Raw genomic sequence first — 72,089 nt, forward strand, 5'->3', positions numbered from 1 at the left:
CCTGCTGTGAGAGGTCAATGTCATTGTTAGGTTCCGGAGTTCTTGCTGTGGCCCTGATCAATCAGCTTGGAAAAGGCATTCCAATAAACCATCCATATCTAAGGGAGACTGGAGTCTGAGTGGTTTGTGAGGCTATTATTATACTAGAATATCACATTCCCTGGAGCTGGAATTATAAGCAGTTAAGAGCCATCTGACATGTAGGCTTGGAATTGAACTTCAGTTCTGTGTAAGAATATCAAGTACCTATCCCACTGAGCCATCTCCACAGCTCCTGATTTTTACTCTCTCTCTCTTTCTCTGTGTGTGTGTGCTTGTTTGTGTCTGTGCCACAGTTGGTTCTTCCCTTCTCCCACAACTCAGGTCCTCAGGCTTAAAGGCAGCTGCTTTCATGTGCTGGGCCAGGTGAAAACTTTAAACGCTACACCTTTCTTGATTTGTCAATGTGGTTAGTGGCTTTGGCATGCTGTCCTTGTCCTGTCCAAACTGGGTCATCCATGTCAGCAAAGGTGACTGACAGCTGGAGAAATACCACTGAGTTTGCACTGGCAGCTTCTCTATCTGACCTATTTATTATTAAAGCCATTAGACTCTCATACATGAACTTTTTCTACCAGCCGCTTTGAATTGTCTTCATTCTCACCCAGGAACACTCCTTCTCAGGAGGACAAAGAGCAAAAAGTTCCTAGTGGCTCAGATTTCATGTTCTACCAGCTTAGAGTTCCTAGAGGAAGAGGGAGGTGTGCCTCCTATGGCTTCTGTAATTTCATTGGACTTCATCTCAATGGGTAGGAATCACACATTTTAGCATAAGTGGTGTTATAAAACATATGCATGCACAAATACACAGGTGCACGTATGTAGACAGATGTGTTCACAGAAATGCAGATAGACACACACACACAAACACACATGCACACACATACACAGGAGAGGAATAATGTGTGAGAGAGAGAAGGAAAGAGGGGGAAGGAGGGAGAGAGAAGGAAAGGAGGGATGAACAAAAGAAGCAACAAAAGAAGTGATAGAGGGAGAAGGTTGGAGGGAAGGAGGGGGAAACGTAAGAAAAGAGGGGGAAAGGGAGGAAGAGAGAGAGAGAGAGAGAGAGAGAGAGAGAGAGAGAGAGAACAGAGTTTTACTTTTTAGTTAAAAAGTGAGTGGGTTCATGACTCAAGCTCCTTTCTTGGGAATTGATTCTCTAGTGGAAGCACAGAACACCAATTCAGGAGATGGCAAAGAAGGGGTCATTGTTGATAACAGCCCTTGAAGACTGCTCCTTTGTTTCTGGAGTAGCCAAAGGTTGCTGGGTTCTTGTCCCCTGACATCCCTGTTCAACTAAACTAAGAGAAAACAGTAGGTTTGAGATGCAGGCAGCCTTCCCCTGCAACAATAGAATTGCAAAACCCAAGCTTCGCCAGTGAAGTAGAAAGTCAGAGCTACTCTATTTTCTCAGACATGCTGACAATCTGCTCAGACCTCATTGCTTGTATTTGGGACTAAGGAAGAGGAACTAGCAATTGTTTCCAGGGCTGGATTTAGATTTGTGCCAAGTTCAAGCCAATAGTTACATCAGTGAAATTATATAATTATAGGAATTTTGGTAAATTTAAACATTTACTCTGTTAAAACAATGATGTTAATGTCATAACAAAACAAAGGAGGCAATGATTTTTTAAAATTTTAATTATTATTATTTATTACAACTTATTCACTTTGTATCTAGGTTCTGGCCCCCTCCCTCGTCTCTTCTCAATCCCACCCTCTCTCCTATGCCCCTCCCCTAGTCCACCAATAGGGGAGGACCTGGAGGTAATGAACTTGAGAGAAAACAAGGAGGAGAGGTTGGAGGGAGGAAAGAGAAGGAGGAAAACATAATTATATTTTAATTATAAATGATGTTAAATACTGTGATAAAGAGGTGAAATGTAACTCTGCCATGTGCTGCTATTTTCAGATCTCTGGTTTTAGGTGATTAAAATGATAGCTGAGTGTCTACTAAGTTTGCTCACATTAATATACAGCCAGACTCCTTTGAGAGCCTCATTATTTAAGAAAACCACATTGACATAGGAAAAAATATCCCTGAATGGGAGACTGTCTTATCCCCAGTTCAGTGTAACAGAGTGAAATAGCTACATAGCTCAAGTCAAGACAACCAGTTCTCTTGCTCAGAAAATACCAGATTGTTCCACATTTATAAAATAGTCTCTTTTCTGATTGTTTCTTCCCAGGTTATTCAGGCACCATCAAACACAGAGCACCAAAAAGGATGTGTGTACTGAGTCAGGCATCACACTGTGCCAACAGATGGGCTACACGGTCCAAGCCACCTTCCATAATCTCTAGGAAAATGAAGCCAAGTCCTTCATCTTTTCATGGTCTGTTCTCTTTCATATTGAACTCTTTTATATGTGCCATCTGACTTCCATCACCTCTTGTAAAATTTCTCTTATTCATTACCTTCCATATAAAGTGAGAATCCATGGTTTATTTTAAATGTAGTTCTATATATTTTTCAGTAACAGTCTGGACAGAGATAAATTAGGGAATAAACTCTCCACAGTGGGTTGACACCAGGAACAATGGTCTCCAAGCCTTTGAGTTACAAAGTTAGTGCTTCCTGGGCTGAAGTTCACTTTCATATACTGTAAAGGGTAAACATATATAATAAGATATGTCCGTGTGGGTCTATGGAAGCATGGAGTGATGGTGTCTATGTAGCTTCCTGGGCATGTAAGACCTTCCTGTACATTCCCCTAAACTTACATCTTAGAATAATTAGGAAACCAGCCTAGACACAGTGGAATGTTTCCCAAGAGAGGGAAAAGTGCTTGAAGAAGTTGTTAGTAGATTAGGATGCTAATTTTAACAGCTTTCCCTTAGTTCTGCCAAAATCCTCTGCAAGAACAATCAACCCATCCTTCAGGCAACCAACATATCTACCAAACCAAAACATGTTTAGAGACATTAATATTTGTTAAAGAAAGTAATTCTATTTAAAAACAGAGTGGCAATTATTCCAAGCATCTATTTTTAGAAATTGTCATGAGAAAGAAGGGTTTGAGGTAAAGTGTGGAGCAGAGTAGCCAGTTAAAAAATTTTTCTTTTCTGGTCTATGAGGAGAGTCATAACTAACTTTCTAATCCATGACAGTGGAGATGAGGAATGGGAGAGGAAATCAAGAGACATGTATCAGTAGGACTGACACAGCTGAGCAAAGTGTAGTGTGATAGGGGATGATCAGACAAGCTAGACCACAACACTGTTTCGACCACAAGTTAAGTATGTAGTTCAAGGAGATTTGCATAACTTCCACGAGATTCAGTCTCCTCACCTGTGAAGTAGAGGTAACAGTGGGACCTACCACACCGATAGGGATGATAATTATGCTAATGGGAGTGGCAGCTTCAAGGCAAGGTCTACACTGTGTCACTGCAGTCAAGTGGGTTTGAGTGACAGGAAGTCTCTCACTGGTGACTTGGTAGATGGCCTTACAACCACTCAAGGTAGAAAACAGAGAAGGAAAATGCCTGATTTTTAGCTTTATATTTTTGGGCTTGGTTTCTTTCGGTTGCATTTCAGGTAACGATGCACTGTAGATGCTTGTCTGTACAAACCTGGGACTCAGAGGTGTTTTTTCAAGAGTAAATGGACATCTTGAATAGTTAGTATTCCTATGTCAGCACCACTGGAATCCACAGATGGTGGAATAATTGTAGAAAATGTTCACTTAAAGAAGACCTGGAATTCCAGCATTCATGAGGCTGACAGTTCAAGGCCAGCTAAAGATAAACTGAAATCATGGGCTAGCTTGGTCTACACAGCGAGAACCTGCTCAAAGAATGGGGGAAGGCAGGTAGAGTGGGAGAGGAAGAAGAGAAGAGGAGGACTGGGGGGTTAGGAGAAAAAGGAGGATGAACAGGAATAGGAGGAGAGAGTGAAAAGGAAGATCCAAGATCCAAGCAAATTAAACATGAAGTTAGAATAGGAAGAGCTGATGGAGAGACCAAGTCAGGATTGGCAGACACTGGAGCCTTGGTTGGGTTAAATTAAAAATAACTGATAACTCTTAATGCAATTAAGTCATTTCTTGGGTAGGAGATAAAAAAGTAAGTGCGACACTGTAAGCTGAAGTGGCCTATGGAAAGAAAGGTTCCATTTTAGAGAACCTTCTGCAGGTCAGCTATATAAGTTTACATAAGTTGCAGTTTCTGTTTTCTGTGTTGCTGGTATACAAAAGGACAAAGTTTCAGCATGATCTTTTTGAGAGTAGCAATGGAAACAAACACAGCTCTTTAGATATATTTAAACCATGCCTTTCACAAAGATAATACTTTCCATTTATTTCCAGTGTTCAAGGCTATGTTGGACTCATTTACTGCAAAAACACTTTGTTCTGATTCTATAAACATCCAGCTTCTGCAATGATGCATGGCTTCTCTTTTGTATCTGAAAAAGCTCCCAATTCTTTGTTTTATGTGTTCTGTGCAACCACGGATAAAAAAAGAAAAAACCAAACCAAACCAACCAAAAACCAAGGAGACAAAAACTCACCTATGGCATTACCAAAGTTCCTGGTCTTGTCTTTCCTCTGTTGTTTAGTGTTGTAAGCTTTTGTACTACTTGGGAACTCAGAGCAATAACCGATTTACCTCATGTCCATTTTATGTGACATGTGGATTGCTCAGGGGCATAAACAGTGTGGATATGTAAATGACAAACCAATGTGTTTTGGTTGTGTTCTCAGTGGTGAAAATGGCACATGCTACATATGGGAAGGGGCACATTCTGGTTAGTGTACCCCTTCTCATAGGGTTGGGCTCTGTTGATTCATTTATATCACTAAACAGAGCCTTCTGATTTTTACCTCAAAATGTTTGATTTGCTATTCATATTAATTCGAGCAGCATGAAAACTACCTGTGATTACAGCGAAGACAACTTTTTTCTCCTTATTTACTTTTATCTTGAAAACTTTATATCCCTATCAAAGCTTTTCCTCCCTCCGTTCCTTTCCTCTCAGCCCTCTCTCCCCTTCCCTCCTTTCATCCCTCCTCCTTTCTTCTCAGAGCAGGGGAGGCCTCCCATGGATATCAGATTGTCTTGCATCATATCAAGATGCAGTAGGAACAGGTGCATCTTCTCCTACTGAGGCTAGACATGGCAGCCCAGTAAGGAGAAAGGGATCCAAAGGCAGGCAACAGACTCAGAGACAGCCCCTGCTCCAGTTGGTAGGAGACCCCCATGAAGACCAAGCTGCATATCTGCTACATTTGTGTAGGGGACCTAGGTCCATCTCATGCATGCTCTTTGGTTTGTGGTTCACTTTCCACAAGCCCTTACCGGCCCAGGTTATTTGATTCTGTAGGTTTTCTTGTGGTTTCTTGTCCTCTCTGGGCCTTTCAATCCTTCCTCCCCCTTTTGTACAAGATTCTCTGACCTCAACCTAATGTTTGCCTGTGGGTCTCTGTATCTGTTTTTATAAGCTACTGGGTGGAGCCTCTCAGAAGACAGTTATGTTAGGCTCCTGTCTGCAAATACAGCAGAACATCATTAATAGTGTCAGAGGCTGGCTCTCTCTCATGGGATGGGTCTCAGGTTGGGCCAGTCATTAGTTGGCCATTCCTTTAATTTCTGTTCGGTCTTTATTCCTGCACCTCTTATAGGTTGTACAAATTCTGGGTTGAAGGTTTTGTGGGTGGGTTTGTTGTCCGCATCCCTTCATCGGAAGTTTTTCCTGATTATAGGAGGTGGCTATTTCAGGTTTCAGATCCCCTGTTGCTGAGAGTCTTAGCTAGAGTCACCCTCAAAGATTCCTGGGGATTTCCCTTGTCTTATTTTTCTGGCTTATTTCACAGCTGCCCCCTCCCCCACTGATTTAAGTTTTCTTTCTTAATTCTTTCTCCCTCAGTCCTCCCTGTGCATGATCCCTACTGTTCTCCTCCCCAACTCCTCTTTGACCCAGTTCCCTCCCTTCATCTACCTTCCTTGCCTGTTTTATTTCTCCTTCTGAGTTAGATTTAAGCATCCTCCCTTGGGCCCTCCTTGTTACTTAGCTTCTTTGTATCTGTGGATTGTAGCATGGTTATCCTGTATTTTATGACTAATATTCACTTATAAGTGAGTACAAACCATGTGTATTTTTCTGGGTCTGGGTTACCCCACTTAGGATGATATTTTCTAAATCCATGCATTTGCCTGCAAGTTGTGTGATGTCATTGTTTTTAATAGCCGAGTAGTATTCCCCCATGTAACAATTCCACATTTTCTCTTCATCCATTATTTGGGTGAGAGGTGAGAGACATCTAGTTGTTTTTTTTTTTTTTTTTTTTTTTTTTTTTTTTTTTTTTTTCCAGATTCTGGCTATTACAAATAAAGCTGCTGTGAACAGAGTTGACGAAGTGTCCTTGCAGTATGGTAGAACATCTTTTTAGTATATGCTCAGGAGTGGTATAGCTGGGTCTTGAGGTAGAACTATTCCCAATTTTCTGAGAAACCATGAAATTGATTTTCAAAGTTGTTGTGTAAAGTTAAACTCCCACCAACAATGGAGGAATGCTCCACTAGCTCCACATCCACATGTGCTGTCTTTTGAGGTTTTGATCTCAAAAGATCGTGCCCTTCTGAGGGATGTAAGATGAATCTCATTTTAACTGATGCTAAAGACGACGGTGGAGCATACACTGCTAACCTTGTTCTTTGGGTTGTATTTTTTTGGGGGTGAGAATAAGCCATACAACAACAAAATTCACAGGGAAAGCTGGCTTTAGGAAAAATTCCTTTTCTAACATGTGAGACTCTTTTCCTTTGAATTGGGTTTGTGTATGCTTTCAACGTGAGATATAAACATAGAAACACAAGATTGTTATATGTACCTTATTTGAACAACTCTCACAAATTCCGTTTGTCATCTCTGAGAGATAATGTGACTATCTAACTATATTAAAGATTTGGTTCCTGTGGTTTTCCTAAAATGATGATCTCTTCTTGTGCAGTGTGGAGAATGACCCTACAGCAAAATAATTCAGACCAAGCCATCTTAAAAGCAGATCCAGCTTATAGAATATTGAAGCAGTGTGTAGCTGAGGATTTCTGGGTATAAGGGGAAAAAAATGGAATCACAGATATCAATTTTTTTAAATTTAATTTCTTTCAACCTAAAGTTATAAATATATTAAAAAACTGCATTTTAAATAGCCTTTTAAATTTATAAGAATTTATGAACATATTTAAAAGACTATATTTTTAAAAAGCTTTTTAAATTTCAGAATATAGGTTCTATGTATTTTAAAATTTATTTTATTAAATTTTTTAATAGGAAACTATTACCTGATTAGTTAATAATGATCATTTAGAAAAACTTGTTTTTCCAAAGGGACACATTTATTTAGGTGGGTGACTGTATGTTGTATGTGAGGCAAGTATGTTTGTCAATGTGGGGATGTGCAGACTGCATTCAGGGAATATGCCCTCATAGACACCTGTGTGTGGAGGCCAGAGGTCACATCTGGTGTTTTTCCTTAATTGCTCTCCACCTTCATTTTTTGAGACAGGGTCTCTCACTTGTTGGAGTTTTACTTTTTGGGTGAGGACAGATCATCTTCAAGACAAGTTGGTTCCTGGGAATAGCTGTATTTAGAAAAAGGATTCTGTTTGCTGTGTAAGAGATGCTTTTCCCTTTGTGAAAGTGCGTCTGTAGGCTGGCTGGCCAGACCTACCTCTCTCCATACCAACTCTCTTAGTGCTTGGACACCAGGTCTTTTATATATATGTTCTGTGGATCTGAACTCAGGATTTCATGCTTGCACAACAGGCATTTTGCCAACTGGGCCATCTCCCTAGATTCCAAAGTACTTATTTAATATTTAACAGTATTACAGTAAAACCATAAGTAAAAGAATCAGTCATATGTGATAGAAGAAAATTGTTAAGAATTAAATGTTTAATTCTAGTTCAGTGTTAGAAGCAGGCAGAGGGAACAGAATGCAATTTTCTTCAAAAGAAGTAATAAACTTGTTACATATTCTCCTTATATACACAGGCAGAATTAGCTCATTATCCAAACTGCAATTTCATGCTTTAAAAATGATTAAGACTTTAAAAAATGTTTTAGGCAAATCAAGTAAATAAAGGGTTGTCTGTCTACAGGGGAAACAGAAAATTGCTAAAAATGACTCATCAATAGGTAGCTTGACCACGTTCTCTTCCCGGGAGCCATGCCCACTACTGATCTGTCAGGTCTAGAACTTAGTCACCTTATCAGCCATTCTTGGGTGTCTTTTTTTACAGGATTCAGTCCAATATTCTTTAAAAGAAGATCTTTCCAGAGGCTGTCAGTTACACCTCGGGTGAACTGAACTATTCCTCCAGAACTCACAGCAGCAGTAGCAGAGACATGTAGACGGAGCTTGACAATGACCTTGGCTCAGAAGAGGCTCATCACAGCATCAGGTGGCCACAGCGTAGCAAGGGTAAGTTCATTTGCAGGGTTGTACACAAATGGGACTTCACAAAGTGAGCGTTCACTCCGATGCTACTTCAGTTTGAAAAGTAGCCTTGCTGGGCACACACAGTAAACATTTGCAGATGGGTTAGGCAAACATATTTCACAACTCCAGGCAAGAGCGTCTACCTTCTGTTCCTTGCTTGTCAGATTATCAGCATATCATAGGTGAGTGCCCATCAGCCTTCGACTGCTCTGGTCTGTCCACTATCTCCTAGAATGGAAAAGCATGGTGCAAAGGGAGGCGTGGTGCAGAACACGAGTTCTGAGTACCACAGCTGTGCAGAGGCTTCAGCACAGCTCCCTGAGTCCACCCAGGTGTGATCATTGCCCTTCTCTGTAGTCTCTTGGGATCAGCACATCCCAGCAGAGGACCAGTCCAGATCTGTGGCCTATTATTTTCACAACTAACAGGGTGAGAACTCAGCTTTTTGAACGGAAGCCGAGGCTAGTTATAAATAAAGAAAGCCTGCTTCTTTTGTTTGTTTTGATGTCTGAAGAACATGTCAACAGAGCTGTGAGCTCTCAGCCTCAGCCTGGATTCTACTCCAACCTGGATATGTATCTGTTCTGAGCATTGGCAGGAGGGAGGATGTCAGCATAAGAGTCCTCTCTCCTCCCATCGGGATGAAAGCCTCTTTTTCTGATTTTTTCTCTTTCTCAGTAGTCCTTGTGATCTGACCCTCTTTTCTTCTTCCCTTCTCTCTCTGCCTCCTTTCTTTCTTTATTTCTTTTCTTTTTTTTTTTTTTTTGAGAGGGTCTTGCTATGTAATCTTCTTAGCCTCAAAACTATGGTCTTTCAGTTCCAAATCTGGAACCCTGAAGTAACAGGCCTGCCCCACCACACTTGGCTCTAATTCTCAGGACAACTTTTGTAAAACTGTTCGGCTTTCTGCTCATCAGCTGTCCTCACTGGAGCTAGCATGCACACCTGAGGACATAAACTCTGGTCTGTAGCAAGAAAGGAAACAGTTTATGACAAAGGTGTCTTGTGGCTTGTGTGTATAATGCCTTTGTTGATACTTGATACAAAGGGACAAGTGAAACATTGTTCACCATTTTTATCTTTAAATATACTGATTATTTCTTAGCAAGAGTATCTGAGGAGGAGCAACAATATATTCCTCTTATATTAATGACTATATTAACTATATGAATGACTAACTAATATATTATATTTGTAAATATAAAATCATATATCAAATGTGTGATCTGCATCTATGTATGTATGTATGTATATATGTGTCATAGAGCACTGGTTAGGAATACATCGATAGTCTGTGAATACAGGTAAACACATGAATTTTCATTAACAGCAGTCAAAACCCCCACCGATATAAAACATGAGTTCAATCATTCATGTAAAGTTCATTAACAATGACCGTGATCTGCTAGCTCTACCATCAAGTACAACACTAATTACTATTGAGTGTATCATGTTAATACTACCACTGCTTACTCTAATCATGTGCCAAAGATTTTCTTATCGCTACATTTTTATCAAGATTATGATTCAGTAGTAAGTTTTACTACATTATGCCCATTTTAAGTATCAATAGAAATAGTATGCAATAACTATCAGGTTATTTAAATATTATTTGCAATATTTCTATTGACTGAGACGATTTTACTCACGGATGCACACATCATGACCAGAAATGATCTTGCTATAATTACTTTTAAGGTTATAAAGCAGGTCTGAGGCAATGTTTCTTGTGCACTAGTTCTAGGGTTAGGCATTTTGAAGAGCTGCTCATGAAGAAAAAAAAATTAGGAAGACATCAAAAGGAAATATTTATCCCTCCACTAGGATAACTTGGCTTTAGGAAGACTTTTCAGGTCTCACTCACTGGTTATGGCTCGATAAGGACCGCTGATGAATTGGGTGGTAACTCCACCCCAGGGTACAGTCTCATCAGCTGTCACTGGTTCAACAGAATGGAGCTGGCTGCAGTCAATAAGGCCAGCTCACACCCTCAAGGTCCTAACTAAAACGTTGGTATTGATTCTGGAGGTGGCTCATCTTTCTACAGTTCAATATCCTTAACTAGTATTCAGGTCTCATATCTTTAGGTAATACATCCTTTCTTGGCTATTTTCCTTGGGGTGTGAAGAGAGTCTGTTTACATTATACTTTAATAGGCTGTGTTGGCACAATCTTGAAGCAATTACGGGTAAAGAGCAAAATGATATCTGCTTGTTGGGGTGTGCTTTGGAATGCTGCTTGATTTCTTCCTTTTTTCTTTTTCTTTTTAATTCTCTTTCATCATGACTGAGTAATATTATGCTCTCTTTCCATTGAGTTGATGGAGCTCCCTCCATGTAATGAAGTTCCCTTTCTCTTTTGACCATGAGTAGCATTTGTGATTGTGGTATGAATGGGATCCCAGAGAAGGCAAACTTCAGATTCACTTTGTCTTCTGTAACTTTATCCCTGTGGCAGAAGTTTCCTTGTAACCTGTGCAGTGATTTTCTTTCGTTTCTTCAGAGGGTTACTAATTTTTGTGTGAGTTTCTTTCTCGGTATGGACAAAAGTCACTGCTCTCTGTTTGGTCCTGTTCTACACAGTCACACTGTTAAGGCTGTTGCAGCAGATGTGAGAACTCTATTCAGCCCCTTAGTTGAGACATCAGTGATTCTGCATCCTTCTTCCTACCTCCTGATAGTCGTTCACACACTGGGATGCTTTCCAAACACTCCCAGGAGCTCCCATCCATACCTATTAACTTTGTCTTATGAGCAGTTTTAAAACACTTTACTGTGTTGGGGCTGGAGAGATGGCTCAGTGGTTAAGAACCCTGAAGGACCCAGGTTCATTTCCCAGCACCTACATGGTAGCACACAGTGGTCTGTAACTCCAGTTCCAGGGGATCTGACACCCTCATACAGACATACATGAAGTCAAAACACCAATGCATATAAAATAAAAATAAGTAAATAAGTAAATAAACAAATGAAGAAAGAAAAAAAGAAAACATTTTACTGTTCCTTAACATTTTTCAAGGGCAGGTTTTTTTTTTGTTTGTTTGTTTGTTTTTGTTTTTAGTTTTGTGTGTGTGTGTTTTCCTTAAAACTCATCTAGAGGTCTAGTATGGACTGTGTCTTTTACACTGAAATAAGTTAAAAATAAGTAGCTATTTTAAAAATAAAACAAATAAGCAGATTTTCTTTTTAAAACATTTGTTTTCTTTTTAAAAAACATGTTCTTGGAATAAAACTGATAACTTTCCCAGTCAGCGAGCCATTTGCAGCCATCGATTGTGTGTTTGTTTGCTTAGAGGCAATTCTCGCAGTGTCCTAGACTCGGTAGTAGGAGATAACTTGGCAGTGTGTCTTTCTGATTCCTTGTGGGCCCAGGCGACAAGAACCTGTTTTCAAGATGGGTGACTGAAACCAACGGGTTTTCACATATCTTACTTTATCTCTTATGTCATCAAGATACAAACTTAGAGGAATATTTATTGTTTTATATTAAAATTGTTATTGTATGTCTTCATATATGCGTGTGCATGGCTACCTGTATATACTAGAGGATAACCTCAGGGGTCAAGGTCAAAATGTCCTCCACTGTCTCTGATATAGGCTATGTCCTTGGCTTGAAGCTCACCAACGTGGCTAGACTGCTAGCTTTGTATTCATAGTACTATCTATACCTTTTTATATACGCTTCTATTGTCATGTACATTGAGTTGAAGGAATAAATATATTTGTTTGAATGTGTAATTATGTCATTGCTACTTATATACCATTCTTCTGTTTCCATGTCCCCAGAGCTGTGATTGTATCTGCTTGGGACCATACTTGCCTTTTATGTAGGTGCTGGGGATTGAACTCAGGTCCCCGTGTCTAAGATACAATGATTTTACTGATTAAACTGTCTCTCTCCCGACTCATCCTCCTTGTCTTCTTCTTCTTCTTCTTCTTCTTCTTCTTCTTCTTCTTCTTCTTCTTCTTCTTCTTCTTCTCTTCTTCTTCTTCTTCTTTTTTTAATTTTTCATACAGAAGTTGTGGAGCACATGTGGTGAGGTGGTGAGGTTAAGTACACAAGGTCAAAAGGCCACCAAAGAGGCAAAGATGGATGATGACACAGGATTCATTGGCTTTGTATTTATAACACTATGGAAACCTGCCTTTCAATATGTTTCTATTTTCATGTACATTGTGTTGAAGCAACAGACATATTTGTTTGTATGTAAAATTGTACCATTGCTTCTTATATACCAAGGCTAAAAGATAATAGTTTTAGGAGGCTTATGGAAATAGGAAAAGAAAAAAAAATTTTCTTTCATCTTTTTTCTACCACCCAAAATTTACAACTCTCAATGACAAGAATTTTCAACATTTTAGCCCCTGTATGTGAACTTACCCCCAACTTCCTAAAAATATACTTTTCAAGTTAAATTTGTGTTCTCTTTTGCTTGGAGTGTTTTGAAAAAATGCTTAGCTACATTTTGCTGTGGGAAGTTTTAGCTCCCACATCCCTCAGCCCCCAAAAGTACAACTTTCCTTTCCTCATTCTCTTGGCAAAAATGCACCATCCACTCCTTTGTTAATTGGTGCCTGGGGCACACTTTGTTACAACCATGTAAAACCTTTATACAAACAGTTGAGCCACATTCTAAGTTAGGCCTTACTTACTGTATTGCACAGCTCATTCTTTTTCCAGTTATTAACAATCCCCTTCCAATCTGATAGACTAGGATCAGAAGGAAGAAGAGGAAGACCTCCCCTATCAGTGGACTTGGGGAGGGGCATGTGTGGAGAAGGGGAGCGAAGGTGAGATTAGGAGGGGAGAAGGGAGGGATACAAAGTGAATAAAGTATAATTAATAAAAATTTAAAAAATATATATAAAGTTTCAGTTTTGGCTTCTTGTGTTCCATCAGTTATTTCTGAACTTTAACAGGGTGACAGGGCTGACATGTTCTGAACTGTCACTGATTGCACCAGCCATTGTGCAGTTTATTGTCTTGTTTTTTGTTTTAATTTATTATTATTATTATTATCATTTATTACAATTTATCTAATTTGTATCCCGGTATGGCCTCCTCCTTCGTCTCCTCCCAATCCCACTCTCCCACCCTCTTCTCCCCTTCTGCCCCTCCCCTACTCCACTGATAGGTGAGCTTTTCCTCCCCTTCTATTTGACCCTAGCCTACCAGGTCTCATAAGTACTGTCTGCATTGTTTTCCTCTGTGGGCTGGCAAGGCTGCACCCTCCCCCCCACCCCTTAAGGGGGAGTTGATCTGAGAGCCTATCACTAGTTCATTCCAGAGAAAGTGTCTCCTCCCCTTACTAAGAAACCTACTTGGAGACTGAGTCTATGAGCTATTCTGAGAGGGGCAGGGTGTGAATTAGGTCCTCTCCATGCATGGTCCTTGGTTGGGTTATCAGTGTCTGCAGGGTCCCCAGGGCTCAGTTTATTTTTTTCTCTGTTGGTCTCCTTTTGGAGTTCTTGCCCCCTCCAGGTCTTTCTATCTCCCCCTTATTTCATAATATTACCTGCACTGTGCCCAAATTTGGCTATGAGTCCCAGCTTTTGCTTCAATCAAAGAGACTCTCATTTGTCCTGACTTTTTCATCTTCTTGGTCAAGTCTTGAATGATTTCCATCAGAAACCATGTAGGAATAGCTGAGATTGTGATGAGATTTCTCAAAAGATCCTGCTTTTGCTATTGCACTTCCATGCATTGTAATGTTGGTTAGTTTATTCCTAACTAGGAGTTCCTTTGTAGGATGGTAGGAGTCCCTTCGAGAGAGTCCTCAGGAAAGATGTTGAAAAGCAAATTTTCAAGTTAATTATTTAAAAATATTTCATCTTCCTCTTTCATTTTCTGATTACTAGAGTATATATTACATTTTAAATTAAAAATAGTTTTAAAAATTAGAATTTTGTAGGAATTATATGCATTTTCAGATCCCAGAGTGATCATTGAGAAATTATGTTATTTTTCAAACATTATTTCTTATTTGAAAAAAATCATGCACGTATACAGTATATAGTGATCACATTCACCTCCATTTTTCTCATTATTCTTACTCCTGCTGATCCCCTATTTCTTCCTGAGTAACCCGCCCTATGTTTATATCTTTTTATTTGATGCAGCTCTTGGCAGGTATCCACAGCCACTGTTTGTTGATGATTGCAGAAGCCACAACACATCTAGAAGACAGCATTTCAGCATCCCTCCTATCATCTAATTCTTAAACTCCCCCCATTTCCTCTTCTGTGTTGTTCTCTGGGCTTGGAGCAGTGGTAAACTGATTTTCCTGCTTTGGGAGTATATAGAAGCTCCTCATTGTCCCCATTGCTCAGGAATTTTGATTGTCCTTTCCATTGTCAGATCCTAGCTGTTGTTCTGGGAGTTTGAAATAATCAAACTCAATTTGGTAAAATTTTATTAGTTTTTAAAATTAATTTTCTCTATCATGTTATCACTGACTTATCTTTTTGGAATTCTTCCTGATGCATGCTGGGCTTATTAGTGGCTTCTTTATGTTTGTCTTTTTAAAAATTTATTTCTGTGAACTTCTCTTAACTTTGTCTTCATGTTATACTGGTGTGTGTTAAAACTGTTTCATTTTTGTTTTTGTAAAATTCTTTTTCGTAAATGTCCACTTTAAGTATGCCTAAAGTGGCATACCTATTTTATGAAGGAAACACTTTTCCTCTTGGAAAATATGTTTATATAGTTTAATAGGATTGTTATCTCTATTTAATAGAGATCGTTTAATAGAAATCGTTACTTCCTGCAATTCTCTTATTCTTTAGTGATCTGCCTATTATTAAACTTGTTCCATTTCAGCAGGTTTTCTTAAGTTGCTGATGACCTTGACTGCTTCTTCAGGGCTAGAATGTAGCTCAGTGGCTGAATGTTTGCCTAGCATGCAATATGGGAAGAGGGCTGAACTTCCTCTCCAACACTAAAATAAATTTGAAACAATAACAGTGTTTATAAGACTAAAAAAGCTGTTTTTACAATTATGGGAAGAGAACCAATCAGCTGGCAGACTCCTCCATAGTTAGTGTTGGGAAAACTTTCTCTAATGCTGTTCCTTTTTCTTGGAGGGAAAATTTCCATTCGTGAGGGCTTCTGAGGCTGGCTGCTGTCTGATGTGTTGCTTTCCGTAATCTGTTTGTTTTCTGTATTCTTTCTTCCCTGTGCAAAATTTGCTGCCCTCAATGCTACATTTCTTTCTAGAGAGAAAACTCAGCTCATCAATTATTCAGGGTACAAAGAAAGGCCAAGAGCACAGCCTGGATTTCTATGGTCTTACAACCTTTAATGGAAAACTCTAATTTAGCTTCCAGCCCATTCTGGAGTTTCTGTGATCTGAAAATTTACCAGGTCAAGAGTATGTCTGAAAAAGTCAAAATGGGAGATGTCTGCTCAAAGTATGTTTCAGGCCTTGTATTGTGAGTCATCAAATATTCTTTTTTTGGATGTACAGTGATTGGTCTTAAAAGATTCCTTTACCTACAACTTGGCGTACTTTTTGATGTTTTGTGTGAGGATAGATAAATTCTCATAATTAGAAGATCTAGGTCAGTGTTTATGCAATATCTGATGTCTTGTGGGATTGAAGAGGGTGGACTGAAGTGAGGTTTTTGTTTTCCTGAACTCATTATCACTCAGTATTGTGGTCACTGGTGAGAAAGAGAGAGAGAGAGAGAGGGAGGGAGAGAGAGAGAGAGTGGAAAGTGATGAGAAGTACACACAGTTCGATTAATAGATACTTAGAGATGTGTTTTGTCCAAAAAGTTCTTACTACTTCCTTCTTTGTCTTCTTGAGAAGTTTAATATCCAGGTGTAAGAGCTAAGAGCCAGTTCTACCATGACATTCTGACAGAACTCAGAATATTATATTTTCAATAGAAATTTCTTCCTTCCTTCCTTCTTTCCTGTATAATTTAGACAGGGTTTTTAAATGGGCTGTCCGCTTGACATACAGCTGAGGAAGACCTTGAGGAATGAATCCTCTTGTTTGCACCTCCCACCTGTTGGGCATAATAGCACCCTTAGCTTGGAACGTCTTTATTTTTAATTATGGATTGCTATAAACAGACTTCTTTCAAGAAATCAAGATGAATCAACTGAGAAGCCTAATTTTTTCTTTTAAATATCTGTTAATTTCAAATGCAGGTAGATGATGACATGCCTGCTGCTCTTGGCAGCTTCAGTCACACGGATGGTTTTGGTGTAAGACATCTTTATCAAGTTTAACACCACCACCAACAACAAAACACATGATAAAATACTCTTAATTCCCAAAACCATTTTGGGTAGAAAACCTAGCCACTACCATGACCTGGTTATCTTGGACAGCTGTTAAGGTCTATCTATTGATAAAGTCTTTGATATTCATTTTTTTTCACACCTTCTGTTCTGACTCAGAAACCACTTGCTTATTTTCATTTAATCGTTTTGGCATGTGTATGTGACTGTGTGTGTGCATATTTCCATGTGTGTAGGTGCATGTGTGGGTATGGGTGTATATGCATGTATGTGAAAATTTGTGTGAGACCAGATGTTTACTTGGCTGTCCTCCTTAATAGGTCTTCATCTTATATATTCAGGCAGGCTCTCTTATTTAAATCCAGGGATTACATATTCAGGTAGTACAGCTAGCATGCTCCCCTGAAAACCCTCTGTCTGTTTTAACTCTTGACTGCTGGGATTACAGGCCAGCTGCTGCACCTGCCCAGCCTTTGCTTTGTTCCCAGGTACCTGGAATCTGGTCTACATAGCCTGTGTGTGTGTGTGTGTGTGTGTGTGTGTGTGTGTGTGTGTGTATGCGGGAGTGCATGCGTGCAATACTAGTGACTCATAAACACACACACACACACACACACACACACACACACACACACACCACGCTGGCCTGTAGAAGCCAGAGGTAAACATCAGCTACCTCCCTTGGTGACTTCCCATGTTATTTAGAGATAGGCTCTCTAATTGAATCTGGAGCTCAAGTGTTTTGCCATACTAGCTGACTAGTAAGCGTCTGAGATCCACTATTCCCCCCCCCCATTTCTGGAGTAACAGCACCTGGCATCATGGACAGACTCAGCTGTCCTATGGAAACTATCACTCGAACCCATGCCCTAAAGCTTACATGGCAAATACTTTTCTCTCTGAGCCAATTCCTCACTTATTTTCCTGAGATGGTGAGTTTTTAAGTATCTAAAAACTTCCCCTGAATGACAGGACTCATGTTGAAAGAAGAAGAAAGCAGATGGCATCTGCATTGGTGAGGCTGAGGTGTTGATTGCACATGAAAATAGCATAATTGATGATGACCTTGATGAGATTGAACTATTGGTTATCCCTGGAAATTCACATCAGAGAAGATAATATATAATAGAAACTTTTTGATTAAATAAAGCAGCAGTAATGGGATAATAGTAATCCCGTAGCTTGTGGGAAATGATTGAATTGGCTCTGTTGTCTTGGCCTGAACTTGCTTGAAGGTGAACACAGCCCACACTGCTTTATGGCTGTGTAAGTGTTCACAGCATCAGCTTATTCCCATCTTGAAGTTCTTTTCAGATGGCTTTTGCTGCTATAGACTTGGCCTGCATTTTCCCGGTCTGCTTTCTCAATTGTTTTTGACAGCCCGGCTCTCTGGGACAACCCTGGGCAGCCATCAAGTGAAAGCAGACATCTCTTTCTATGATAACCAAATCTAAACAGAGACAAAAACAAACCCTTCAATATCCTGATGGATTAATGCTTCTTGGAGATAGTTTCTTTTAATAATTGATTATTTGCTGGAGCTTGACCATATGTACTGGGGACAGCGCATCTGTTGCCATAACAAGTTAATTGAGCAATTCAGTTGACACAGCTTCTGGATCTTGCAGCGCGGTGAATGGCAGGCATGACTGCCAAGCTCAAGTGTCCACTCAGCACCATACATCTGGGAGTTTTGGGACTTTTCCAATTCCCTTCACCTGTGACCCACTTTATGGATTTTAGACATGTGTCAATTTGATCCCAGAAGGGACAGCTCACTTCATACCCTGTCCCATAGGCTAAGAGAGTAGACCATCCATTATCCTCTCTTTCTTATTCTTAGGTTAATGACTACATTAAATATTAAGGGGGTTTCTGTCTCTAGAGTGCCGAAGTAAGTGATTTTACATTAGCTCATCCACTTTTGGCACTGTCTTTTCTTTGATTTCTGACAAAGCGTGTTGCTTCTGTGTAACATAACTCAGAGGAAATCATGATTGATTTGACAACCATTAATGTGATGCTTAATATTAACCTTCATCTTTAGAGATGGAGAAGGAGGATAAAGGATGAGGAAAGGAAAAGGAAGAGTCAGAGAGAAATGTGTCTTTGCTTTTTTATGGTGAAGGCACTGAATGATCCCATTAGCATACCACAAATTTAACAACCCCCCCCCCCCGCCTTTCTTCTTTGAGCCTTTGCAAGGTCTCTGATTGCTCAGGCATTAGTTCTAACTCTTTCATAGTGCGATTTCACAGAGATTCACAGAGAGGAAAAAAAACATTTGGGAACAAAAATATATCGGGAATGAAATCTACGAGGTTTGCGGTGATGTTTCAAAAGATGGGTTTGCCCTGTCAGACAGCCTTATGGAATTATCTAAGTAGAACAAGTGGTGCAGCGGAGGCTTCAAGGAGAACAGAACTGAGATGTGATTTCACCACGCTGAGATTAGTAACAGGGTGGACAGGTGAATTTCCACAGAGAGTAAAGGCCGGGCCTGGGGTGGCAGAAGCTTGAAGTGACCTCTAGCACCTATGCTGGAGGAGTCTCTCAGCAGTAGTTTGCAGCGCTTCAGCCAGTGAAAGGATGGTATCTACTTTGTCCTCATGCCTGGTGACCAAGCCTAAGCCCTTGTCCCTGACAGGTTAGTAGCCTATCATCAAGCTGTACCCTAAAAGTCTTAAACATGCCTTAAAAATCAGCCCACAACACCAGCAGCAGAGGTTCCATTTTTCAGTTTAAGCCAATACCTCCTCCTTTCCTTGCTCTATGTTATACAGAATATAACTGAAAGTCTAGGGATGGCCCTAACTACCAGAAGGCCCATGGCTACTACAACTGTGTACCAACCCAGTAAAAAATAAAATAAAATGGTGAATTCTATTTTCTTAATAGTTCTATGAAATCATTATGCTTCATATAGAAAGGATGACACATTTTCTCCTTCAGTGACATTTCTTCTTCCCTTCCTCTGCTAATAAGGCACAAATACAAGTACCACAGTGATAAGGATACCTGTATGTAACAATGTAACACTCAAAGGCATGCATATTGACAGTGATTTAAGATGGAAAACCAGTTACAGTAGGGAAGAGCTTGTTATGGTGACACAGCTTTACTATATACATAATTTAATTGAGCTTTACGCAAGTTTAACGATGTGGGCGCTTTCATTATGCCTATTCTAGAAACAAACCAGATTAGAGAGAAGCGAAACAAATTTTCCAAGATCAGTAACAAGTAAATGAAGGAGCAAGCTTTGAATTCAAATATACCGTGCCGATAAAATTCAGCATCTTGGCCAAGCTTTGAACTCAAGTATACCGTACTGGTAAAATTCAGCATCTTGGCCACTGTGCTCCACCGCCACTCTGGGGAAGATGATAACAACCTTCAGCCTGGTGGTGGTGGTGATGGTGTTGCTGTTTACCATTTATTAAGAATCTAGAGAGTGTCCATGTTCTAAGTACCCACCCTTTAGTTATGGGTAACTCTTTGGGACCACTCAATAACTTGTCTTATGGATGAGGAGATTTATCCACCCATAGAAGAGATGGTCCACAGTTCCAAAGGCTGTCAGTGGGAGAACTACATTTGAACACAAGTACTATGTGGTATTTTGTGTATGTGGTTTACCTATTCATTGTTTCATCTCAGCTGGCCTCCCTCAATGTCAGACACTTTCCTAGGTTTTAGAGCTAGAAAGATGGCAAGTGTGTGTATCTTTGAAGATAACCAATTGCTTATCACTTAATACGGAACTTGCAAACATGTGAGCAGATGGTGATGATTACTTGTGACAGTATTGTAGGAGAAGTTCACCTGAGGAGAGATTGACATGGAGGAAGACTAGGAATGTTTTTCTGCTTGGGATGGAAACTTCCCAATAAATGAGAATTCTTTGAGAGAACTAACTCTTAAGTAGTGTTTGCGCTGCAGAGGTTTGTGCAAGTCCCATAAAAATAAATGATAATAAAGAAACTAGAAGAATCATTGTGTACAGTACAGAAGTATGGCAGTGCTGGGCAAGGAGACTGTGAATGAAGACAATCACCATGAGATGGCTCAGCAGGTAAGAGAGCTTGCCGTGCAGGTACAGAGTTGTGAGTTCGAATCCCATTGTCCACATAAATAACAATGAAAACAAAAACCCAAACCAACTCAAACAACAACAACAATGGAAGCAGAACAAAATCGTAGGTGAGGTTTCCTGTACTGGTCACTCCGCTGCTATGTGAAACAGAGAAATCTGGATTGCTAGGGTTTGTTAAGCACCAGCCTAGTTCTATATCCAGTGAGAGGCCCGGGGTCTTTAAGGAGTAAGATAGAAGATGACAGCAGGATACTCAGTGTCTCCCTCTGGCCTCTGCATGTGTGCACATATACTACACACACATACAGCATACATATGCTCAAAGACACACACACACACACACACACACACACACACACACACAAGACAGTATCTAGGTTAAGAAAGGTCTCATATGATTGAGTAAGGAACCCTCTTGCAAGAGTCTGGAGAGATGACCCAGAGCATTAGAGAGCAACTGGTCTTCCAAAGGACCCGAGCTTACTTACCCATGTTGGGCAGTTCAAACCTGCCTGTAACTGCAACTCCAGGGTATCTAATACCTCTTCTAGACTTTGTAGCTATGTGCACATGTACATAAGTAATAAACCAGTAAATAAATAAAAACAAATCTTTAAAATCCTACAAGGCCCAGTGGTTTGTATCAGTAGCCTTGGTGTTCAGGAGACTGGAGCAGGTGGCTTGCTGCTCAGGAGGTCAAGGCTGGCCTGGGCAACTGCAGCTGAGACCCTCTATGAAAATGATGCAGTAACAGCCATTGAAATACCCTTCATCGTATCTGCTGCTTTGAAGCTAGGTTTGTGTCTTCTGCCAGTTATAAAATGCGATTTTCTGATGTCTTTGCGGGTACTTCGCATTATTAGTGACAATGAGTACTTCCTTGTAGCTGCTTTGTGAGTTAGAGAGGCAAACATCCAGAGCTCAGTCCAACTGGCACTTAGGAGGCTCTGCTGACCTGGATTTTGAGCAGGCCTTGACCTGAGGCAGTAAAAGCCCTTATGAGGAGATTGCTGCATGTGAGCTGCTAAAAAGGCATTCCGGTGTCACTCTCCGTCTCAGCACAGTCCAGCTATTTCCCAAATGGCTTTCTTTGGTTGTTAGTTTCTGAGTGAATATTCAGACCCCACAGACAAAGCAGAAACCTGCAATTTGTGGTTGAGATGCATGGTTAGAGCTTTAGCCTGAAGATGCCATGGCTTTTATTGTTAGAATATGCAGAGCATAAAAGAAAATGAAATTTCCTGGTCTTCGATGCTGTGATTAGTTCGCTCCTGTTAGAGGTCTGCTCGGGAAATGTGGCCTCTCCTTATCCACTGGACATTTGTGAGACTTTTTCAACATCCTGTGGGAATTTGGAGAGATAGGATAGTATGTGTTTGTCCTCTGAGTTAGTGTCTTAGCTTGATGCCGTTGGTTCACTTCAGTGAGAAGAGCTCTCTGATGAATGCTATGATTTTTACTTCTCAGGCTGTAATCCCTTTGTTCCTTGGAGGATGAGAACAATACAATGAATTAGAAGGAAGTATTAGTGCAACTAGAGTGAAGTGCACCAATAGCAGTCAGCTGAACAACTATTTGGCTGTCAGCTCTCCTGTGCTTCAGTTGTATTATTATTGATAAGAACTCTGTTTGGCAGATTTTAGTGCTATAATCCATAAATCCATAAGTGGTGTTGTGTTCTGTAGAAGAAGTAAAATATAAATGAATTTATGCATGTGGATGTGAGTTGTGAATGACAAAACATGCGTTTCTCCAGTGTATTGGGACGATCAATAGACTCTTAGCTCTATTGCCATTGCATTGAAAGTAATGACTGGATAGTAGTTAATGCCTTTGTTAGCAATGAGATATTTTCAAAAGAAGAAATTCTATAAAACTACTCATTTATTATTCTGTTTGAAACCATGGCCCATAGTTGCCAAGAGAGATAGAAACTGTTATTGAGCTTCTATAGTCTTCTCACAGAGAGCTCACTGCAACAATGCTGTGCACTCAGACACCAAGACTGTCACTTTACAATGGAAAAAAGATGTAAACAGAAGATAGATAGATAGATAGATAGATAGATAGATAGATAAACAGAGGCCATGCAGTGTACACCACGTGGGATTGTTTAATGGTTGTTCTGCTGCTATAAGCAGTATTTAATTTCTTTCTGGATGCAGGGAAGAATGGTTAAGGAAGTTTCAGCCACCTTTGAATCATTAATTTGTACCTGAAATTATACTCATCCTGTTTATGTCAATGGCAGTTTGATATATGAACTCTGCATCTCAGATCACTCCCGTTCTTTGTCTTTTCTAGAACAATGTGGCATCATAAGTCTAGTATCACAACGATCCTCCTACTCATGAATGAGAGTTGTCAATTTATAAAAATTCGGTGAGTAATTTTGGAATAATTTTCTGCCAATTTATTTGAGCCTGTTGACATTTTGTTTCAAAATTGATCCACATATAATGAACAAAAAAGAGATTTGGCAAGTAAAAAGAAAACTTAAATATGATATTATCTCATGAGAGATAATTTTGTTATTAGTTCATTATACAATTTATGGTTAAAATGTTCAAATATGCATTTTGCTTGAATTGGGCATATGTGCTTAGCAATTAACTATAAGAATATAAAAGTCCCATCATAGAAACTTTATTTTGAATTTGAAAGAATACAAATGGCATCTTAGAACTGTAGTTCAATTAAGAATTCCCTTTGTACTCTTGTTTTAGGACTTAATTCAGACAAGAACATAGGAAATCTTTTGTATATTGCTCTTCAAAAGTAGAATAACCAACTTTGCTATTTTATCTTCCTTTCAGCATAGGCAATAAATCACACATCATCACTTCTCTACCTAATACTTTCTAGCTAAATTACCCTGAAAATGTCCAAAGGGAGAGACACTCAAAGAATGACTTGAAAGAGGCAAGTATATCTGAGTCAAATGTGTTTTATAAAACGATTCACAGACCATGTCTTTTGTAAATTCTTGAATATGTCATTTTGAATGTATTTTGTCTCCTCACTGTTCACTAGTCTTATCCCTGCACTGTTAGAAATGTCTGGTAATTTACTATTGACATGCTTGTTCTGATAGCTTACCATTTTCTCTCAGATATACTAGATATAGAAAGCAAATGGGCTAGAATGATCAAATGTAATGGTTGAAGAAATACATTTTAGGAAGTAGTGGTACATTGCATGGTCAAGGGTAGTCACAAGCTGTTTTGTATTTACTGTAATCTGTGGCTATGGACTGGCCAGTAACTCACAAAGCTCTTCTCTAGAGTAAAACAATGATGCCATTCTCTTTCATGAACTGCAAAAATCCATCAAGAGTAACAAAACTTAATATACCTGTATACAAGCCATAAGAGCCTCAGCCCAAGGTAGAAATGTACAGTCTGACTCTACCATGAAATTTAGGGTATATTACAACTACCTCTTCCACAAGTTCCCATTAATTTTTACACTCTTTTCTTTTTTATTTTAAAGATGTTTATTATTATTCTTATTTACATTATATTCACTTTGTATCATAGTTGTCGTCCCCTCGGAGTCTCCTGCCAGTCCCACTCTTCCTCCCTTTTCCTCCCCTATCCCTCTCCCCTAGTCCACAGATAGGGGAAGTCCTTCACCCTATTGTTTGACCCTAGCCTATCAGGTTTCATTTTTCTCTGTGAGCTGAAAGGTCATCCCACCAGGGAGAAGTAAGTGATCAAGGAGCACTATTTATTAAAATGAATTTACTCTCAAGAAGCAGCAATATAGGACTCTTTTCCTTCTCTTTTTCCTCTGTGTATGGTTATAGGATTAGAGAGATGGTGAACATTAACAGCTTGCCATTCCAGTTTAACTCTCATCGAAGGATGATAGAGGATGACATAAGGAAAATGCTACTCCTTTAAGTGGGCAAAGGTGCTGTGCATTGGCTTGTTCATTTTGTCGTGTCAGAGTACAATTGCACTGGACAAGTTAAGCAGGCAAAGAAGATGTCATTTGTGACTGTTACAAGAGGGGTCAAGACTGTTCCACACTGGGAGAAAGACTGAGCTCAACTCTGCCAAAGACATGGCTTTAAGAAATTTTAAGTATTGTAGAGAGCTAATAAAGGCCATCACAATTGGGGCAAGGACACCTGCTTGGTAGAATTTAGTGCTGTTAGCTTCCTACTTTACAAAGACTGGAAGATTGGAGAGTTAGCTTCCTTGATGACTACTTTTCAAAACAAAGACTCACAAGTCCCTGAGAAACATTCTTAGGTTGTAAAACTGATATATTCTGGGGAAATACTTTTTTCCTTTTAATTTTTAATTTATTCATTTTACATCAGGATTGATCTTATCTTCTTCCGCTATGGCCTGGAAAGCCAGCCCCACCAAGGGGAAGTACTTAAAAAGCAGGCAACAGAGTCCAGCACCCATTGGGGACACATATGAGAACCAAGCTGCCCATTGGTTGCATCTCTGTAGTGGGCCTAGGTCAGTCCATGTATGGCCTTTGGTTGGTGGTTCTGTCTCCACAGGCCCTCCTAGGTCCTAGTTAGTTGGCTCTGTTGGTCTTCTTGTGGAGCTTCTGTCTCTTTATCTTAAGGAAAATGATTTATGCTTGTAAATTTTTTCTAAAAGAGAAACAAAAAAATTCAGTTTAGGAGAAAGTCTGCTGAAGTTTAAGTCAGCTGAGGTGAAATACAAACACCACCTTGGACAGTTAATGAAAGCAGACATTCAGGAAGGTTGCTGTGATGTAAGGAAATGTTTTCTTCATCTCCCAAGAACTTATTTGATTCCTTAAATGAGATTTTTCAGATGGAATGATTTATGTCATGGATTTGTAAACATATACATACATGTGTGAATATATATGTTATATATATACATATATACATTTACAAACACACATATATGTTGTATACATAGAAACATCATGTGTCCTTCTTTATTACCCAGATGGGATAAATTATTTCTAAGATCTATACACATGTATGCATAATATATTCTATAGACTATACACATAGAAATATGTACCACTCTCTACTTCTACCTTCATTTGTTCATGTGTGCCTGGAACGTGTGTTCAATCTCTCTTAGGAAGCAGGCTTTCTGTCCCCTCAAGATGAAAACTCCTATGTTATTCGAATGCTAATTTTATCAACAAATTAGTTTAGAACTGAAGACTTTAATTTCTCCTGTTTTATTATGATTACAACACTTTAAAAAAGAGCATGATCATTGACATCTTATTCACAGTAACATATTTAATGCTCAATTTTATTGATCAGAATATTTAATTGTAAAGTAAGAGGTTACGACTTTAGTCATTTTAAATTTTATCTATCAGATAACAAAACAGACTTAGTAAGCATGTTTAAGAAGAAAAAGGGAGAAGCTATTATAAGCACAAGAGAAGAAACAGTTAATTCTTATTTGGTTTGAAGAGGAAGATACCATGAGACACAGAGTGTTAGGTGGGTCATAAAAGGTGGTCTATGCACTGCGTTCATACAGGAGTAAAAGGGTGACTGTTAAAGTGAAAGTATGAGCTTGATAGGATCTGAGCTCACCTAAAAGGCAACTTCAGGCACATCTCTAAGGTGTTATAGAGACCATGTATGCATAATATATTCAGAGGCATAATATATAGCCTCTGGTCACGGCTGTGAGGGATTATGGTTAAGTGAGGTAGGAGACCCACCCCAAAGAAGGAAGCACCATCCTCTGGGCTTGATTTCTAGATGGAATGAAAAGGAGAACTCTGTCTGAGCCTCATCCTCTGTTTTTTGCTTGTAGACTAGCTGTGACCAGCTGCGTCAGGCTTCTGATACCAGGCCTTCAACTAAAACAAAATATCCTTTCTCCTTTAAGTTGCTTTCATAAGAGTATTTGTTATTTTTTAAATCACATTGTGCCACCATGGCAAGAGATCATGTGTCTCAGACTGTTCAGCAGGAAGAGAGACAGGTGACTTGTGCACTGGTTTTGGGCAGAAATGGGCAGGGAGAAACTGGAGCCAGAGTTTTTTTTCAAGTCAAAAGGGTTCTGACTTGCTGATGCTATTGTCAGTGTTATTTACTCTCTGCTGAGCTGAACAATGTGCATTAATTTATAAGATATCCTTCACAAGATGGCATAGAGGACAAGAGAGATTCCCCTAAGAGGCTGTGTCACACATAACCAGTACTGCTACTCATGCTACTATCCTATAACTCTAGCTGACATTAAAATAATTGCCTTTTCTCTTTTCAAAGGCACCATTGTATATCGTTTTCGTTGCAACATTACATGGTTATCTCTCTCTTATATATCTGAAGATGGTGTCTCATTTGACATATGCACAATGACACTTTTACCACCACAGTTTCTCTGCATTGTTTCCCAAGACTCATTCCTACACACAAATGTCATAATCCAAAGGGTTTTTTTTAACAAAATCATTGACATTGTAATGGTTGTCCTATTTCTAGTCCTACTTCCCAACTCAAAAGCTTAGCAAACAGAGTACTTGATCTGACAGAGAATCTCTTGACATTGACCAAATATCTTACACAACCGTTTTAGGAGGAAACAAGGAGAGTTTTATGCAATTCCAGATTGATTTTTTAAAATTAATTATTTTTTATTAATTATAGTTTATTCACTTTGTATCCCAACTGTAGCCCTTTCCCTCTTCCCCTCCTAATCCTACCCTCCCTCCCTCATCTCCTCCCATAAAGTGTGTGCTTGAACAGAAATTTTTATTGTTGCTTTGGATAAAAGAACTTCAAGGGCAGGTAGTATATCAGTGGATTTATCAGTATTCTCTTAAAATTATTTCTTATTAGTCTGTCTAGAGTAAAGAGCATCAACCTGATTATATCCCAACCATTCATTGCTAGTAGCATATCCTTTCTAGGTTGTTTTACTCCCTGTAATTATTCGCTTTTCAAGAAAAATAGAAAAAAAACTTAGAAATTTTAGATTACCTTCAGTGTGTTATTTCAGTGTGTAGAGAAGGTAAAAAGGACCACAGAGAAGTTAGTTCATGTTCAGTATGACTGCATTCCATATGGAGAGACTTAAATTATCTAGCAGCAATCCCTTGAGTTCATAGACCCTGAGGGGGAGGTCTGCAACAGCTGTGTGCACACCATCCTAAGGAAAAAGAAACTTTCCACATAATTGCTTACATTCAGAAAATAATCTTACTGTGAACTGTCTCAATTTGAAAATACCTACACACACCAATATTATCAAATCTGTTCTTTTTTTCCTTTTATATTAAATTTTTACTTTTTTATATTAATTACAGTTTATTTACTTTCTATCCCAGCTGTAGCCCCCTCTCTCATTCCCTCCCAATCGCACTCCCTCCCTCATCTCCTCCCTGTCCCTCTCTAAGTCCACTGATAGGGGAGGTCCTCCTCCCCTTCCATCTGACTCTAGCTTATCAGGTCTCATCAGGACTGGCTGCAGTGTCCTTCTCTGTGGCCTAGCAAGGCTGCTCCTCTCCTTTGGGGGTGGGGAGGTAAAAGAGCCAGCCACTGGGTTTATGTCAGAGCCAGTCGCTGTTGCTTTTACTAGGGAACCCACTTGGATACTGAGCTGCCAGGGGCTCCATCCTAGCTGAGGTTCTAGGTTCTTAAATCTTACATTCTGCCCAGACTTTCGTATGAAAAAAGTACCACAGCATTTCTGCCATCTGCTCAGTGGCGTGGTAATTCCAGGTACTGTCTAGCCTGTCAGTGTTTGCTATTTCCATTGTATCTTCTGCTATGATGTCCTTGACCTTGAGGTGATGTCAGGGATCCTTGCTCTCCACACATCTGACTTTGAAGCCACTGCTTTTTTTTATGATTAGATGTTATTTGCTGAATCCTCATAAAACTTGTAGCTTCTTCAAATGGCCTAGCCCAGACATCCCTGCTTTGTGTGGGAAGAATTGGTCTACATCAATTAGTTCAGTTCAACACAGGTAGATGCAGAAAGTAAGCAACTGTGGACTATTTAACTCTGAGTCCCCAAAGGCAAAAACTGTAAAACAAGATTAGTGGAAGTTAAAATATTTAAGATAATATACATATGATGCATGCCAGTATATTTGTGTTTATGAGGTGTGTGTATATGGAGGGCATAGAAAAAAACATGGATATTGGTCTTTGTCTCCCAGCTGGCTTGAGAAAAAGCATCTTTGCTGTTTCATTTCTGCCTATGCCAGGCCAGTTTTTTTTTTTTTGTTGTTGTTGTTTTGTTTGTTTGTTTTTCTTTTTGTCTCTGCCATCCATCTGGCATTACTGGCATACACTACCACACACAGCTTCACAAGGCTTTTGTGGATTTTAACTCGGGTCTTCATAGTGTACATCAAGCACTTTACCCATGAGTCATCAACCCATATATTTGGATGATAGATTATTTGCAGACAGGAGTGGGAGACTAGTAAAGTAACTCTTCATTTAAGACAGATGACACATGAACAGTGTGGTTTACTTTTCCTCCTCTAATTTTTAAGTGAGAAATGCTCTATGATGTCTTAGATCTATTGGACCTTATAAAATACTTTACCAAATTGGAAAGTATAAAAGAAATGGATAATTTTTAGATATCGACCACCTACCAAGTTAAATTAATGTCAGATAAGCAATATAAACTGAGCTATCACCCTTAGGGAAACAGAAGCATTCACTAAAAGTCTTCTAACAACAACAAGAACAAAAAAGACCAGAACTAGATGGTTTAGCACAGAATTTTTCCAGACTTTCAAAGATTTATGACAACATTCCTCAAATTGTTCCACAGAAACAGAAGAAACATTGTCTAATTCACTTTATGAAGCCACAGTTACCCTGATACCTAAACCACATAGAGTCCCAACAAAGAAAAAAATTACAGCTCAATTTACCCCTGTCAACAAACATATAAAAATTCCCAATATAATACTTTCCAATAGAAAAATAAAACATATATTTAAAAATATTATCCACCATGATCAAGTAGGATTTATCCCAAAGATGGTTCAACATAAGTACCACAAAAATGTAATCCATCATATAAAATGAATGGAAGACAAAAGCCACATGATCATCTTATGGGATGCAGAAAAGGCCCTTGAAAAAAACCCAACACACTTTTAATGACCTTAGTCCTGGGGAAATTAGGGACACAAGAGACATGCCTCAAGATAATAAAGATGTTTAACAGTAAGGCAACACCTAATATCAACCTAAATGGAAAGATAGTCAAAGCAATTACACTAAAATCAGGATCAAGACAAAGTTGTTCACTTTCTCTATCTACTTACTCAATTTAGTACTTGAAATTTTAGCCAAGCAATAAGACAACTAAAGGAAATCAATGGGTTGCAAATAAAAAGAGAAGATGTTGTAGTATCTTTGTTTGCAGATGAATTCTGAAAAAAATTCGTACATCTGATAAACTCTTTCAGCAAAGTAGCAGGATACAAAACACACAAAAATCAGTAGCCCTCCAGTATAAAATGACAAATGGACTCAGAAAGAAATCAGAAAACAATACAGTTTATAATAGCTTCAAATATCATAAAATATTATAACAAAGCAAGTAAAAGGCTTATATAACAAAAAATTTTAAGACACTGAAGAAAGAAATTGGAGATGTTAGAAGATGGGAAGATTTCCCATGCCTATGATTAACATGGTGAAAGTGGCCATTCTGCCAAATGTAATCTACAGATTCAATGCAATCTCCATCAAAATTTCAGCAAAAATTTGCACAGATCTGAAGAGTTAATTTTCATCTTAATATGGAAACACAAAAACCCAGAACAGCTAAAACAATTCTGAATAATAATAATTATAATAAATAATAGCATTACAGTAAACCGCTGGAAGTATGACTGTATCAGACCTCAAATTGTACTATGGAGCTAAAATTAATAAGAACATTGACAAAAAAAAAAAAACAAAAAACAAAAACAGATACATTGATCAATGGGCTTGAATTGAAGACCCACACATAAATCCATTCTCCTATAGAAAACAACTTCTTCTTCTTCTTCTTCTTCTTCCTCTTCCTCTTCCTCTTCCTCTTCCTCTTCCTCTTCCTCTTCTTCTTCTTCTTCTTCTTCTTCTTCTTCTTCTTCTTCTGCTGCTGCTGCTGCTGCTGCTGCTGCTGCTGCTTCTGCTGCTTCTGTTGGTTCTGCTTCTCCTTCTTAAATAAAAAAGCCAGAAATACACACTTGAAAAAAGATAGCATCTTTAACAAATGGTGCTGGTCTAATTGGATGGCTGTATGTAGAAGAATGTGACACATGCTTATCATTCTGAGCAGATCTCAACTCCAAATGCATCAAAGACTTTAACATAAGAACAGACATGCTGAATCTGATAAAAAAGAACATGAGGGATAGTTTTGAACTCATTTGCACAGGAAAGAACTTTCTGAACAGAACACCATTTGCACAAGCACTAAGAACAATAATTATTTATACTCACTTATAAGTGGATATTAGCTATATAATATTGGATAAACATACTAAAGTCAATAGTCCTAAAGGAGCTAAACAACAAGGAGGACCCCAGGGAAGAGGATGAAACCTCACTCAGAAGGGCAAACAGGATAGACATTGGAAATAGAAGACAAGAAACAGGACAGGAGCCTTTCACAGGGGACCTCTGAAAGAATTTACCCATCAGGGTATCAAAGGAGATACTGAGACTCAGCCAAACTTTGGGCAGGGTACAGGGGATCTTAGGAAAGAAGGGGGAGATAGAAAGACCTGGAGGGAACAAAAGTTCAAGAGAGCCAAAAGACCTGGGCCCAGGCATACCTACAGAGACCTACAGGGGTACCAACCAAGGTCCATGCATGGAGAGGACCTAGACCTCCTGCTCAGAGGAAGCCCATTGGCTGTTCAGTTTCCAAATGGGTTCCTAATAAGTGGGTCAGGAGCTGTCTCTGACATGAACTCAGTGGCCAGCTCTTTGATCACCTTCACCTGGGGAAGGTGAAGCCTTGTCAGGCTGCAGAGGAAGATGATGCAGCCAGTCCTGATGAGACCTGAGAGGCTAGGACTGGGAGGAGACAAGAAGGCGCTATAGCCAGGATAGAAAGTGAATAAATTGTAATCAAACTAATGAAACTAAAAAGCTTCTGTAAGGGAAAGGACACTATAGTTTGGACAAATCAGCAACCTACAGTACGGGGGAAAGATTTTTTTTCCAACTATGCACCTAATAGACAGTTAATATTTAAAATACATTAAGAGTTAAAAAGACTTGAGTGATACCCAGAGACAACTAATCCAGCTAAAAAGTAGGGTACAAAAGTAAAGAGAATTCTCAAATGAGGAAAAACAAATGGCTGAGAAACATTTAAATGTTCAACATCCTTAAATATCAGGGAAATGCAAAACTCCTTTTGAGAGGTAATACCCACCAGAATGGCCAGGATGTGGTGTCAAGGGAACACTCATCCATTGCTGATTGGCGTGCAAACTTGTACAGCCACTATGGAAATCAGTGTGTTGGTTCCTCAGGAAGCTGGGAATAGATTTATCTGAAGATCCAGTTGTATTGCTTCTGGTCATGTACCCCCCAAAACTCTATATCCTGCTACAGAGGCAGTCGTTCAACCATTTTCATTGCTGTCCCATTTAAAATAGTGGGAAACTGGAGACAGCCTAACTGACCATCAATGGAAGAATGGCTAAAATGTGTGATACACTTATAAAACAGAACAATACCCAACTGTTAAAAAAAACTGAAATCATAAAATTTGCAAGTAAATGGATGGAGAGAGAAAAAAATCATCCTGAGTAAAGTAATTCATACACAAAAAGGCAGATATAGTATATAGTCTCCTGTAAGTAGATATTAGGTGTTCAGTCATTGATAACTAATCTACAATTCATATAAACAAAAACGTTAGGTATAGAGGAAGAGATGGGAAAGGACTGAATCACCATAGGAAGGGGAAACAGAATAGATAGTTATTGATGGATGGGGCAGGGACTTTATCCAGAAGATCAAAATGGGGAGGGGAGAGAGAGAGATGAGGTAGATGAACAAAAGAATGTGGGAAGGGATAGCTATGACTTAGGACTACTTGAGGGGTTATATGGAATCCTAATACAGTAGAAGCTTCCTAAGAAAAATACATTATGTGAAACTAAAGTAAATAAAATTGTCAGACAATAGAGGAGATGGAGTCCCTATTGTACATTTCTCATCATCAACAGAAACCTCCAGTTCTAGGAACTGGTTACCTCTAGTGAAGCTGTTGGACAAAGGGGCTCTATAGGAATCTTCAAACATCTCAGGCTATTGCCAAAGCCATTGGTTGCTTTGCATAAACTAATACTAGGGCCCTATTGTTGAAGATAACAACTACATAACTCACTGAACATGAAGTCAAGCTGGTGCCTACCTTGAGTTTTCACCCTTACTGACTAGTGTTCATGGTACTTGGAGGTATTCTGCATAGTACCGAAGGAGAAAGGTAACACAAAACCCAGATATAAAATCTTTGTTTTGTAGTGGTGACCTGCCTTCAAGATGCCCTGGTGCGATAGTGACACAAACCTTGTAGGAGTAAGCAACCAGCTTCTGGTTGGATTTAAGGCCCACTTCATGATGTGGGTCTCATCTCTGACACTTCTCAGGTGGCCAAGCACCTGAGACTAGATATGCCATGAAACTACTGGAAAAGCAAACATTACTGTTCTGCTTATTTAATGTTGCAACAAATGAAGTACTAATGGCATTTTGCTAGACTCATAGATCAGTGCCTTGCTCATAATCTCCTGAAATGTTATAAAGGAGAACCTCCCCTATCAGTGGACTTGGGGAGTGGCATGCATGCAGAGGGAGGAGGGAGGGTGGGATTGGGAGGGGAGGAGGGAGGGGCTTATGGGGGGGATGCAGAATGAATAAAGTGTAATTGATGAAAAATAAAAAAAATAAAAATTAAAAAACAAACAAAAAAACAAAAAATGTTATAAAGGATTCTTAGGAGTTGACAACAAATTCACACTGGGAATTAAGTTTATCATGTGTTACTTCTTCAGACATAAGGGATGTTGGTTTTCTTATCCCATTGATAGTCCTGGGATTCTATAAAATATTTTCTACTGTGGTGTATCTTGTCTTTTGGCATCATTGCTTTTTGCTTCTATCAGACTGAATCACATACCCTTTAATGCTCTTTATATTTTGATGAAATTTTGTGTCTCAGACTTTTTATTCCTATTTTACTTCTTCTTGAAATGTAGTCTGTGAAGCTGGTTTATTAGTAGAGGCTCTGCAAAGAAAAAAATGCATCAGATAAGCCCAGGCTTGAAGGTTTAAAGTACTTTCTTACTGTATTTTGTTTCAGAAATTTTAGTTTTCTAGAGTTGTTAGCCATTTCCAAATCTCTTTCTGAGTCGTTGTTTGGAGGCTAGTGGTTCACACCTGGTGTTCTGTAGAATGCTCGTTGGAAAACTCCCTTTGCAAGCTTTAATCGTGATGGATATCCCTTAGTAGTTCATGAGGGACACTTTGAACACTGAGATTAGTCCTGCTCATTTTCATTGGTCCCAAATGAGCACAAGCATCTAACTTTATAAGAACTTAATATTTATTTATTAAATTGATGAAAAGCTAAGTAACTTGAAAGTAAACTTGAAAGTTGCATCTGACAGAGCATAAAAATTATAGCATCCTTATATAAAAGACAGACAGACATACATACAGACAGACAGACAGACACACACACACACACACCTTTTTTCATGTAGATTTATCTTCCATATGTCCTTGATGACCTGTCTTTAAGCCTCTTCTGTGTTTCAGGTAAATTGCTAAACACTAAACTTTTAGGATGACTGAGACAAAGTGTCTGTCCTTGAAGGACATTTTCAAACATGTAATCTCTGCCAGAGTTTACTAGCCCAGGATTGCTTTATACATGCTAAATTGTCTTCAGTTTACATGAGTGTCTTAATCTCTTATTTTTCATGAGGAGTAAGATATCACTTTGTTAAATATTTCTGAGAAGTCAATTATGGATGTTGTTTAAGGACTTTTCTGCATCCCGGTGTGTTAAATCCTGCTGATTCCACAGAAAGAAAATATCTATGCTCCAAATCCTGTGATTTTGCTACAGAATGAATTATAAATTCATTTCAACTCCTACTCTTCGTTATTGACAGAATTTGTGTGGGTGGGATCAGTCTTCAATTTGAAGCAGAATAAAAGATGACTTTGTTTCAGCTTCTCATGCTTTAGACACATGTCTAAATAGCTTGGTTATATTTTACATGAACTGAGTTCATGTAGCCTCCTGCCAAAGAGAATTGGATAAAAATAAGTTTGTTTTATAATGATGATAATATTCATATGTTTGTTCAACGAGTATTTGTAAAAGTGGTTAACATTACCAGACATCACAGAAAAACTAAAGTTATAATAGTATAACCTTCGATAGGACCTTGCAGTCTGCTAGGAGATAACAACCATTGAAATAAAGGGATGACACTTTACACTGGAAAGCAATGAGAAAGAGAAGTGTAGAGAAAATGTAACAACTTCGTAAGACTAGAAGATAATTTACAGAGTAGTTAATAGTTGGCAGTTTGAATAGGAATGGCAACCATGGGCTCACATGTTTGTCCCTAGGTGGTAGAACGGTTTGGGAAGGATTAGGAGTTTGTTGTGTGTCCAGACACATCTATTCACCTCAGATAGGGAGTCTATAGCAGACTAAAGTAGCGATGACACCAAAACAGGAATATGGGTGACGGGTTACTTATAGAAGCTTCACTAAATACCACCCTAGAACTGGTGACTGCTATAAAAAGCTGGGAACCTGGAGCAGACTTGGCAGCTCAACAGATTAGGAAGTCTCATTTCCAAGTGACTCTGACGTAAACCTCCCCCTAAGCAGCTCAGCTAGTTTCTGCTTCTTCCAGGCAGCTGGCATGCTCTCCAGGCCACAGAGGAAGACAAGGCAACCAGTCCTGATGAGACCTGATAGGCTAGAGTTTAATAGAAGGGGGAAGAGGATCTGCTCAATCAGTGGACTAGGGGAGAGGCACAGGTGATGAGGGTGGGGTCAGAAGGCGATGAGGAAGGGGCCACAGCTGGGATATAAATTTAATAATTTATAATAAATGATAACAATAAAAATTAAAAAGGAATCTTCTTTGCAACTTGGTTTTTTTTTACTTTGGCAGGAAGGGGTCCAGAGAATCTGTTCAGTTTCAGGGACTTCCTGAAGCTATTTATCTTTCTGCATAAGGAGATTTCCTGAAGGATGAACTATTTCAATCTCAGAAAAAAAATTAAAAGAAAACACAATAAACTATTACACAGCAGAGGTGGTACCTTGTTGGAGGAGCTAGAGATTTCAAAAGCTCACACTATCCTCAGTGTGCTTCCCTGCTTCCTGCTTGGTGACTGAGACACAAGCTCTCTGCTGTTCCTGCCAACATGCCTTTACTCTAACATCATGAACCTCAAACCCTCTAAAACTATAAACCCGATTAAATACTTTCTCTTGTAAATTACCTGAGTCATAGTGTTTTGTTGGGGATTGGCCTGGTGCTGGGTATTCTAATGTTAACTACTGGCTCTCAAGATCTTGTCCATGCTCAGATGAGCGCATTCTCATACCTACCTATCCTTGTTGTATAAGCCTGCCTAAGACATTATACCTAATTGGTTGAGTAAACAACCCATACCTGGGCAGGGCAGAATGGGGTAGGCTTGGTTAAGGTTCTGGGCTTTTGAGACAGGAGAGTCAAGGGAAAGAGATGGATGGGAAGAGAGGAGGAAGAAGGATGCCATGATGGGTTAGTGTGAAGAAGGCATGACATGGACCTGGAGGAATGACTCCAATAATGATGTGGAAAGTCCAAGATGAAGAATAAAAGCAAGTATTTAAGATTACGGGTGGAAGATAGTTCAGATGAGGATGGTTACCGAGGAGGGCATTGGATGGGGGTTGGGAGATGGATGGTGAGATTATTCAGACAGCATGGGTGAAATATTTGCTCTGCCCAAGGTAAATAAGGCAATTATAAAATATAACAGGTTTCTGTGTTTTATTATTTGTGTTAGTGGGTTAGATAATACCATAATAATCTTAGGGCTAATAATAAGCATTATATAGTCGAACACTCATTTTTATTTACAACAGTGTTTTATCCCTGCAATAGAGAAGTAACTAAAATAAGGTTTAGAATTAAAAATATGAATTTCCTGAGGGGTTGAGGGTTGGGGGAGTGCAGAGGGCAGGGAGCAAGAACTGAACAATGTTGAATTGCATGACAGTGGAAGAAAAGGTTTAATAGGTATGTTTGAAAGCTGTTTGCTCGCCTGTTATGTAGGTGGAATGATAACACACTTTGGATCGAATAACAAAAAGTCAAAGAAAATTGATATGCAGGGAACTAACAAGGCAATATGAAAGATCTCCAGGTGGTGGACAGTGAGCAGCATTACTTGTTATCATAAATGGGGCTTGTGTTATGGCAACAAAAATGAAAACGAAGAACAGAAATCTCAAGACAGGAACCAATAGTAGATTGTGATGATTTTGAAGGAGATACTGAAAAATCTGCTTAGACCAACAGGGAGAACAGTTATCTTTAATAACGTAAACATGAGAAAGAAGAACTGAAAGGACTCTAGTCAGCTTGAGCACAGTGGGTATGTATCTGGCAGGCCTTGCCTTTCTCCCTGATTCCCCCTGCCTTGCCAAAAACCATTAGATTGTGTTCTTATATCTAGCCATCAAGGTCTATTCATTAATTTGGCCACTTACTCCTATTGAGGCTGACTTCCAAGGTCTAGCTATCAAAGCATTGAAATCCAGCAATCAAAAGCCCCCTTTGGGTCACATAATTAACATGCCCAATTAAAATTAAGCACCTCATCCTGACATGGGGTTTCTTCTTGTACCTTTATAAACTGGCATTTTACTGTGTGAGGTGTCTAGTCTGTCTTCTCTCTATCCAGAGGCAGTCCTTTGTCCCTCAGGGACAAGTTCCCCTACTCTGTTTCCCTTGTTCCTTCTTCCTTCGTCCTCATCCTCTGTTGTCTGTATTTGTCTCTTATTCCCTGCCCTCTGGGGAAAATAAACCTCCTTTCTGCTGAGAACTTGGTCTTGGGGTCCTGAGCTGATACTTTTCCTAACAAAAACAGTTACATATTTTACATATTTTTGTGGGCTTTGGAAGTTTTAGAACAGTGGAGTTGGTATTGGTGTTCTCTCTGTGAGCAGAGAGAACTCAGAGAGTACTCACATCCATGGAAATAAGAGTGAGTGGGGTGCAGAGCAGAGAGGATTTCACACATGCACAGACAAGCCAACGTTTAGACATGTGCAGATGGTCCAGGCTGAATGAAACAAATGTTTGGAAAGATAGAAAAAAAATCAAGTAATTATCTAAAAGTCATAAGTAAAATCATTTGAAGTGTCAAGAAGATAGTAGTAGAGTTAAATAGAACATAACTCATTGTGGTTTTTAGTCTAGGAGTCACTGAGAATATTTGTAATACAGTTTCATTGAATTAAAGGGAATAAGAGATAAAATGAGTTGAGGAATAGATGGGATGGGGAAAAATAGACAAAATGCCTAAACCTTCAAGAAGAATTTCAGTGGAAGATGTCAGGAGATGGCAAGGAGATGAACTGAAGAAAAAGCTGGAGTGAGGGGAATGCTTTACTTTTTATTATACAGTAGAAAATTGAGCTTATTTCTCAGTAGAGGAAAAAAAAATCAGCAGAGACTTTAGAAGCAGATCAATCTGTTGCTTATCACAGAAGGAAGAGCTCAATGTCTCCTGGACATCATTTTTGACTGTTATCTTCCACCATTAAAACCATGTTCCTTTTCAGTAATTTTAATTTTTCAGTAATATTTTCAGTAGCACGAAGAAATCATCTACTATGTTGATGTTTGAGATGCTAAACAAATATTCTCTGGGAATGGGAGAAAGTTCATTCATTAGTCTTGACTATGAAGTAAAGAATAAAGGTACCTACAAACTAAAGAGTAAACCTACAGAAGAGGGATAATAGACGCTGTGTCTGAGGAGGCCTGCAGAGACTGGAACTCGAGAATATATTAATAAGAATAAACTATAGCTATTCTAATCTAGTATACTCCAATATATTCTAGCATATTCTTACAGAATAACATGCCTTTCACCCAGTTAGTATGCAATACAAATAAATTGTATCTAATCAACAACACAAGAGATGATTTAAAAAAAATAGCTGAGTCCTCAATTATTTGCTGGATAGTTCTTACTGAAAGTGGTTTGATAAAATGGATGTTGAGAGTGAAGACATCAGACCATACTTGTCAATTGGTATTGACTATTCCTCATTTAAAGAGAAACTGAAAACTTTGAGAGACAGTTTCATTTGTCACAGTTGGGTTAGGGCTGCTACCAGTGAATGCTTAGCAGAGAGCAAGGACACTGCTAAATACGTGTGGAAAGGTACCTTTGAAATTTCCAATATGTGATCATTTAAATAAGACCTGATTCTGATAGTATCTTTTGCTTATATATGATGGTTTTCAGTTTTTGTGTCCTTAGGATTTCTGTGAGTGATAGTGTGTGTGTTTCTGATCCATATGTGTTTCTTGAACTTTTTCGCTGGCTCTATTTTTTTGGCCTTTTTTTTTGTTGTTGTTCTTAGTCACCTGCTTATTTTCTATGACAGAGAAAAAAAAGGTATGGATTTGGTTGGGTGGAGAGGTGGGGAGAATCTGGGAAGAGTTGGGCGAGGAGAACCCATGATTAGAATATACTGTATAAAAATTATTTTCAATAAAAATTAACCTATAAATAAATAAGAACTGTTTGAGATCAGCTCCAGTGACAGGGAGTGTTAATCAGCACCCTAAATCCTCCCATCAGGATGGCTAGGGAAGAGAGCTAAGAGCTCAGAAAGAATTAGAAAGGGTGAGCTTATTAAGTTGTAAGTCTCAGACGACGAAGTAAGCCTCGTAAGTAGCATCTAAAACAACGTTTGAAACAAGGAGAATAAAAGATACTTTTACTTGCCATCATGCAGAAAAGAAAGGACAGCAGATATAAACCTTGTTAGAGGCTTCTGGTTTTATCTATGAAAATATTTAAAGTTTCTTTCTGGCAAGCAGAGCGCCAGGAGCACGGGCTAGGTGGGAAACTCCACAGAGTGCGAGAAAATGACAGACAAACTGGACAGGGTGCAAATCTGGAGAGAGACACAGACACTATTGCGCAGGAGAGCAGAGTAAATTTCCTAAAAGTCTACACTACAGAATTCCTCCACCCTCTCCCTTCCCCTGCCATCTTCCACATGGAAGAGCGGCTAGCAAAATGGACAGGAGCCATGAGCTGCACTCTGAGCCTGGGCACTCTGCAGTAATGCCACAAGACCCGTGGGTCTCTGAAGGACCCCCCCACCCCCGCCGCCATCAGACTGCCAAATTTTACCAGCTTGCCCCGGAATGTTGTAGGACATTATTCGTCAGAGTAATGCATATGAAACACACCTTGTGGCAAAAGAGGAGAATGTTCAATCCCTGTAGGGGATTAATGGTCTATGGGGGAGGTGGATAGTTATATTAAAACCTGAAAATGACTACTCTGTAAAATAATGAAAGAAGAAATGTTAAAAACCATCAAGTAGAAGGTCGCACCTCCTTTCATAACAGTGTGGGGAAAGGGCAGCACTGTGGGGCTGAGGCTAAAGCAGGAAAGCCCGTCCTGGCAGTGAGTGCTGTTAACACTGCTGGGCATGGAGGGAACCTGTTAGGCTATCCTGGCTGAAAAGTCTTACAGGGGCAGGAGACCTTCCCGTGTCTGAGAGGGTAAGTGTAGACCTGTAGGCCAGGGATGGACTGTGCGACCTCTTAAAAGCCCTGTGGGGCCAGGTGTCTCTGATTCTATTAGTGAATTAAAAAATGGAAGATTCGTCTTGTGCGTTAGAAATTGCATTAAAAACGTTAAATCTGTCACGGGGTGATAATCAGTGAAATATTTCATGCTCTTCGAGGCACGAGCAACCTTGAGGCTCTTTGGGAGCCTAGCACTGTGGGATGATAGCTTACTCAAGAGCCTGATGTGCAGGCTGGGGTCATTCACACTAGTTAGAGAGCTGATAGCTTCTGCCTTGCAAGCTCAAGATTTGACATTCAAATGGTAATTTGCTATTTGCGCTGTGCTAGGTCATCCATCAACATCTGTGGCACTGATATTTCTGCATAATATGCTTGTATGATGTGGTGTTACTGTGTCTTCTATCATATATTTATATATATATTAATCTGCATTATGGTTTGTGACACCCACACTTTATTTTTTGAACTAGAGGCTAATTTATTGTTATACTGCATACTTTACTTTACTGATATAGTTGTTTCTGTACTGGGTAATATGAGTTTAAATGCAAAGAAAATAAAGGCATGAAAGTTAAAATGTTTCTCATAATAGTGTGAGTGATGATAGACAGGACAAAAACTTAGACAAGAAAGGCCTGTTTGAATCTGTAGTGTATCAGGGAATATGCCAGTGATCTCAGATATCAGGGATGCTTAGGCAGGGGGATTGTTTCAGTCCAAGAGTTCCTGGCCAGCCTGAGAAACATCAGAGACTCACTTCTAAACCTTCACCCCAAACAAATATAAAATGAAGAAGGAGAAAACCATTCCTGGATGCCATTTAAGGATCCAGAAGCTGTCCATGGAGAATAGGCAGAAATGTCATGCTATAGGCCAAGCAGGGAAGTGAGTTCATGGAAAGCCAGGGAAAGGGTGGTTCTGGGCAAGTAGGAGGCTGATATTCTGGGGTTCTTTTCCACTGGAGAGCAGCTGCCAATAGGAAGCTGTGGAGCAGCCTGCCTCTCAGCAGGGACGCTTCATGCAGGGCTTGAATTTGAGGTGGAATACTAACCACAGGCAGTTTGGAAGCAGGTGGCCACAGGGCGATCAAGGATGGGGAATACATATTCACAGGGATAGGTTTTGGCATAATTGTTGAAAGTGTAGCTAACAAACATGGGTAAAAACAGCTTTCCTGTTTGCTGGCTATGTGACTTTAGTCAAATTAACCAGAGATCAGTATTTTTCCACATTTTTAAAAAGTAGTGAAAATATGACTAATTCATTTGGTTGCTATGACATAATATAAAAATATTGTTACACATGTAAGTATTCAGTGATGACCACATAATACATACATGTACACAAACACACACACACAGAGAGAGAGAGAGAGAGAGAGAGAGAGAGAGAGAGAGAGAGAGAGGAGAGACAGAGGAGAGAGAGAGACAGACAGTGACAAAGTGGTAGAGATTTGGGGATGAAACTAAGATATGGCAAACTGTATCTTGGAAAGCTGCCTTAGCATCTGAATTGAAATTCTATCACATATTAAGACAGGACAATACTTGTATCTTGTAGAGTTGTCACAGGTTAGCTAATATCATTTAAAGGCTTGGTCTGATTGCTTGACAAATGCTGAGCGATAAAAGACACTGCCTGTATTCGGTATTAGGTGACCCTGGAATGAACTGCAGGCTTTGTCCATTGGGCTAGTAGACTTGCTGAGTGTCTGGTTTACCATTTCTGACTATGCAGTGCTGTGGAAAAATGACCCAAAGCTACAAGGCCTAATGAACTGATCAAAAAGCTTTCCTTCTGCAAATCCACAGAGACAGTATCTATGTTGTGATCAATTTTGAAAACCAGACTGCACTCGTGCCCAAACACCTCAAAATATGAAGCCCAGGCAGACTGAATGATTCTTCTCATCTTCTAGAATGTTTAATAAGGAAAAAATAATAATAAGGCATGTGTATGTGAGTGTAAGCGCTCACATATCTTCATGTACACTCACACTCATACCCAGTATACATGGAGAGCAGAGATCAACCTTAGCTGCCCTTCTTCAGAAACTTTTCACTTCAGTTGCTTTTTTTTTTTTTTAACTCTTTCTTGGAGCATGTCCATGTACCACAGGAAGGACACTGTAACCTTTCTGGGCCCAAGACACAACTTTCCGAGTCTCAAGGTTCTTCCCTACCAACTCCTTTGTTTGTGGATCCTTGTAAACCAGTCTTTCCTGTGCTGTAAACTGATGCAGCTTTTAAATTCTGTCAGTCTTTTATGACACACTGACTGTATTAATTGATTTCAACCTGTCTTTGATCTGAAATTGTCTCTAACGTCTCCTAGAATAACCACAAAGGCGATTAGTTTTGTTTTTCTGTATTGCTGAGGATTTTGCTTGTTTTAAATAGTTTTTTTTGTTTGTTTAGTGTATTTCTATCAAGTCTGCAGGATTAACTGTTATTACCAGCTTCCATTGCATGCCAGACAACTCACATAATTGTTAGGTGGTGAAATTTTCATAATCTCTGACCATGGAAATACCACACCTAGTACACTAATTGTATAGCTAATATATACTGAAACTACTAAAGTAGTTTTCAAAGTGGGTATCTTTAGAGTTTTCTTTTCCTGCAGATGAGTAAGCTGGAGTTCAGAGAGATTAACTAAACTTGTGAAGGTCCTGAAAGTCACAGCGAAGGTCACTGTGTCCATGTGAACTTAGATTTCCTGGAATTCCCAACTCAAACCTTCACTAGGTCCCAGCTCTCATGTTCCACACTCCATGCAGGTATCCACTCACATCAAAACCCATTCCCCTTAGATATTCACCTGAGGTTTGCATGTTCATCTTGTTCATGCATGTTGTATGCTCATTTTAACTCCTGTGCCAGAAGTACAAGTCTGTGTAGAGGCTGTTTCACACTTTTCTTGCACTGAATGCACCCAGTTCTGTTCTTGAGAGAGACCTTGCATCCCAACATCTCTTTTTGATGATTGAAATCACAGCTTCTAAGGTTTCCATGTACTACGAAATCAGTATTTTCATGCTCCTGGCTATATTACAGAGGTGTTTCAGCAAACATTAAAACTTCAAAGATGAGTTTCTTCCAGCCCACAATTTCGTTTATGGTCTGTCTCCAATCTACACAGAAGGAAATACATTTTGTTAAACCTCTACTTGGCTGCTGAGTGAACAGTTGTCAAAAGATGATGTCAACTGTTGAACACCCAGTAAGTGCTAGTGTTGGAGATTATTAAAATTTATTATTATTAGGAAGGGATAGAGAGAATTATTTAAACAACAACACTTGAACGTGGAAAGATTGCCTTTCCGAATAATGATTTTTGAATCACTATCTTTCACTTCCTATGTGTTTTTAGGACAGGCATTTGTGATATCAGAGTGTTTATAAAACAGATGTTATTTTCTAGTTCATCTCAGAGCAGGTAAAATAAGACTTTCCTGAAACAGTATGTGTATATCCATGCATGCTTCTTGGGAGAAATGCTATAAGCTTCAGAGTGATATTGTTGTTATTAAAGTGATACTAAAAGGTGATACAATATCAGGAAAATGCACAATTTGATCATATTTCTGGGAACACTACTAGTAAATCTTCCCTGAATTCACAGAGGGTAGTTCAGGGAAACTGATGGATAAGATATAAAAGGATTGAACTGGACCCTGAGCCCCAGACCTCCATCTACGTGGTGAGGGTGTCTGCATCACAGATAGGGCTTCAGCAGCAGGGTTCTTCCATTAAATCTTTGCAGTGAATTTATAGCTGGTCCAGAAAGGCCCGGTCTATGCAGAGGCACTGGCTGAATGGGGAAGCAAACAATCAGTGTTGTTGTCAGCAGCTGGCAGAGAATTTGAACTGGGCAAGCAGCTGTTTCTTATGGCAGCTAGCAAAGGTTTGCAGGTTGCTTATATCTGCCAGTCTTCTGACAAACTGAAAACTGTAACACCCCATTTCTTATGTAGATATGCAATGGCTATTTCAGAGTATGAACACAGCTTGCCTCTAAAAGCTGTGTGGTTCTAGATTTTGTAGTTCATTTTGCAGTTCTTAGTTTAACACCAGAGGAAGCTAGTTAACACAAACGTAGGCTTTCTGATCTCCTTGAATTAGATATTTGCTCCTTTCACATGTACACCAATTTAATATTTTCATGAAAGAAAAAAAAAACAACAAAATACATGTTCTTGGGGGTTTTGTGTCAAGAAGCATTTAAAATTCTTTTTTAAATTTCCCCCAAATAATTGGTTTTATTCAAGTCAGTGTCAAAGTCCAAAATAAGTTACTGTGCATTTTCCCTTAAATTGCTTTACCTAGTTACAATCTTCCCTTGTTTCATTTAGTTTGTATTATTGTCACATCTGCAGTTCACTTCTTAAAACTGAAAGATTATAGTACAGGAAGATGAAATACTGGGCTCTGGAGACAAAGGAAGTTTCCCTTTACACTTAAGATTTGGGCTCTTGGGGTTGGAGAGATGGCTCAGTAGTTAAGAGCACTGTCTGCTTTTCCAAAGGACCTGGGTTCAGTTCTTGATACCCACATGGCTGCTCACAACTGTCTATAACTCCTGTTTCATTGGACCCAATTCTCTTACTCATGCAGGTAAAACATCAATGTACATAAAAAAAAATTTGGGCTCTTATTCAGATTTTTTTCCCTCTGAGATTAAACATAGCTGGTAAATATTTAGGACTTTCTTATTTTTTACCAGTATTTATCTTGCTTAAATGTGTTAAGTATATCAATAGATTGGTTGGGCATGTGAGATTTCCTTGTTTCTGTATCAATTACTTTTCTGTTCTTATGATAAAACACCATGGCCTAGGCAACTTATAGATGGAAAAGTTTACTTTGGAATAGGGCTCCAGAGTGAGAATCCATTAATTACTGGGTTAGGTAGTAGATGTCCAGATCAGTATCTTATCCATGCACAGGATGCAGAGGGCTTGAACTAAAAGTGGGATGAGGCTATAAACTCCCAAAACCCATGCAAGTAAAATACTGCTTCTTGGAAGGCTTCAGTTTCCAAAACCTTTCTAAATACCACCTATCTGGGACCAAGTGTACAAATCTTTGAGCCCTGGGAGACATTTTTATTTAAAGTACTATATCTTCATATTTTTATTTTGGGAAAATCACCAGCCAGAGTTTGATGAAATAAGCACAACCTCAAGGAATGATATGATATGGAAAGAAAGTTTTCATAGTGTCTGTACTTTGCAACTGGGTGTGCCAGTGAAGACTTTCAAAGGAAAGCTATTGTGTATCTCATGTGGCCTGAAGTATCTGTAGGTCAAAGGTCTGGTGATCTGATATAAGGAAGGGTGAAGACAGGCTGGAAAATAAAGGAAAGTAAGGACAAGATCACTCTCCCATTTATTTCTTACTGTCTTCACCTTTACTGTTTGAGTGACTGAGGGGTGGGGTTGGGGATGGGGAGTGCTGCTCAGCCAAGGGTGCCATGGATCATGGTGGCTAGTGTGTTTTGTTTGGGTTTCCTGTCAGGCCAAGATCTCATAGTGAAATAGCTGTTTCCCATCCACCTTAAATACCACATTTCTCCTAAGGTTGACTGAGGTAGGCACCAGGAAGGGAATAGAATTCAGGAAATACTATTCTTGCATATCTAATCAATATACCTTGAGCTACCCCAACAGCATGTGCCTGTAAGGAAACAATCTGTGTAGGTTACAGGTGCAGATGGGTCATTAAGCCCTTCAGATTCATCAGTAAGCAAAGCAAAGCAAAACCAAACCAGGCAAGAGACTTGCCCTCATGGCCTTATAATCTCATAGACATGATTGCTGACAAAAGGATCACAAACACAAACAAAAAAGTTACATTTTCAAATTGACTGAGTGAGACAAGAGTAAAAATTTAGAGATCAGGAAGAGACTATCATTGGGGACTGTGCCTGTAATAACAAAGACTGAATGAAATCAGTGTCATGGAAAAAAGTGAAAATCTTTGTATTCTATTTCAGAAGGAAAGTATAGCACCTTTTTTTTTTTCAGAGTGAAAGAAGGGAATAGATTTAAAAAAAATAAAAAAGGATAACCACCAGGTCTTTATTTAGGGAATGCAGCAGAGGACTGGACTAGTTCTCGGAGAGACGATTAAGAACTAGATGTGGGACACGGCAGATTTCACGTGCTGGGATGTGATGTGTGACTGTATACAAATGCTCCAGCTCCACGGAGAAGCTAGAGAATAATTCAGCGAACACACGCATTTGAGAGTTACACACACAGAGGGAGAATAAGAGGATATGAAAATAACCAGGTCTGACTAGCGAGGACGTATATAGTAAGACAGAAGATCTAAGAGAAAAGTAGCAGTTGGTCTACAGTGTGGAGCCCCCTCCAGGTCTTTCCATCTCCCCCTTCTTTCATAAGATTCCCTGCACCCTGCCTATAGTTTGGCTATGACACTCAGCATCTGCTTTGATATCCTGCTGGGTAGAGTTGTTCAGTGGCCCTCTGTGGTAGGCTCCTGTCCCATTCCCTGTGTTCTCCCTCTTCTGATGTCTATCCGATTTGCCTTTCTGATTGATCATCTTACCCAGAGTCTTCCTTCTTGCTTAGCTTCTTTAGGTGAACAGATTTTAATATGATTATTCTATATCTAATTATTATTATATGTCTAATATCCACTTGTAAGTGAGTATATACCATATGTGTCTTTCTGCTTCTGAGATACCTCATTCAGGATGATCTTTTTTATTTCCCATCATTTGCCTGCAAATTTCATGATCTCCTTGTTTTTAATTACTGAGTAGTATTCCATTGTGTAAATGTAACACAATTTTTGTATCCATTCCTATATTGAGAGGCATCTGTGTTGTTTCCAGATTCTGACTATTATGAATAAAGCTGCTACAAATGGTTAAGCAAATGTCCTTGTTGTACACTTAAGAATATTTTGGATATATGCCTAGGAGTGGTATAGCTGGATCTTGAGGTAGCGCTATTCTTAATTTTCTGAGAAAGCGCCAGATTGATTTCCAAAGTGGTTGTACAAATTTCATGAAACTGAAAAGATCTTTAAAGCAAAGGACACTGTCATCAGAACAAAACAACAGCCTATAGACTGGGAAAGGATATTCACTAACCCTATATCTGTCTAATATCTAGAATATATAAAGAACTCAAAAGGTTAAAAAGCAGCAAATCAAGTAATCCAATTAAAAATGGGGTACAGAGCTAAACAGAGAATTCTTAATAGAGGAATATCAAATGGCAGAGAAACACTTAAAGAAATGCTCAAAGTTCTTAGTCATCAGGGAAATGCAAATCAAAACGACCTGAGATTTCACCTTACACCCATCAGAATGGCTAAGATCAAAATTGCATGTGACAACACATGCTAGAGAGGATGTGGAGAAAGGGGAACATTCCTCCACTACTGGTACGAATGTAAATTTGCAAAAAAGTTTTAATTGGAAGAGAATTTCAGGTAAACTTTCAAATATTTTGGACTCAAAAAACATGATATTCCTAGAAATCCCGAGAATCAGAAGCTTTTATTTACATGAGTGGCAGCTGTTGAATTCACCACATTAGGAATTAAAATCAAGAAATATTTAAAATGAGTGTCTAATAACTTAAAAGTAGAAAAAATAAATTAACATAAACATGCTTCTAGGAGACAACAGTTCTGAAAATAAATGTATGGAGAACAGTGACAGTTTTTGCAACACTTTTAAGTGTGTAACTTCATAGAAGACGGCCACATCCTCTTGTTTGCTTCTGCGTTCAGTCCGTGTTCCCTCCTGTTTGGGCTGTCACATAGAACACAGCCTGGCCTCACAAAAAGTGTACTTGGAGAAATGAGTTTTCTTCTTTTCTACCTCTCCCCTTTGTTTTCAAATGTGAATGTGCATGCGTGCGTGCGTGCATACACATGTGTCTGTCTATCTGTCTCTGTGTGTGTATGCATGCCCATGCATGTGTGTGAACGTGGGCACAAACAATATTGAGTTCAGGAGACAATCTCAGGCATCAGACTTGTTAGAAGCAGGTGCCTTTCTTTCCTTCTGCATAAGCCAGACTAGTTGGCCTGCAAGCGTCTGGTTATTTCCTGTTGCTGCCTCCTTCCTGTTTCTGAAGGAAAGCTGGAATATAGACATCAGCAGCGCGGATCCAACCTTTTCCGTGGGTCCTAGGGAATTAAAACTCAGGTCCTCATTCTTGCACAGAATACCACCATCCCTTAGCCCCAGATGAGTATTTTTTTTTTAAGCTTCCTGTGGAAAACCTTTCATATTGTATCAAAGTCTGGTAAGTAGCAATTTCTCAAAATTTTATTTGCAAGGTGAACTCTGTAGTAATGTCAGTGCTGTGAATCCTCTGGCTAAACTTGATTAGGTTGTTTCTATACTCTGGATGGATATTTTACTCAGGTATGATGTTTTAACTTACGCACTAGACACTTGCAAATATTCTTTTACTGGATCATGTGTATTGATCAAACAATGCTACATTTCATTACAAAACATTAAAATTTGTTAATATCACTTCAGTTATTCTTATGAAATATAGACTTTATCCCACAGATTCCACTAAAGAGTTCTAAGGATCCAAAGGAAACATAGACTGCATTTTATGGCCAGGTAGACAGACAATGCAAAGAATGGTTGGATCTGGCAGTCAGGCTGTTGATTGGCGACCAAAGGGAGACTGGAATAACTTAGTAGGGAAAGAAACAGGTTTCCCAAAGGAATGCGTTCCAGAGATGTTTACATAGCAAAAAAAGTGCTGAATACTGGGGAGGCATAGAATATTGTGCAGCTAAGAAAATCTTTCCTGTTTTATTCTGCTTTTTCAAATTATAGCCAAATTTTTGTCCACTGACAGAATCATTTGAGCAGACCACAGGAGACAGCTTTCTGTAGGAGAAAAAAGAGCCTTCTAAAAACATCCCATTTGTGAAGATGTGAGGGGGTTTATAGTTGAAAAATGCCTTTTCCTTTTGGTCTAGGAACCAAAGGTAGGAGCCTAAGTGGAAAGGGTGAGCTCAGATGTGGGTGTGCTTGTTTTGTTATTAAACAGCCTTTGTTTTCCAAGTAAAGGAGGAAGTAAAATTATCACTTTAACTTAGGCTAAATGGATAAGTTTGCTTTATTTTTTTTTAAGATGTAAGATACGCAATGCTTTCTGGAACAGAAGAATAAGGGATGTCATGAAAATAATAAATGTCACGAGAGTGTATACTTGTTGGCACTAAAGAAGCATCTGAGCATGTATTTACAATGAAACTGTGTTTTTTTTCTTACATGGCCTTGCGGTTTGTGTCTTTAGTGGTACAGCCATAAAAACTGAAAAAAGCAGGTGAAGTCTAGCTTTTATTATGTTGCTTGAAGGCTGTATGAAAAATTATATTGTTTAGAGTTTGTAAGAAAGTTGTCTTACATTTAAATAATCACAAATGACTGGTCCTTTTTCCTAATAAAGAAGCTGTAAACACACACAATAACAATAAAATGAGGCTGGGTGTGTTGGTGCATGCCTGTAATCCCAGAACTAGAGGAGGCAGAGGCAGGCAGATCTCTGTGAGTTTGAGGCCAGCCTGGTCTACAAAGAGAGTGCAGGAGAACCAAGGCTACAGAGAAACCCTGTCTTGAAAAACAAAACAAAATAACAACAACAACAGAAAAGTAAACAAAAAGAAAGATTCTTTAAATTCAGCATTGTGCAACTATTGGTTTCAGATGTGAAGAATGTGGTTGGGCTTTTACAGTTCAGAGTATTTTTAAGGCAGAGAGAATGAGGGAAAGGGAAAGAGCTTGAGCATATTTTCTAAGGTTCATGAGAATGAGGTGTCCTTTGACCTAAACTTACCAGTGAGTGGACTAGATTGGAGAGGAGGTTCATGGAAAATAAAAAGTGATGGGGCAGAGGTGGTCAATGAATATGAGGTAACATTTTATTTTTTGTCATTAAAAGGAAGAAGTAGTTTATTAACAAATTTGAAATGCTGAAGACTGGCAAAGAAAGTTATTTCTGTCCCCAAACTATTTATTTGTGCTGACTTTGTTTTTCTACTATTACCTGAGAAGAAGCTATAAGAGTATATGACACATTTCCCTTTGGGAGTTCAAGTGTTCCAGGAGAATGCTAGACTTAGCGCCCTAACACCCGTTCTTCTGTCTCTGCGAAAGGGAGCTCTAGGATGCTTTGTCACCTTGTCAAACCCTTTTGAAAAATACTGGCTGTAGATGACAGAACCAGTGTCTTCGGTTGTTTGAATTTTGCATCTACCTGGCATTGCTATTACTAATGGTGATGAAATATACCATGTAAGTAATCATTAAATGTAAAGAGGAAAGAGGCTCAGTGTGAGGCAATAAAGAGGCTGAAGGCTATTCACATTGGTTAGGAAGGATGGTTGGGCTGAATGGAAATGAGGACTACATCTTAAGTATGAATTGCAATCAGATGATGTTGACTTCCTGAGATCCTGATCAAGGAAGGAATAAAAGAAAGTGATGTAGGTAGAGTCAAGAAACACAAGGATCATCCCACCTTTGGTGGGATGGCTCAGGGGTGAAAGGTACTTACTATTCTATCCTGGTAATATGGGTTTTGTCTCTGGAACCAACCCAATGGTAGAAAGGAGAGACGGAGTCCACAGAATTGTCCTCTGATGCCCACACTCATGCTGTGGCATGCTTACTTGCATGTACTTACCACAGGTGAGTGCGTGCACGCGTGCGCACGCACACACACACACTCTGTCACACACAGTGATGCTAATCAGGCTGAAGGTTGGCCTGATGGGCTACCTGAAAGTAAGGTGAAACTGCCAAGAGCAGCTGGGCGTAGGTTTCAACTATCCTCATAATGGGCTGGCTGGAGCTGGCTTCATTGTCACAGTTTGACTACGAACTTCTCAACAAGAGGCATGCACCTGAGCTTAGCCCCATCAGCTGAAATTGATGAACTGAAATTTTGGGTCATGCCACTGGTAAAACAGAAAATAAAAGTGGAAACAACACAACTAGCAAATCATTTCACATTTCTAGTTTCTAATTTCCAGGTATTTAGATAAAGTGGTTGAACTGGTTACCTTCAGAAGTGTTATTGAACTTTAAATTCTTTGAATTTAAAGAAAACCAATGAAAGAATAGAGAGTAGCAAAAGGTCATATTTAAAAACAATAGTTTAGCAATTTACCTGTGTACACACTCTATGAGACATTTAGGAAGTGATACTGTCCAGCGTCAGCAGAGTTTACAATGACACCCTCAATGTTCCATTGAGTGTGCTTCAATAGTCATGGAAATCTATTAATAATTATTAAAATCCTCAAATTTATTCATAGTCTTGGTTCTGAAAATTTATAGGAAGAAGGAAATTTTAAAGTTGAAAAGGTACCATTTAGAATTGTGTTGTTTTGCTATGCTGGGAAATAGCACAGGCCACAGTGTGGAAACACTCAGAACAGTAGAGCATTCAAATTGCTTAATAGATATTAAAGACAAGATGAAACATCATGCATCATTATTGGAAGTCTATGAATATCAAGAAAAAATGTACATAGTAGCTAAGAGAAACAAGTGAGTACAATAACAGTGGGAAATGGCAGACTCTTCTTTCATTTCTGCCTTTATCCTCCTCAAGTTCTCCATGAAATGATCATTTGGATAAGCAAACATTAAGCACTATTTACAACAAAAGAAAAACATAGCTCCAAAAACAGAAGACCATGAAAAACGATGCACACTTGGCCTCTAGACGTTGCTGGGTTACCTTCTTTAGTGGAGAAGGCCTTTGTCACTTTCCAAGGCGTCAGATGAATTCACCTGAGTTGACAGGCAGTAGTTGAATATTACTTCTATTTCAGACTTTGTATAAATTTTCCTCCCCCCACCAAATCCAATTCATCACAAAGGCCAATTCATCACCTGTGTAATTGAGCAAATATAATTAATAGAAAGCATTGGGGTCTTGGACAATTGGAATGTGTGCTCTATCTAAAGGCTTTCAACTAGATGTCCCTAACCCAGCCCTAAACACTATGCAGTTCATAGGACTATATGTGAAAGACAAGTGGCTTTTGACTTGTCACTTTGCTGTCATGAATCTAGGAATCCTTATTTCTGTTGCTGGTTAGATAAAATGATTCCACAATCTCTTATGTGAGATGAAAATCCTGATGTGCTTACTTTACACCTGCAGATGTGGACTAGATGCTTATATTTTTCTTGTTAACTGAAAGTAGAAAAATTAAACTCATATTTTATTAGGGTCTACATTATATTTTTCCACTAGAATACGACTCTGATAGGCAGTGGGTCAAATTCTGATCCAAAGCTGTGCTTTTTCCTCAAAAGCCACTCTTTTTTTTTTCTTTTGCTTGGAAGCTAAAATTTCTTTGTTATTTCAGATTAAACTTGTACTGTGCCTTGGGATTGCACAATTATTCTTTTATAGACAATTAGTCTTTTGATGACACATTAAGAGGTTCTTTTAGGAAATGGTGCATTTTGAAGACTGGACTAAGTCCCAGTATGTTTGAAATTAGTGTAAGTAATGGTTCAAATGCCCTGGAATGGTGGTTGTAAAAGACACCAAGTGGCAGGCTCAGTGGAAACAGAGACTTAATGGACATGGAGTCCTGCGCCCTTAAGGAGCAGAATGCCATGCTTAAAGATTCAGTGACCAGTGTCTAACAGTCTGGCTGATGCTGTTGGAGATTAATGGTGACAGTTCCAGGGTGATTTTCTTAAAATCAACATGGGCATTTTCAGACCGCACTTCTAAAGGGGTTTGCTTCCAAAATTTGATTCTGATTGAACAAAAGGTTTTGTTCTCTATAATTTTTGCTCTCTATAGATTTTGCTTTCTGTAATCTCTCTCTCCCAGTCTCTGCATCTGTCTTTCTCTCCTTGTCTCTGTCTCTGTGTCTGTTTTTTTCTCTCTCTCTGTTTCTGTCACCCTGCCTCTGTCTCTCTCTCTCCTCTCTTCTTCCTTCTCTCCCTCCCTCCTCTTTCCCAACTCCCTGAGGGGAGATGCTCTCAAGCTCAGTGAGTATTATCGCTAGCTTGGTGAAAACTACTTCCATATTAATAAAGTCCCAGATGGTTTGCAAGAATACCCGTGAAGGGTGTAGATGAGAAAGTCACAAACTGCTGTTATGTTGAAGAGGTGTTTTACAAACATTGGAAACTGTTGTACCATTATATATAAAAGAAATATTTTAAAAGCTTTTTGTATCAAGTGCGATGTACTAACGTGTGAACTAGCTAGCAACTGGTAACTGGGTGAAATTGTCTTACAATATTTTTCTAAAATCTGAAGACTGGCCCCAAAGGAAGAGAATATGATAACATGGAAAATAATCGGATATTGCCCTTTGATTCTAATGCTTCAACCAGACTGTTGTCCCTTCCTCCTGGGCACTCCATTTCTTCCTGTTACTCATTGGGTTCAGCCAGAGCACAGGGAGGTAGGAACTCTGCAGTGCTGGCCCCATGTCAGTGTCCATCCCCAGACAACGCTGGTGGCATTCCACTATAAATGCGTAAATATTCCCACTCTGAGGCTCAGACACCTGGTGACATGACCCAAGCGCAAAATGGAAGGGGTCAGAACTGCAGCCTTTGTCCACTACTTGACTACCCTGAGTGCATTTCTTTGTTATGATTTGAACAGATGTCAAAACAAAGCATACAAATTCACATCAAGGACTGTAAATAGGCCTGAAGATACTCATTTAAATTTAGAGAATAAATTTGTTAGATTTTCGTTCTGGATTTTAGCTGAATCTTCTAAATCTTGGTAAGTTTAAAAATGGTTTTCTACTTCTGGGATAGCTCACTCAGGATGATCCTTTCCAGATCCCAGTATTTATCTGCAAATTTCATGATTTCCTTGTTTTTCATCGCTGAGTAATATTTCATTGTGTAGATGTACCACAATTTCTGTATCCATTCTTCAGTTGAGGGGCATCTGGGTTGTTTCCAGCTTCTGGCTATTACAAATAAAGCTTCTACAAACATGGTTGAGCAAATGTCCTTATTGTGTACTTGAGCCTCTTTTGGATATATGCCTAGGAGTGGTATAGCTGGATCTAGAGGAAGTGCTACAGTATATACTCACTCATATAGACATATAATATAGGATAAACCTACTAAAATCTGTACACCTAAAGAAACTAATCAAGAGGGAGGACTCTGGCTAAAATGCTCAATCCCCACTCCGAAAGGCAAAGAGGAAGGACAATAGAAAAAGAAGAAAACAGGAAACAAGTTAGGAGCTTCCCACAGAGGGCCTCTGAAAGGCTCTGCCCTGCCGACTATCAAAGCAGATGTTGAGACTCATGGCCAAACTTTGGGCAGAATGCAGGGAATCTTATGAAAGAAGTGGGAAATAATAGTTAGATCTGGAGAGGACAGGAGGTCCTCAAGGAGAGCAACAGAACCAAAAAATTTGAGCACAGGGGTCTTTCCTGAGACTCATACTCCAACCAAGTACCATGCATGGAGATAACCTAGAACCCTTGCACAGATGTAGCCCATGGCAGTTCACTGTCCAAGTGGGTTCCATAGTAATGGGAACAGGGACTGCTTCTGACATGAACTGATTGGCCTGCTCTTTGATCATCTCCCCCTGAAGGGGGAGCAGCCTTACCAGGCCACAGAGGAAGACAATGCAGCCATTCCTGATGAGACCTAACAGAATAGGATCAGAAAAAAGAAAATGAAACCCTCCCCTACCAGTGGCCTTGGGGAGGAGAGTGTGTGGAGAAGGGGAAGGAAGGAAGGGATTGGGAGGGGAGGAGGGAGGAAACTAGAGGGGGGATACAAAGTGAATAAAGTATAATTAAAAAAATGGTTTTCTATTTCTATTCTGTTCTATTTCTATTTCTACAGAAGCCCAGTAAACATCTCCAGTTGGGCAAGAAGGTAGATATAACAGGGAAAGGTCCAAGTTTAGTGCTTCTCACATCCTCAGTGCTCTATTAATTCCTCTATTTATGAAATGAGGAGTTAGAAATCAGGAAATCAGTGTTGCCTGAATGAAAACCGTACCAGGGTCCGCCACAAACGTAGTAATGAGGAAGGATGACAATGGAAGCTGGAATCTTGGAGTGATTCAAAGTTAAAAACCTACAGATAAGCACAGGGTGACATCTGAATTTAGGTGGGTAGAAATGGAGGAGTCACAGATCTCTCTCTCTCTTTCTTTTTTTTTTTTTTTTTTTTTTTTTTTTTTTTTTTGTGATGATCATCTGACCACGCTGTTCCCAATGGCACATTCTCATGCATGCTCACAAACACCGGAGTTCTTTGACTTATGAGGTCCTTCATAATCAGATCTCCATTTATTTACTCAGTCTAATTTTATAGCCCCACTCTTGTGCAACTAATTCAATTTTCTGTAATGTGAGTGAGCTAAAAGGTTCAGGAAAGGAGCAAATTCTCAAGAGGGGCTTCCTCTTAGGTAGTCGCCATACCAGATCAGATTGCTGCAGGGCAATGCAGTCACTGCTCTTGAGATGGTGTGACTTTAGAACGTTTTTTAATTGCTTGGAGTGCACATGATCCTATTTCGCACATAAGCACACTTACATTTTTATTGCAGCCAAACAGCTCTTCTGAATACCTATGATCACAGAGAAATACTACCGTAGTTGTATCAAGGAATGGGCTTACTGAGCTTTAATCAAGATAATTAATAAGCTTCACTGTAGAATCTTTGTGATTGAGTTGCTCAGATTTTCCAGGAAGATGGTGGTGTTAATTCAGGCCTAAAATGGGATTTGGCATTGGGTAAGACAAATTTGGAAAATAAATTTAAAGCCTGAGAGAATTTGGGAACATGGCTCAGTCATTACAATGCTCCCTGAACAGGAATGAGCACGTGCGCTAGGATTGCTAGCACGTGTTGGCATGTCCCTGTGGGCCTAGCGTCTGGGCGGCAGGAATGAGAGACCCTCTGGAGGCTGCTGGCCAGTTGTCAAATCAGTGAAATAAGAAGGTGGAGAATGGCCAAGGAAGACATCCTATGTCGACTTCTGACTGTGCACAAGCGCTTACATGCATGTGTATCTGCACATGCCTATGAGCACACACGAGCGTGTACACAGGCATGCATCACGTACCCCATTCCTCACATATACAAATAAATTAAAAAGTGTAACAAGGTGGACTAAGCCTGAGTCTTTTTTTTAATAGTTTTTATTTTTTATATTAATCACAGGTTATTTACTTTACATCCCAGCTGTAGCCCCCTCCTTCATTCCCTCCCAATCTCACCCTCCCTTCCTCATCTTCTCCCTGACCCTTTCTAAGTCCAAAGATAGGGGAGGTCCTCCTTCCTTTTCATCTGACCCTAGCTTTTCAGGTCTCTTCAGGACTGGCTGCAATGAGAAAATTTGAGACATCCTGGGAAAAAGTACAGAGAAGATCAAGGTCTTAATTTGTCTGAAATAAAGTAGTCTTAAGTCAAAAATTAATGTACATTCTAAGAATATTCATACTTTTTCTACTCTGAGAATAACTAAACAGTTCCAAACTATATAAATTTGTTACAATACATGAAAAGCATAATTTATTTTTACTTAATGCTCCTTCTCAGTTATAGCGAGAATGATAATTGATAACAACATCTAATATTTTCAACATTTACTTTATGTCAGGCTCCATCCAAAAGGCATAAGTACCAACACAATTGCAGCTCACCACAGATCTGTGATGCAGTTATCATTCCACCTTCAGAGAAGAAGAAGCTGGAGCTCAGTGAGATCAGTTAATTTGCTCTAACATTCAACAAGCAGTTGTTAATTGATATTCTAACTCAGACAGTGTGAACAAAGGTGATTCACCCTAGCCATGGCACTATTCTGCTACCACACAGCAAAGGCCTTTATCTTTCATCATAAACATCAATGTCCTTTCACTTCTCTAGAATAACTTTCAGAGTCAAAACATTTAGAATGAAGGTGACTCCAAAGAAGCTCTAATCCTGTTATTTACAGAGAAAACTGCAGCTTTGGAGATGAAAAGGCTTTATGGACATTGTACCAAGCTAGTGGAAGCGTGTAGTACTGGATTTTGGCTTTGCCATTTTCACTTTATCCAAGCCCCATATGCTGAGAGTTGTTTTTCTGAGACTAAAAAATCCCATGCATTTAAAAATTTTAATTTTAGGCATGCATGCGTATTTGTAGATGTATATAGACAGACATACATGCAGTGTTGTACATATGGAAATACATCTATGTATGTACTCAGTGTAAGTGTATACATACACAGGTTAGACTTCCATGTGCGTATTCATTACATTGTAGGGTTTCTTAAGATGGAAGAACCCTGGAAGGCTTGTGTGTCCCCCACTTAGACCTCTCTTCCTGTGCACGTACTCCTGCTGTGGTCAAGATTCTAGGCATCCTTGTTGATTACACTGGGGCTTCAGTGGCCTTGGGATCATCCATCCATTTTTGCTTCTTTGGAGTTGGAGATAATCAGAACTCTGAATAACCTGGATCCCTTTTCCTTTCATTTCAGTGTTTTGCACATAACAAACACTTGAATGCAAATGATGAGTAAGTACAAACTCTTTTCCCATGTTAGAGCATAATATGAAAATTTGGTACCTTGTTTTCTCAGTGAAGTAAATCTGTATTGAATATTTGTCATATTGGCACACTTAATTTTTCTTCAAATTGTAAGAACCTATATGTGATACCTCTGTATGATGTTAGGTCTTTACACTGTATCCATACAGGAGTCTACACACGTTTACTAATTTTATTACATACTGTATCCTCATTATGGTTTCCACTCCCTCTGCTCTCAGTTCCTCCCCCTCCCACCCAGATATACTCCCTTTCTGTCTCTCACTAAATGCGTTTCTAAAGGGATATTAAAAAATATAATACAAAATGAAAATTAACATATTGGAACTGAACAAAACAAACACACAGAAGGAAACAAACCTAAGAGAAGGCACAAGGATCAGAAATCAACTTGTTTACACAGTCAAGAATTCCATAAAAACACTAAACTTGAAGCTGTAATTTTCAGAGGACCTGGTGCAGAGCAGTAAAGGCCCTTTGCATGCTGCTCCAGTCTCAGGGAGTTCAGATGAGTTTTGATCATGTTGATTTAGAAAGATTTTTTTCTTAGTATGCTCCATCCCCTCTGGCTTAGTGGGCTACAGTTGGAGCTTCCTCTATTCCATTATTTGGCTATTTTATTGAGGTCGTGTAAAAAAGATTCATATCTTAAAAACTCAAGAAAGCTTTATGATTAAATTTATTTGCTTAACGTAAATGTTCTAAGGGTATGAGGAGTTCAAAGACTACCGTGAGGAAAATAATCCAAAATTTGGTCAAGTTGAGGAGAATATTTAGCTAACCTACCATCAAGTAATGTCAAAATGGCAAATGCCAAAAAAACAAGACAAAAACCACATCCACCCATCCCTGCAGCTTTTCTCTGAAGACAAATCATTATTTGTCTTCAGAGAAAAATGTGTTGAAAGTTCTGTAATAGCCCATTTCTGTGAAGAATCACCTCTCCTTTGCAAATCATTCAGATTTATCACCTCTGATATTCTTGGAGGACTGACTGGCTGCTGACATCAATGGTCATCTTTTCTGACTGTACTTAAACCTCATGAACCTTAGTAGAATTCAGCGGATCCAACACCTTCTTTCTTCCAAGACCTCTCCTCTTGGCTTTTATTTACAGCTTATCCATTCCACATTTCTTGCCAACCCCCTCGCCCTTCGCTGCTTTGTCCTCTTGCATGGCTAAGTTTAGAGTGAATCATGACATGATCTTAGGTCTTTACTTCCCTCCTGCTTTGGTTTTTAAACTACACATTATTTCTAAGCAGCATCATCCTGATCCACTGATTTACCCTCTCTGAGCTGTTGACTACTTCCAGTATCAACACCCTAAACACAGCATGCGTTGACAACTCTAAAATCATGTATCTTAGTCCCTCTTCCCCTGAATGTCCACAAGTCATCATAGACTTGATTAGTTCCAAAGCTGAACTCTTTACATTTCTTTCTTTACCCAAATGTGTTTCTCCTTATTTTCCCATCTTAGTAAACAGTGTTACCTGCTGCTATGGTCTGGCTATGATTTAATTGTCCAGCCCAACCAAGATACACAGGCTTGGCTCTTACGGAAGCTCTACTGAAAGTTGATAGAATCCATACAAGCTGGAGCCTATCTACAGTCTTGGGGCAAACTTTGTTATTTCCAGAGAAAGAAGGATTTATATAAAAGGAGTAAACTGAGACCATGTAGTGATGTTTGGTTGTAACTCATATAAGGGTGATTGCTCTAAAATACACTCCTGCCATCCATACCAGGCCGTGAGGTTACAGAGCCAAGGCAGCTCTTATCACAGAGCCCACATTATGTTGTTTAGACTTTGAACTTACAGAGCTGTGAACTAAATAAACCCCTTTTATTGCAAGTAGCTGTTTCAAGCATTTGGTACGATGATGAAAAGCTGCCAAATCACAGCAGAGGTGGTGAAGAGTTTCTCAAAAAACAACATCTACAAGAAATCTATATTTCTATTGCCTCTCACTTCTCTCATTCAGATCTTTAGCAATTAAAGTGGATTCTGTCTTCCAGAATGTACCCCTTCTACTTCTGCCATCTTGTCAGGCAACCCATCGTTACACCCTGCAACACAATCTGTGGCTATGTTTTTGTCTCTCTGTAGTTTTTCTACTACGGCATCAGCAGAGGGACCCTTGGAAATGGATGTCAGGCCATGTAAATTAACCACCTGTACTTAGAAGAAACACAAACTCCATTTATGACTAACAAAGCTGAAAGTGGGAACTGGAAGCACTCCGTGTCTCAGTGTCTCTCAACAACCTCCCCTTTCCAGCCCCCCTAGACATGTTAGTTGCCCTGTATCTAAGCAGTTTTTGAGGTCTTCTTCATTCTCATTTTTCTTTGTCTTTCTATTTAAAAATTTTTCTTCTTCTCTCTCCCTCCTCCTCTCCTACCTTTTCATCTTCTCATTCATGGGCACTGCAGGCCTCAAAGTCTGACTCGTTAGAGATAACTTTGCTGACCCCAAATGGTGGCCAGTGATGCTCTATTAATTATATCATTAGGTTCTCATGAAACATTTATTATCTCTCACTTGTTTGGCCTCAAAATATGTCACAATCCTGAAATCAGGTTCCTTTCTGAACCCATCCCTATGTTTGGAATAAGAGCCAGGTCATCATCGTTATTGTATGGCAATGCTTTAAGTTAATGTCCACAGAGGAATAGAGGAAGGCTTTTTACATAAACCTGGTTTCTTGTCTGCGACAATCATTATATTTGTTGCTAGTTTTGTGTGGGACAACTTGCAAGGGATTTGACATGACCATATAGCTGGTAACACATCAGTTTTAGGTGTGTCTATTAGAGTATTTGCAGAAGATATTAGTATTGTAATCATTAGATTAAGGGTTGGTTTATGGACACCAGTACAGATGAGAGTTACCAATCCACTGATGACCTGAATAAAACAAGAAGGCAGCTGAAGGGAAAGTCCTTTTATTCCTGGACATGGAACATCTACTTTTTGATCTTGGGCATCTCTGCTTTTGATTCTGGGCATTTGTTTAGGAAATTAAACTTACGTCTTTGGTTCATGTGATTGTCTAGCTTTCATATGGAATCATACTACTGGCTTTCCAGGGACTCTATTTTGTAAACATCGGATTGTGAGAATTCTAATAATCATGTGGTATTATAATAATCATACAATGATTATTCTTTGTCTATCTCTATGTACATTTCTGCCTTCTCCCTCTGTTGGTCTCTTTCAGTAAATCATGATTTGCAATTGAGATCCACAAGTATAAATATGAATATTGGTTTTGTTTCTCAAGAGAATACTGACTGAGAACATATTTCAGTTATATTAGAGAAAAAATATTAAATAATTAACCAGCAAAAAGAATGGCCATAAAGTTAGATTCACTGCTTCATGTAAAATGATGTTCCCATTTATAAAGTTTTATGGTAACAGTCTTTATCATAATTATCTTATATATCTTTATATATATATTAAGATATAATTAATATATATATGATGGTTATGCCCTCTTGGCTACATGAGATCATATAATTGATAATGGTATGTCAAAATCTAAAATGTAAGTAAGTAAACAAAAATTCACTTAATGGTACATGTCAGTTTTATGTCTGGAATAAAATAAGCTGATACTGATAGTATTTAATTAGGTTCAATTATTTAAAAATTCTTAATGTGCTTAAATTTTACCTCTTTGGGAATAACTAAGAAACCATGTTCATAGCAGCTTTATTCAAAATAGCCAGAATCTGGAAACAACTCAGGTGTCCCTCAAAAGAGGAATGGATACAGAAATTGTGGTACACAATGGAATACTATTCAGCAATTAAAAACAAGGAAATCATGAAATTTTCAGGCAAACGGTGGGAACTAGAAATTATCATTCTGAGTGAGGTATCTCAAAAAACACACATGGTATATACTCACTTATAAGTGGATATGATACATTTATTATAAGATAAACATACTAAAATCTGTACAATTAAAGAAGCTAAGCAAGAAGACTACCCTGGGTTAAGATGATCAATCCTCATTTAGAAAGGCAAACAGGACAGGAAGAGGGAAAAAATAGGGAACAGGACTGGAGCCACCACAGAGGGCCTCTGAAAGACTCTACCCAGCAGGATATGGAAGCAGATGCTGAAACTCAAAGCCAAACTTTGGGCAAAGTGCAGGGAATCTTATGAAAGAGGGGGGAGAGAGTAAGAGCTGGAGAGGACAGGAGCTCCACAAGGAGAGAAACAGAACCAAAATATCTGAGCACAGGGGTCTTTTCTGAGACTGATATTCCAACCAAGGACCATGCATGGAGATAACCTAGAACCCCTGCACAGATGTAGCCCATGGCAGCTCAGTCTCCAAGTGGGTTCTCTAGTAATGGGAATAGGGACTATCTCTGACATGAACTCAGTGGCTGGCTTTTTGATCACCTCCTCCCTGAACAGGGAGTAGCATTACCAGGCCACAGAGGAAGGCAATGCAGTCAGTCCTGATGAGACCTGATAGACTAGAGTCACAGGGAAGGGGAGGAGGACCTCCCCTATCAGTGTACTTGGGGAGGGGCATGGGAAGAGATGAGGGAGGGAAGGTAGGATTGGAGGGGATGAGGGAGGGGGCTACAACTGGGATAGAAAGTGAATAAACTGCAATTAATAAAAAATATATTAAGAAAAGAAAATATACAGGTTTCTAAGAGATAATGATAAAATAAGATAAAACAAAACAAAAAAGAAAGCCTTTCAAGTATTTATCAATTTTTCTTATTTATGAAAGCAATTTTATTTCTCAAGAAATACAGGTAATTAACTTACTCACAAATAGAAAAGTATAATATAATCATATATTGTCCATATTAATAATTAGTATTTATCTAGCAGAAAATAAAATGTGTGGAAATCTGTCTGGGCAGACAACACATATAACAACAATTCTCATTATACAAGAATAAAGTATGTTTAAAATATTTAGTTTAGTACCAAATAGAAAATAGTCCAGATTGTAAACTGTTTGCCCGTAAATTACATGTGGTCAGGATAATCATTTCACTCAATTTACACTTGTGGAAATAAGTTGGAAATTCTGTATTTTATTTTATTTTATTTTATCTTCAGTTTACTCCCATTGCTGCCTAGAATGGGAGTAAGCTGAAGAGAATATTCTCTTGCCTATTCCTTATTCCTGCTCTTGCCTGACCATCCGCCCAGCTTGTCACAAATATATTCTGGGCAGACCCAGTACATGCTTTGTCCTCAAATCTGCACACTGCTCTGCCTAATAATGCCTAATTCATATGGAAGAAAGATCAAGTTGATTCACCTATCTTAGCTTTACAATAGATTGAAACTTTCCATTAAGTGCATAGTTGATACATTATATAAAAGGCTAACTGAAAATTAGTGGCATCGATCTTTAATATGATTTTATTAATTTTGTACTTTCCCTAGAACTGGCATATTTTATAATTAGTAGTATTAAATTGACAAATATTTGACTTAGAACTATCTATCAAAAAATTCAGGGTGAAATAGTATCAGAAAATAGTGTAATCCCTCTTTTAAATTAAAGGATAAAGTTCAACATTATTTTGTAGTCCTTTCTGTTTAAAGTATTTTTACACAATGTAGATACATCTTAATTAAGAAAAATTAGAGAGGACAATTCCTGAAGATCAAATGACTGTGATAGTGAGAACACGTGCTTCCTTTTATATTGAAAGCAGAGTAAATGTGGCACATTAAACTCCTTTTTAAAGAAAAAATAACATTGGGCCCAAAACTAAGGATACACTAAAGCCACGCTTGAAATTAACACCAAATAACACCTTTTCTGTTCAATACTGTGTCTGTTGCTAAATTAAGTAGTTATTAAGAAAAAAAGCCAAATATTGAATAACATGTTTTTAATTAAAATTCAAAATTTTAATTTTAAATTTAAAAGCTTTAAATTTAAAAATTAATGTACTTAAGGTTAAACAGTCTTGCTCAGCTAAGGGGAAAGATTATAGACTAAATGAAAAAAATAAGCATAGAAAGAAAAGCCTTATTTTCTACAGTTTTAGACTACTTTAATGTTCCTAATTTGGTTTGGCCTCACACTTCAGATTTAGGGTTTTTTTTTTTTTTTCTTACATGAAAGATGAGACCTGCTATTCTTAGAAAAGCATGCTAAGATGTGTAACAAGATCCCCATTCTCAGCTCTATTTTGATAAAATAGGTGAGTAATCAAAAATAATTAATTGAAAGAAATATTGATATGCTTATTGAAATGGAGATCCCTTTCTTCCTTCCTATGGACTAATGGGTTGGATTTGGGCAGCTTTTAATCAGTGTGTGCAGGTTTGGGACTAAATATAGGCCCATGTATATTTCATATGACTTGCATTTACAACTCTATTTTGTTTGTTGCTGATAATATTACTCAGCAATTAAAAACATGGGAATCATGAACTTTGCAGGCAAATGGTGGGATCTAGAAAAAAATCATCCTGAGTGAGGTATCCCAAAAGCAGAAAGACACACATGGTATATACTCATTTATATAGACCTATAAGATAGGATAAACATACTAAAATATGTACACCTAAAGAAGATAAACAAGAAAGAGTTCCAGGGGTAAGATGATCAATCCTCACCTAGAAAGACAAAGGAGATAGACATTGGAAATAGGAGAAAACAAGTAACAGGACAGTAGCCTATCACAAAAGGCACCTGAAAGCCTACCTAGCAGTGTATCAAAGCAGATGCTGAGACCCATAACCAAACCTTCGGCAGAGTGCAGGGAATCATATGAAGGAAAGAGGAATTAGTATATCCTAGAGGGGACAGGGAGCCCCACAAAGTCCAAATATATCTGAGCACAGGGATCTTCTATGAGACTGTTTATCCAACCAAGGACCATGCATAGATATAACCTAGAACCCCTGCTCAGACATAGCCCATGGTAGCTAGTATCCAAGTGGGTTTCCTAGTAAGGGGGACAGGAATTGTTTTTGACATGAACTCCTGAGCTTCTCCTTCCCCCTGAGGGAGGAGCAGCCTTGCTAGGTCATAGATAAGGACATTGCAACCATCCTGAAGATACCTGATAAGCTAGGGCCAGATGGAAGGAGAGGAGGACATCCCCTCTCAGCGTACTTGGAAGTGGGCAGGGAGGAGATGAGGGAGGGAGGGGAGGAGTGGGAGGGAAAGAGGGAGAGGGCTACAGCTGGGATACAAGTGAATGTATACAATTATTTAAAAATAAAAAAATATTAAAAAAATAATGGCGCCAGCTATATAATTAATGAGTTTTTCTAGCATACCCAAAAGGACCTATGTAAAATTATAAGTGAATCTATGTACCTATATATATTCTCTTTGTTGCTGAAAAAAAATATGACCCTGTAATATGACCAGCTATTACGTGGCTGAGAAGAGATCTCACTGCCTAATGTCTGCTTTAGGCACAGATTACTTATACCACAAGCTCATCTGGCCTGCCTCCCCAAATTAGGGGACTTTATAGGCCATATGTTTTCTAAAATGCTATTGTGTCAGCTTTTTACTCTATTAAATATGGATTCAACTTGCCTTAGGCAATTTCCTTCTTTCACTCAAGTGTTTTAGGTTTTGATTCAACTCCATACACCTTGTGAAGCAAGTTAAGTCCAAAGCTCATGCCTTTTTTGATTAACTATGCAAAGAATGAGGTATTAAAGATAAAAATAAGGTTAACATTATTTTTCTTTCTATAGTAACAAATTAACTTTATGTTAGTAGAATAAAATAAAGTGATGACAATTTTCCATGCTGTTTTTTAATTTCCTATTTTTTTTTTTTCCTGAGACGGTGTCTTATGTTTCCCAGGCTGCCCTTGAAAAACTCGTTGTATATCCCAGGATGGTTTTGAATTTCCTGACTGTCTTATTTCCTTAGCATTGGTGTTACATGCGTATACAAGCACATATGGATTTAAGTGGTGTTGAGGATGGAACCAAGAGTCCACTCATGTTAGACATATGCCACTAAATGATACGAATCCTAAACTGTTAACTTATTCTTAAGGAAAATATTAAAAATAGTGGATATTATAACCAACACAGCATATTTGCCATCTAAAGTACATTGAGTAGTGAACATGAAATGATAACTTCTCTTTGCAAAGTGGCTGTATGAACATTCAATTTAGCAAAAACTCTTCCAAGAAATACAATATTACTATCTCAGATATATAACAACTTTATTGCACCTTTCAAATGATGCCTATAACATTTGCATATTTAAAAGGTAGCATTTGCTATGTCCCTATTTCCCAATACTATGGCAAATTACCTTAATAATTAATAGAGATATATTAAGATATAATGTAAATATGTTAATAGATTAGGTTGCAGCCATCAGACATCACTGATTTTCTGGTATCCTCTCACAGCTTTTCCTTTTCACTCAAACTCTCTCCTGTTCCCCTCCCTGTGTTTAACAGCTGTGTTATTGACTTGCTTATTATGTTTATATCCTAAGTTCAGTGATTCTTCTTGGCTATTAGGAAATACATCAATGCTGAGGCCCAGGAGAAAGAGACATCAGTTAAACTTTCACACATTGCCGGTTATTTTGGTCATTGGCAATGCTGTGCTCCCTGGGCCTGAACAACATGGCTAAAATAACTCCTTCTGTTTTGGCTATCCTGATTGTTGAACTGTAGCACAATTTTTGCTTTTGTTTCCTTTGAGCACTTTAGAAAATAAAGGATTTAAGGATAGTTCTGTGATGTTTATTGTTTCGAAAGGTCATCAGCTCTGGCCGGAAAGGTTTCTAGGCAATGAGAAATTGATTTACCCTCAAAACCGTCAGCCTCGCCTTTAACTCTTTCTAACGGTCCTCGCTGGGGAATTAGAGCCTCCTCAACAAAGCTGACACGGGTTGGTGGAGATGGGGGCGGGGCGAGCTGCATTATAAACATGTTAGTGTCTGGACTGAGAATCACTCACCGCCTAGATGAAAGCTTGTCACCCTACCTGGCGGGCGCTTGTCCCAGCCTGGGGAAGACCTGCTTATCATTCATGTGGTCACTTCCATTACCTCTGCTCATACTGGGCTGACCCTCTATTAGTGCCTCTAATTTAATTTCCCTCACCAGTGTCATGGGTTATTTCTTCCATTACTTGAGAGATTTAATTTACAGGGTAAACTCTATCACATGAAAGGAGGAATTTTTCACGACACTAGGAATGGGTACCCTTTAAAGACCAAGATGATGCTGGTGATTTATCTTGGTCATCTCTGAAGCTGGCAGTTGAAACTTCATAGAATAGTAATATATTCACATATTGACGGTGTCTCTGACAGGCATTAAGCATTGTATGTTTTACTTATTTTCTGGGAATGCTTTTTGGTGCTGTTCATTGAGAGAATCTTAAGTAACAGGTGACCTAGGATTTCTGCTGAATAGAAAAAAGAATAAAAGGCAAATTTTCCCACATTTGTTCCACAGATTTAAGAATTCAACTTTCCCCAGATTGTATTCAATTAGAATATTTAAGAAGAGCAATAAGGGAACTGTTCACTTGCTCAAGATGAGATATAAAGCTGGAAAGGTATTATTTCCCTTCATTTTTGGTTCCCCAAAATGTTTGATAATGGACTCCTTCTGCGTATGAACTATAGAGGTAGAAAGGATGGCAAGGTTTAGCAGGGTGTGAGAAAATATTGAAATGTATTTATCATTTTGGTTTTTTATGTCTTCATCGTTAATTTTCAGAGCATCTGAGTATTTTCACATATTTCTTTTCATTCCCCAATTTCCAACCCGAGCTTAGATAATTTATTCTTTTACTCAGTGTTTTGGTTTGTAAGTGCTTAGTCCCTACGGATGAGCACCACTCTGTTTGGGCTGAGCTCTGACCACAAATAGCTGGTGCTTGAAGTACCCTACTAAAGAGAAAAAGAATCAAACATTTCCTGTCGTGTTAGAATTTGGAGAGCAAGGCAGGCTTATTCGCTGTGTTTCATGGACTGCTTTTCAGCTCTCTTTTAGTCCAAACCCCAAGATAGGGCTCATCTTTCATCTTTCATTTTCTTCACACCCTAGTTTTAGTCCTTCAAGAAATATTCTGGAATGTAATCATTTGTCCCAAATATGAGTTTTTTGTTGTTGTTGTTGTTCAAAGTTAGGCATCTGTTGGGTTCTCTTGGAAAATGGTGGGCTCATTTTAAAATTCTCCCTAATGGTCTTTCTGTTTGGAATGTTGATAAGGAGTATGGAGACAGATCACAGCAAAAGGGTTGACAAGGGCTCCTGAGGATGACAAGCCAATAGGCTAAGAGAAGAGCCTGGGTTCTTGGGGACACTGTTGAAGTATTGAATTTTCAGATTGCAGCTCTGGAGTTTTAGATTTATAATGGCTGTGGAACCCCAGTTTAGTTGTCTTGGTGACCTTTGCTATGACCTGTAGCAAACCCCATTTCAATTTGATGTCCTCTTTTAGCATTTGGTCCTGTGCTTAAGACCAGAAGGTCTCATTTTTTTCTACTCAGAATCCCGAGCACTCACTTTGTCTAAGGTGCTCCTGGAAAGTGCATCTAGGTCACAACACTTTACTACTAGATAAACATAAGCTCCATGTTCTAGATCATGATTTTCCATTTTCCTGGTTCATGGTGTCTTTTGTGACTAGGTCTTCAACTGTCTGGTCTCTTTTACTCACCCGCATATGTAGTGGTTATGAGCGGTCTGCATGCCTGAAGTGATCTTTATATTTTTGTGGCTATTATTTCTCCTACAAGATATAATGTATATGAATAAATTTTGTCAATTTTTAATGAAAGCTTTGTTGCAAAGAACTTTTGAAAGAGAAAATAAAAAAATACAGTATGCATATGGCTACTGGCAATATTTTGTGGATCCATACAAATTCTCAATTTTTTTTAAATTTGTAAAATATGGCCTCAGAATTTTGATAAGTATTTCATTAATTCTGCAGATTAATTTTGGTAATATATCCATTTTCACCATATTAATTCTGCCACTTGAGGAACATAGGTCTCTCCATCTTTTGCTTTTTATTAATTTCCTTTTTAAATATCTTTGCATTCTTGTTATAGTAATATTTCTTTTTTTGGTCAGGTATATTCTTATTTTTTGACTTATTCTAAGCAGAACATTTTCTTAAATATCTTTCTCTAAGTGCATATTGTCAGAAAGCTTTTGCAAGTTATTAATAACGTATATTTATGATTATTGCTGCCATTACAATGTTTTTAGCATTTCCCTTTGTTATCATCCTCTTTATTCTTCGTGTACATGATGTGCCTTCTAAGATCCAAAACTCTTAGTAGCACTTATTTTAATGGAGTGTGCAACAAATGCATTTTGAGCCACTTCCTAAATGTTAGATATGAGAAAACCATGACAGTTTTCTGTGAGTCTAATTAAAAAATTAATGCTGGATAAGCCAGAACATGTGCAGACAAGTCTTCAAAGCTAATATAATCGACTAAAATACGAAGGAATGTGTTAACTTTCATAAAGCTTGTAACGAAAGCAGAGGACAGCACGACCTGCCTAGGACATGTAGGTTCAGGTGAGTTCTTGAGTCAAACATGAGTGATACCTTGAAGACGTGCAGGGAAGGAAAGGCTGGCTGGAGCCTCCAAATATCTTGGCACACTGAGTCTTGGATTCTGTGGTTTCCATTCTTCACAGAACTACTTAATTCTCCCTAAAATACCAGGATTTTCAAGCTGCTTTGGCACAACCCAGAACTTTAATCGGTATCATCTGAATGGGATATAATGATTACTTAGAATTTACTTCTTGATGGTTGAACTCTTTCCTTATAAGATGAATCCATCTTTAAAAGTCTCACGGGGTGACTAGAGAGATGTCTTAGTGGTTGAGTTCAGATCCCAGAAACTTTTTTAGGTAGTTTCAAACTGCCTGTAAACCCAGCTCCAGGGGATCTGATGCCCTCCGATGACCTCTTCAGGTACCTGCACCCATCTACATGTATCCGTCTCCCTGAAATACATAGAATTTGTTATTATTTTAATTTATTTGAGAAGAAGGGAAGTTATTCTATGGGCCAAGAGAATAGACCTTGCCTTGCTAGAACTTCATTCTCATTGGAAACTGTGTGTAAAATCATTGACCTATAAACTGGAGAAACAGCCCAGTTTCAGAATTATAGCAATAGTAGATGATTTTGATACTCTGTCACTTAGTTCTATAATTAAACCTGGAGTTTCAAAAGGAATTTGTAGAGATAAGACATTTAGTACTACTGTAATATACCTTTTGTTAATTTCCTGTTAATGCACACATGATATATTTGATATATTTTGAAAATGAATAATTCATTGTGGATTTCTTGATTAATTCCTCTGCGTACTCCTTTGTCCTTGGGAACCCTCAGGGGTGAAATATTACATCTGCTCTTGGGCCTGTCCATGAACAAGTAGATCTAAATGCCTAGTTGGGCGGTGATTAATCAGATCCAGGCTTCCCCAGAACAGCTGTGTCCAGAACTTGTCCCTGTGGAGCTGCCTAGAGCATAATTTACCTCTAGGGATGACATATGTCTCAATTTATTTTTACAATTTAGCAGAGTGATCACTGCTCAACTTTTCAAATACAGGTGACTTTTTTTTTTCTTTGTAAAAGCAGCAGAGAGTATCAAGGATCAAGATGCTAGGTCTGTGTCTCCCTACTCATTAACAGACTAACCTTTGGGGAATCACTCAAGGGCCCTATATTATAGTCTAGACAACACGTTACCATATTCTTCCTCAATTCTCTTGTTTGCAATACCAAGTAAAACAGTATTTATAGAGAAATGACTTTGAAATAGTTAAGTGTTTTATTATTTTTATTTTATTTTATTAATTACACTTTATTCACTTTGTATCCCCCCATAAACCCCTTCCTCTTCCCCTCCCAGTCCCATTCTCCCTCCCCCTTCTTCAAGCATGCTCCTCCCCAAGTCCACTGATAGGGGAGGTCCCCCTCTCCTTCCTTCTGATTTTAGTCCATCAGATCACATCAGGAGTGGCTGCATTGTCATCTTCTGTGGCCTGGTAAGGCTACTACCCCCTCAGAGGGAGGTGATCAGAGAGCAGGCCAATCAGATTATGTCAGAGGCAGTCCCTCTTCCCATTACTATGGAACCTACTTGGACACTAAACTGCCATGGGCTACATCTGTGCAGGGGTTCTAGGTTATATCCATGCCTGGTACTTGGTTGGAGTATGAGTCTCTGGGAAGACCCCTGCATTCAAATTTTCTGGTTCTGTTGCTCTCATTGTGGAGTTCCTGTCTTGTCCAGATCTTACTATTTTCCACTTCTTTCATAAGATTCCATGCACTCTGCCCAACAGTTGGCCATAAGTCTCAGCGTCTGCTTTGATGGTCTGCAGGGCAGAGCCTTTCAGAGGCCCTCTGTGGCAGGTTCCTAGGTTGTTTCCTGTTTTCTTCTTCTTCTTCTTCTTCTTCTTCTTCTTCTTCTTCTTCTTCTTCTTCTTCTTCTTCTTCTTCTTCTTCTTCTTCTTCTTCTTCTTCTTCTTCTTCTTCTTCTGATGTCCTTCCTCTTTGCCTTTCGGGATGGGTATTGAGCGTTTTAGTCAGGGTCCTCTCTCTTAATTAGTTTTTTTAGATGTAGAGATTTTAGTAGGTTTATCCTATGTTATATGTCTATATGAGTGCGTATATACTGTGTGTCTTTCTACTTCTGGGACAGCTCACTCAGGGTGATCCTTTCCAGGTCCCACTATTTACCTGCAAATTTCACAATTTCTTTATTTTTCATTGCTGAGTAATATTCCATTGTGTAGATGTACCACAATTTTTGCATCCATTC

Source organism: Meriones unguiculatus, chromosome 20 (assembly GCF_030254825.1).
Source record: "Meriones unguiculatus strain TT.TT164.6M chromosome 20, Bangor_MerUng_6.1, whole genome shotgun sequence".
In the NCBI taxonomy this organism is placed as follows: domain Eukaryota; kingdom Metazoa; phylum Chordata; class Mammalia; order Rodentia; family Muridae; genus Meriones; species Meriones unguiculatus.